At 41.7% G+C, this 72,089-nt stretch overlaps 2 protein-coding genes, 2 non-coding genes and 1 pseudogene across 4 annotated transcripts; 3 read left to right on the top strand and 2 right to left on the bottom strand.

Moving 5' to 3' along the window:
- Positions 1-4,255: 4,255 nt before the first annotated feature.
- LOC119532693 lies at positions 4,256-5,094 on the bottom strand (annotated as a pseudogene).
- A 14,435-nt stretch (positions 5,095-19,529) lies between these two features.
- LOC119532692 (pre-rRNA-processing protein TSR1 homolog) lies at positions 19,530-51,588 on the top strand. Its single transcript, XM_037835055.1, has 8 exons — positions 19,530-19,543; positions 46,680-46,842; positions 47,210-47,320; positions 48,051-48,183; positions 49,904-50,020; positions 50,403-50,543; positions 50,658-50,732; positions 50,862-51,588. The coding sequence occupies exons 1-8, from the start codon at positions 19,530-19,532 to the stop codon at positions 51,038-51,040; spliced, it is 933 nt and encodes a 310-aa protein (XP_037690983.1). The 3' UTR covers positions 51,041-51,588.
- Positions 47,468-47,560, top strand: LOC119533728. Its single transcript, XR_005216837.1, has one exon. It is a non-coding gene; the product is annotated as a small nucleolar RNA SNORD91 family (small nucleolar RNA).
- Positions 48,334-48,428, top strand: LOC119533727. Its single transcript, XR_005216836.1, has one exon. It is a non-coding gene; the product is annotated as a small nucleolar RNA SNORD91 family (small nucleolar RNA).
- LOC119531521 (serine racemase) lies at positions 51,285-52,435 on the bottom strand. The gene has a single exon (XM_037832843.1). The coding sequence runs from the start codon at positions 52,397-52,399 to the stop codon at positions 51,377-51,379; it is 1,023 nt and encodes a 340-aa protein (XP_037688771.1). The 5' UTR covers positions 52,400-52,435; the 3' UTR covers positions 51,285-51,376.
- Positions 52,436-72,089: the final 19,654 nt, after the last annotated feature.

Here is a 72,089-nt window from a genome sequence, read left to right as displayed (position 1 = left end):
ACCTTGGTTAAATTTATTCCTAGATATTTGGTTCTCTTATTTGCTCTTGTAAATGAATTCCTTCATGATTTCCTCTTCATGTCATTCATTGCTAGTTTATAAAAACAGTACTGATTTTTTCAAGTTGATCTTGTACCTTGCTACTTTGCTGAATTTATTAGCTCTAGTAACTTTATTGAGGATTTTTCAGGGTTTTCTATATATAAGATTATATAGACTGCAGATAGGAAAAGTTTTAATTTTTTCTTTCCAATTTGGATGCCTTTTATTTCTTTTACATGCCAAAATTCTCTGGCTAAACTTCCTGTACAATGTTGGATAACAGTGGTGACTGTGGGCATCCTTGTCCTTTTCCTGATCTTAGAAGGAAAGTTTTATCCTTTCACAATTGAGTATAACTCTAGCTATGGATTTTTCATATATGCCCTTTATCACGTTGAGGAAGAAGTGGTGCTAGATCTTGTCAAAGGTCTTTTCTGCGTCAATTAAGGTGATAATGTATTTATCCCTTTCATTCTATTAATGTGAATTATTGCATTAATTGATTTTCTTATGTGGGACCACTCTTGCACACATGGGATAAATCCCACTTGATCACAGTTTAATAATATTTAGTTTAGCCACCCCACCTCTCTTTTGGTTACTACTTGCATGGTATATTTTTTACATTCTTTCACCCTCAACCTACCTGTATGTTTGAATTTAAAGTGAGTCTCTTGCAGGCAGCACATAGTTGTCATGCTTTTTTATCCGTTCTGCCAATCTCTGCCTTTTGACTGGAGAGTTTAATTCATTTACATTTAAAGTCACTACTGATAATGCAGGACTTTCTTCTGCCATTTGGCTATTCAGCCGTTGTAAGTTTTATACCTTTTTGTCTCTCACTTCCATTAATACCTATTTTTACATTTATTTGATTATTTGTTTTGTAACATATTAAGTGCCTTCTCATTTCTATCTGGATATATTTTTCATTTATTTTCTTTGATTTCCAGCACATCTTTATTGAGACTCTCATATTACTCATTCATTGTTTTCCTGAAAACCTTTAGTTCTTTCTCCATGTTTCCTTTATATGCTTGAGCATATTGAGGATTTTTTTTCTAAGTCCTTCTCTGGTACATCCAAAATTTGGTGTTCTTCATTGATGGTTTCCGGACTTGTATGTTGTTCCTTTGGATGGGCATAATTTCCTGTTTCCTTTTTTTTTTTTTCTTATAATCTTCTGTTGCATACTATTGTACATTTTAATATTTCAAAGTGCTAATTCTGGGTTTTAGTCTCTGAGCTGTATGTTCTTTAGGTTTATATTCAGCTAGTGACATGACTGAGATTTCTGTGAGTTCCAGGCACTAACAAAACCCAAGCAAGCAAGAGAAAGACTACTTTCTCAGGGTTTTCAAATTGGTTCAGTGTTGGTTGGAGTTCTCCTTCAGGGTTTAGTCCTTGTGCCAATTTGAATGTATTATGTCCCTCCAAATGCCATTATCTTTGATGTAATCTTGTGTGGGCAGACCTATCAGTGTTAATTAGATTGTAATTCTTTACACCCCTCCCAACTGTGGGTGATGACTCTGATTGGATAATTTCCATGGAGGTGTTGGTCCACCCATTCAGGGTGGGTCTAAATTAAATCACTGGAGCCATATAAATGAGCTGACAAACAGAGGGAACTCAGTGCAGCTGAGAGTGACATTTTGAAGAGGAGCTACAGCCAAGGGGGACACTTTGAAGAACTCACAGAAGCTGAGAGAGCAGCTGCAGATGAGAGACAGTTTGAAGAAGGCTGTTGAAAGCAGACTTCTGCTCTGGAGAAGCTAAGAGAGGGGAAACGACCCAAGAGCAACTGAGAGTGACATTTTGGAGAGAAGCTGAAGCCTAGAGAGGAACATCCTGGGAGAAAGCCATTTTGAAACCACAACTTTGGAGCAGATGCCAGCCATGTGCCTTCCCAGCTAACAGAGGTTTTCTGGACAACAATGGCCATCCTCCAGTGAAGGTACCCAATTGCTGATGTGTTACCTTGGACACTTTATGGCCTTAAGACTGTAACTGTGTAACCAAATAAACCCCCTTTTATAAAAGCCGATCTGTCTCTGGTGTTTTGCATTCCAGCAACATTAGCAAACTAGAACAGTCCTCCTGTTAATAAGATCAATCCAAGCAAATGTGAAGTGCAGGGTCCTCTCCATCTCTTCCAAGAATCTTGTCCTGGGCTTGTGCTTACTCATGGCCCTAAGAATCCCCCATTTATAGGAGTTTGAATGACCCCTATGCTCCCTTTAAATAGGCTTTCTCCCCTTCCTGGGTGCTCTGTTATATGACTTAAAGTGGGTAATCCTTTGTCCAAGGCACTTTTGACTTACTTGATTCTTATACCATTTTAGCTCTCTGGAAGCTACTTTTGCCTTCAGGGCAATTTCTGGGAGGGCAAGTCCATGGGTGCATCCTAGTTCAGTCTTTCAAGCTGCCACTGAATACATTGGCACTGATGTATGGGCACCCTCTTATGCATAGGGGGTTCTCTGCTCCTTCCAGAACAGGTCCTGTGGGAGGGCAGGTTGGCTCCACAACATTCCTGGGAGTGGCTGGGGGGCAAGGGCCAAAAAGGATGCCATGAACTTTTCCTTTTTTTTTTTCTTGAAATATAGAATTTTATTTGGAAACTGTTTAAAGTAGAAAAAAACCCTGTCAAGAAAAACCAGGTGGAAACTGGATTGCCAAGAAAATGGAATTTAGGGCAGCAAAAGTCTAAAATGCCACAAAAGAGAAATAGCACCACTATCATTTGAACAATTGCTAGTTACTTGCGTATTTTTGGCATTGTTAATCATTGAATCTGGGTTTTCCTCTGAATTCCACACAGAGCATGCACTACACAAGAATTTTATCATAAAATACCTGCTTTCTCACACATTTTGGGACAAGCTACCACCAGAAATAAGTCAATACAAATATATCAGGGACAGAACTATCTCAGTAGTGTGTTACATACATTTTGCAGGATTCTGTCAAAGGGACTGAATAGGTTGTGGGCAAAAGCAAGTGAGGGAGGGTTAAGGAGTGGAACATTTAAAATATTAATAATTAAATAAGTCATGGTACTGTATTTTCTGCAAAAGAAAATTAAGATTAAGTAACACACTGATGAATTTATCTCCAAAGAGATTAGTACACTGGCAAAGTATTCCAATAGGAGTGGAGAGCTGTGGACAGCAGGTACCAAAAACACCCAGCCTTGTAGATACAAGATAGCCACAGCCTTCACTGATCACTCCCTTTCCCAGAGGCCCAGAAAGAACTTGCAGCCTGATGACCTACCTGCTGTATTTCCACTCTAAGCAGCAAAATTTAAGGAACCAAAAAGGAGTCCCCAGGGGGCAAGGGGTACAGAGAAGAGAAACACATTAAATATAAACTTAAAAGGCAGTAAAATGGGACATGACTCCCATTTAAATCCCAGAGATGTGGGCAAGTCCCCAAAAGTAGTTGTTAGATTAAAAAACTGGATACACCTTATTTCCCAGAAAACACAATACACAGAAAATCAGGGGATAATTGGAAAAATCTTCAGAGAAATGCTCAATGAAAATCATGCTCTTTAACTCAAATATCTCAAGGTTGAAACACACCCTGTATTCACCCAGGCCACAATGCCTCTTGCTTTATAAGAGGGATGCAATCAGTCAGTGACACCAAATGGCTTTGCAGAGCAACTTTTCCTTTTGGGCCAGTGTCTAGGCCTACAAGGACTGAAGCCATCCTGCAAAGCCTTGTGAACAGCAGGTTCTGAAGTTTCCAAGGTCTGGCCCTTCCTTCCTAAACACAATGACGAACACCTAAAATCTGTTGTGTCACATTTTATATTTTGAAGTATGCAGGCATATTTTAAATATTCTTACAGCATTATCACATTAGCTTAAAATTTGATCCAGACTTTCCATTTCTCTAATGAGGTCTCCACTTCAATGTGTTGCATGAAGACACCTTCTCCAGCAATCAACATTTCCAGCAACCACACGTGGAGCCCCAGGGTCAGTCTCTCTGTTCCCCAGGTGAACCATCTAGGTGTTAACACTGCTCTGCTACAAGGTAAAAACTCCTAACTCAGACTTCATGGAAAAGGAGTGAAGCTTCTGCAAAGTGCACTTTTTAAGAAGAGGCACTCTTTGCTTATGGAAAGAAACCAGTGAGTCTTTGAAGAATAACACAAGGGAGTATTTGACAGCTAAGCACGTGATTTGGAGTGAAGAATTCAGATGTTGCTCTGCTGGTTCAGATTAACACTTTTCTTGTTCCTTTTGTGGGCCCCTTCATCAGGTATCAAAAAGCCTTCATCTGTGGTGTAGAGAATGCCCACAAGTCCTCTGCAACACAGGGTTGTTCCCCTTGCACTCCTGGCAAATCAGTTCAACGTTCCTTAGCTTTCCAAATAGAAATAGCTCTCCTTCTCCAAGTCTTCAACTGTAAGTTTGAATATGCGGATTTGCTGCATCAATTCAGCTGCATCACCATCCCCATTACTCACATCTGGAGTCTTTCCCACCACCCCCAGGCCAGCCTTGTGAGTTGCAGGGGTTCTCTGTGTTGAAATGGGCCTGCATGGAGCTGCCGTGCTAGAGCTGAGACGTTTCTTTGGTTTATTCAGAGGTAGAACACCAAACAAGGGAGCAACTGCCATTTCTTGACCTTGGCTAGCAGCTACAGGATCGTTGCCTTTTCCATCACAGTTTGCATCAAAAAACACCTTGAACCACTGAACAAATTCAAAATTGTCCTGAAACTTTCCTTTTACTAATTTGTCCACAGGAATTATTTTGTCAAATAATAACATTAACCCATTCTCTTAAAACCGGCTTGTAGTATTTGGAAGCTCTGGATGTATTCATGTTCTTACTCAGCCTGGAATTTCACTTTCTTCAAGGCACTGGAGCCAGGGAACGGTGTGTTCATAAACTGACAATAGGCAGCTCCTGAGTATGACTCTTTGGTCTTTGTCAACTTCAACTGCAGGGACGCATTGATCAACGCCAGCAAGTTGTGTTGACTTAGGTTTTCATTGGTCACTGATGCTGAGTTTATGGTCACTTCCATCTTCTGCTCTCAGTGGGACCACATCCACTGCCTGGGGCCGGCTCCAGTTCCATCCCCTGCCTTTTTTTTTTTTTTTTTTTTTTTTTTTAATCATCATTTTATTGAGATATATTCATATACCACGCAGTCATACAAAACAAATTGTACTTTCGATTGTTTACAGTACCATTACATAGTTGTACATTCATCACCCTGCCATTTTTAAAGCTGCATTTTCTTGATTCAGTGTTGCCCATTTACTGCAACCCTTTACCTGTTTTCTGGAGTTTTGAGGAAGATGGCTCTGCCAGTTTTCACTAGCTGTTTAAAGATTCTGTGAGGCAATGGAACCCTGGAATATCTTACACTGCCATCTTTTTCAACTGGAAGCTTGGGCTTCTCTTTTAAAAGACTCCACAATTTCAGTTTTGATAACTTTTTTGACCTGAATTTTTGAATGCTTAAAAATTTCCATACACAAAAAATTAAGTAATAATTTGTTTGTCTTAATGCATTGTGCTTTGAGCACAATGCATTCTGAACTACTAATGTTTACAATTTATTGAGGGTTTTTTTTTTTTTTTGAGGCCCAGTATATGTTCAGTTTGTTGAAACAGGTCCTTCTCAGAGTGTGATCTTGACCCACACCTGGGAGTTCTATCCTGCTAGTAAGTGTGATACTCACACCTTCCCTTCTCCCCCCATAGTCCACTTGATCTGTCAGAGCCTAGCAGAATGGGGCTGTGCTCCCTGCTACCAGTACTTCTCTTTTAGTTTTCCTTCCATTTACTATATGATATGTAACAGTTAATATCAGATTTTGATTCTCTTTTACCTTGAATTCACACCTGTCTGCTTTTAAAATCAGAGCCACAAATTTCTTTTTCTAAGAATATGCCTAGTATATCCTTGCCCATATTTTTGTTTTTACCACTGGAGTCACTTTGTTTTAGGTTTATCTTGGATATTCATTTACACTTTTAACATAACTGATAAAATTGATTTTAATGTTATTATTCCTTAAATCATAATTTCTGTAATTCATCTTTCTTTTGCATTTCCTATTTTGGATTTTCTTTTCTTTTCCTCATTTTGGTATGCATATATACTTCTGTTAAAATGGAAGGTTTATTTTTTGTGTGTTTAAGTGGTTACCTATATAATTTTATATAATATAATTGCATCTATATTTCATGATTTATCAGCCTGACAGTATCTATTATAATTCTCCAGTTCTCATCCTAAACCAGAATATTGTTAGTTTTATATTTAGTTCTTCCACAGTTTCCTTATATAACTTTAAATGGTGTGCTTTAATGTTTATTCATTTACTTATCTAGCAATTCAGAACAATATCTTTTGACTACCAATTGGGTCAGAATGAGAACAAATTAAATGATGTTCAAAATATTTGTGAAAATTAATTCATTTTGCATATGGTCTTCATTTTCCCCTGCTTTTGATATTGTAATTAGGTTTACTATTTTTATAACATCATGTGTTAAAACATTTACCTTCTGAAATTTATTTCCTGGCATATTTTTATATACAAAATGAATTTTCCTTCTTTTTCCCCACTTTGGTATATGTGTGAAATTGATGTGTCTGATTCTTCTCTGTTCCCTGTGGTGATCTGAAAGTTTTTCTCTATATTGGTAAATTCATTTTTTGACATTGTTGTCTATTCTCTTTCTTGTTTTTCACTGTTTTTTTTTTTTTAGACATGTTCTGAAATAGTGTTATTTTGATCCTCAATCCTTTTCCAAAGTTCTGAAATTTACCTTACATTTTGTTCTTCTACTTAGCTTTTGTTTTAATAAAAATCCATTTCTCATTAACTTCTTATACAAGATTTTGGAGACTATTCTTCTGTTTATTGGGTTAAATGGAATCTTTGCCACTCTCTACAATGCCACAGTCTACTCTGTTTTCTGTTTTCCTATAGAATGTTTGCATAAAAGCCAAGCCATCTATTTTCATCTTGCTATTGCATCTTATCTTGCATCTTGCTCTGTTTGGACCTCTATTTCCTCCGAAAGAGGGCTTTAACTATGTTCCCAAATTCTCTAATTATTCTGCTATTCAAGCCTGAGGTGAAGGCTGAGTACTCCCTCCTTTTTCTGCTCTTTGGGCCTGAGGTTGTGAGGGGAAGGGAGCCCCTTGGAGAGAGGACCTGGGCTTTCCGTTTTTGCCTTCTTCCAGCTGTTGTTGGCCTCAGTGCCCAGCAACATTTGAGGTATTGCCCTGGGAGGAGACCTGAATCATCTTAAAATTCAAAATTGTCATGTAATTCATGGTTCAGCATGAAATTTGGGGGACTTTTCTTTCACCAGAGAGAACAGAGCTGGTTATTCAGTGCTCCCATTTTAGCTTTGCCCACCAGCAATGTTTGCCAACTATCCTTAAACCCACATGCCCTCAGAAGAGAGAACAGATCAAACTCCCATGGATTTGGCTACTAGGGCAAATAGTTCACGGGATGGTGGGCACGTGATCTCTTGCTCTTACTGTGCCTCATGTGTGGTGACGATCAAGTTCTCCTTTGCTTTCTACCCATCGGGGGGAGACGAAATGAAGAGCCCTGGTAGAATTACCTGCTTCTGATGAGATGTTCAAGTGGTAGGTAGGAGCGTCTTCTCTCTTGGGGTTTCTAGACTTTTTATCCTTCTAGGTTACCTCTTAACCTTCTCAATCAGCCTCACTCCAAATTGGTGGGACATGGTGGAGAGAGTGGAACCAGGTCCTTCCGTCAGGGGCATATATAGGGTGGGGGATGGGAACCATGCTGAGGTAGGGGCTGTTCTTTTCAGATCCATACCACCATTCTCTTCTTTGTTTTTTCTTGGCTGTAGCATTTTGAAGATTGTGGTATGAGGCTCTGTCACATCCTGCTGTTTAGCATTTTTGCTATTTGGGGGTTTTGCTTTTCTCCACATGTAACACCTTTTTAAAGTCCTTGAACATAATTCAGAAAAATGAGTGACAACAGAGAGTAAGCATTATATTTAAAACCCAGTACCTGCTTAAAACCAATAATTTAAGAGCTGGGAATGTAAAATGGTACAGCCTCTGTGGAGGATATTTTGGTGGTTCCTCAGAAAGTTAAGTATAGAATTACCATATGACCCAGCAATCCCACTTCTACGTATATACCTAAAAGAACTGTAAGCTGGGCCTAGAATAGATATTTGCACACTGATGTTCATAGCAGCATTGTTCATAATTGCCAAAAAGATGGAAGTAATCCAAATGTCCATCAACCAATAAATAAAATGCAGTATAAGCATACAATGGAATATTATTTAGCCATAAAAAGAATGAAGTTCTGATACATGCAACAATATGCATGAACCTTGAATTCATCATTTTCAGTGAAATAAGCCAGACACAAAATGACATGCATTGTATGCTCTCACCACTATGAATGAAGTAATTAGAATAAGCAAATTTATGGAGTCAGAAACCAGAATACAAGTTCCAGGGGCTGCAGGTGAGGGTAGAGAATGGGGAGTTAATGCTTAAATTGTAGAGTTTCTATTTGGGTAAACAAATAAGAAATAAAGTTTGGTAATGGATGGTGATGGTAGCACAACTTTGTGAATGTAATTAACAGCACCGAATTATATATTTGAATGGGGTTACAAGGGGATGTTTTAGGATATATATATATATATATATTCCAGTAGCATTACTGGAATAAAATTTTTAAAAAGCAGGACCATAAAACAGTGAGCCCTTTTGTAAACAATGGACTATAGTTAATAGTACAATTATTAAAATGTTCTTTCAGGAATTATAACAAATATACTACACTAATGAAAAGTGTTAATAATAGGGTGATACATGGGAATTCTGTATTTTATGCATGATTTTCTTATAATCCTACAACTACTCTAATAAAAAATTAAAAATAAAAAGAAATAAAATTTAAGAGCATCATGGCAGATGTTTTTAACTTTATGTTGAAGCCATTGAACTTTATGTGGAAAGATTTGATATGGTTGTGGAGCTTAACATTTATCCACTTACATTTGTCTCATTTTTTTCCTTGTGGTAAATTGAAGTAGCCAACCATCTGCCATTTCTTGGTGTAGAATTTACTTTTATTGATACTGACTCCATAGTTGTTTGTCAAGACATATTACCTTGAACTGTCATTTAAGATAAGGAGAGTCTTGCAGAAATACTTTCTAGAGCTAAAATGGGTGTTATGATCCTTCCTGTGCATTTTAGTAACTCCTCTAGAGTATAAAGTAGCTTTTATACTTTTCAAAAGTAGGAAGGCCCCAAAAATTGCACTATCCTCCCACAACCATGCTGCTTAAAATCACAGCTGCAGTAGTGCTGTCCATACTACAGCATGTTTCCTCTATTCTGATCAGCCCGTGGGCTCTGATTTCTGCGTGACAGGATTAAACTCCTTCAGGCACTCCCACCAGCCAAGCCCCACATGACATCTACGGAGGAAAGTGATGTGTTCTTAAGAAAGCAGTGCCTAAAATCCTTTGTGGATAAAGGCAAGTTCCCTACATTCAGTTAGACTCAGAATTTCCAAAATATACACTATCAGGTTTCAAACTTAAAAAGGGAGGAGGGTACCTTCTTCAAACAGAAGGGATCAGAATTCCTTTTCCGGAGTAGCGGCCTTGGGAACTTGGTTTGTTCCCTAAAGAGAAACTGCAAAGGGTCCATTTTGGAAAAGGTCTTGATGAGAGCTGGGATCAGGGGGCAGTGAGTCAGTGAGGGAGCTTGGAGCTCTCCTGGCATCTGTGTTTTGGCAAGACAAGGGGCCATGCCTTCAGAAAGGCAGTGGCAATGGGGACAGAAGCTGGTGTTTTGCCTCAGGGGGGCTTCTTCAGCTGTTGTGAGATTCTACCAGCCTCCTAGAGATAAAGGAACAAGAGAACCAGAGCCTAACTAGCAACCCACAGTCACAGCCCACAAGTCACAACTGGGTCATCCTTAAATTCAGATTTTAGTGATGATGCAACCCCACTGGAACCATAGGCTAAGATTCAACAGGTTCACTTGAACGGTGTTGGGCATGTACCATATGCCATGCCCTCTGCCAGGCACTGGGGGAGACAGTCACTGGAAATAACCATCTCTTATCCAGGAGGCACTCTTTTTCAGTAAGGGACTTAGATATATAACTACACAAGGGCCACAGTGGGGGATCCCAGCCTGGGGAAATCAAGGCAGACTTCCCAGAGATAGTTGTGCCTCAACTGAGTGACTCACTCATTCTCTCAGTTATTTTTGAACTGAAACTAGATCCCCAGTGCCCTAACATTGCTTTCTTTTACTCTAATCATATTTGCAATAGCTTCTTTCACCAACTACAGAAACTCCTGACTCTATCTAATCAGAGTTAGGGCAGACTCCACAGTATAAGGACACAGTCCCCCAAAGACTGCTCTCACTTCAGGCACCAACCACAAAATTGGGGGTTTCTGGGACACCCACATTTCTCACCCACTGGCTTCACTTTCAGGGATTCCCACCACCCTCTCAGGTTTGATGATTCACTAGAATGACAAACAATGCAGAGAAGCACTGTACTGATAAGCATAGTTCCACTATTGCAAAAAAGATATGAATCAGAACCACCCAAAGAAGTGACTTCTACAGTGAGGTCTGGAAGGGTCTCAAATGTCCTCTCCACGTGGAGTCAGGATGGACACCTTCTCAGCACGTCACTATATATTGTCAATCATGGAAGCTCACCAGGCTTCAGTGTCCAGAGCTTTTATTGGGGTTTCATTTCATAGGCATGATTGATGGAATCCATGTCCACCTCATTGGACCCAATATCCAGCCCCTCTCCCCTTCCCCTATGACCTGGCTCAAAGCCCCAACCCCCTAATCACACAGTTGTTCTTTATGATATGGCAAGTCCCACCCTGAGAGAATAGACTATCAGGTATGGCCTGGGACTCACTTTGAATCAAAAAGTCATATCAGGGGAAATTACAAAGATTTAGATGTTACACCCCACCCCAGGAGCTGGTACAAAGGCCGAAACTCTTTTTGAAGGCCAAATACCTTATTTTACAATATTTTCCTTACTTCATTGGAAATGGCAGGGGAATGGAGAATAGTGCCCTAGCCTTCAATATGTGGAATGAAAGGGTGTTTGGAGACTCTCCAGATGGCTCACACACCATAGTATGCTATCTTCAGTAACCACATATTAACACTTTTGGCTGAAAACATTTAGCTTCAAAAGATTAATTCTTCAATGTCATGATTCTTGAGACACTGGTTCTGCCAATTTGAATGTATTATGTTCCCCAAAACATCATTATCTTTGATGCAATCTTGTGTGGGCAGACATATTAGTATTGATTAGATTGTAATTCTTTGATAGTGTTTCCATGGATATGTGACCCACCCAACTGTAGGTGATAACTCTGATTGGGTAATTTCCATGGAGGTGTGGCCCCACCCATTCAGCGTGGGCCTTGATTAGTTTACTGGAGCACTATATAAGCTCAGACACAAGGACCAAACTTGCTACTGCCAAGAGGGACATTTTGAAGAATGCACAGAAGCTGAGAGAGTAGATGCAGATGAGTGACAGTTTGAAGATGGCCGTTGAAAGCAGATTTTTGCTCTGGAGAAGCCAAGAGAGGAAAAATGCCCCAAGAGCAACTAAGAGTGACATTTTTAAGGAACTGCAGCCTAGAGAGGAACATCCTGGGAGAGAGCCATTTTGAAACCAGAACTCTGGAGCAGGTGCCAGCCACGTGCCTTCCCAGCTAACAGAGGTTTTCCAGACACCATTGGCCATCCTCCAGTGAAGGTACCCAATTGTTGATGCATTACCTTGGACACTTTATGACCTTAAGATTGTAACTGTGTAACCAAATAAACCCCCTTTGAAAAGGCCAATCCATTTGTGGTGTTTTGCATTCCGGCAGCATTAGCAAACTGGAACACTGGTGGTCCCTAAAACTGTTTTTATTAGAAAAGTTGTTATGGATTGAATTATGTTCCCCCCAAAATATATGTTAAACTCTTAACCCCCAGTCCTGTGAATATGATCTATTTGGAAATAGGATCCTTGAAGAAGTTATTAGTTAAGATAAGGCCACACTGGATTAGGATATGTTCTAATCCAATATGGCTGGTATCCTCATAAGGAGAGGAAATTTGGACTCAGGCTGTAGGAGACAGACAAGGGCAGAAACAATCACAGGATGGACACAGAGATTGAGTTATGCCATGGGTTGTGGCAAAACATGGCCAGAATCTACAGATTTCAGAAGAAGCTTGGTCCTGCCAAGCTGTTTTATTTGCATCACTCAGTAATCCTCTACTCCCCTCTCTTGTCCTCTCTAACACCTGGATTTCAGACATCAGCCTCCAACACTGTGAGACAATAAATCCCTCTTGTTTTAAGTCATATGATTTGTTTGTGATTTTTTTTTTTGGCTGCCCCAGCAAACTAAGATAGATGAGTGGTAGAATCAGTTGAGAATATAATGTCCTGAGGGCTGCACAGATAGTACTTCCCATGGAGCGTTTTAGGGCTGGGTTAGGGTACTAGAGGAAGAAAAAGCTTGGATGGATAATGATTAATGAAACCTCTCTAGGGCACTTTGTGTCTGATAAGTTCTTACCCTCCATACTTTCTGCAGCTTCTCTGGTGCAGTGATTACAAATGTCCACCCAACATCAGCTGGCCTCATATCAAAATCCTCCTCCCCACTGGCTGACCTTGAGCATTCTGACCTTCTCTAAACCTCAGTTTCCTCACCTTTAAAGAGGGAATGATTAATAGCAGAACCTGCTGAGACAGAGTCTAGAGTATCTCCTGGAATGTGGGAAGCACTCAGAAAATTTCAGTTAAGTTTATTTTCAGCAGGATCAAACCTTGCCCTTCCCACACAGGGGAGAATTTATTCTCGTTTTTAAAGGTTTATGACAAACAAGCTTCCCAGTCCTGTCACAGGCAAGCATTTTAAGTCTAACAGTTACTGCATTGTCAAGCTCCTCTTGCCACCGTTGACAAAGACATCCAGCAACACGTTTTCTGGTAAGAAAAAAAGAAAGTTTGGAGAAACATTGTCATTTTTCTTTCCTTAGTGATGTTTTCCAGGATCCAAATATTGAAAAGCACATGTTAAAAGTACAGTTATGTATCAGAGATGGGCTTTGGCAATGAAGTCCTGGAACGAATTTAGTGGGGTCATTAGCGGGGGACTGTTACCCATGAAAAGCACTAAATCCATCCACAAAATGAATATTTGTTGAATGCCCACTAACTGCTTCCTGGGCAGGTGCTAAGCGCTAAGGATTCAGAGATAAAATAGCTGAGAAACACACCCATGCTGTGTTAGTTTGAAACTGTTATGGACCCCAGAAAACCATGATCTTTTTTTATTAACTTTATTTATCAAAAAAATAAAAAAAAATCATTTCAAAACAAAACAAAGCAAAGGAATAAGAAAAACAAATATCTTAAAATAACTTCATTACTTCTAAGATGCTCCAATCATACCATAAGAAAATTAATGGACCATAGTCATCTTTTAATCCAATCTTATTGGGTGGAACCTTTTGATTGAGTGTTTCCATGGAGATGTGATTCACCCATCAGTGGGCAAGACCTTATGATTAGATTATTTCCATGGAGGGTGTAGCCCTGCCCATTTAGGGTGAGTCTTGATTAGTTCACTGGAGTACTTAAGAGAACTCAAGAGCCGACACAAATGCTGATGCTTGGAGATGCTTGGAGATGCAGACAGAAGGATGTTTGGAGATGCTAAGCTAAGAGATAAAGACCAGAGTTTGCCTCAGAGAAGCTAAGAGAGGACCCCCAGATGCTTAGAGAAAAATGCCCTGGGAGAACAAGTAAAGCTGCACAGCAGCTGAGATAGAGAAGCTAAAAGATACAGAAGCCCAAGCAAGGATACACAGAGGCTGAGAGAGAGAAGCTAAGAGAGGCAGAAGCCCAAAGACATTTTGGAAAAAGACATTTTGAAACCAGATTCTGGGAGCAAAGGACCAGCAGACGACAGCCATGTGCCTTTCCAGCTGACAGAGATATTCTGAACACCATTCGCCTTTCTTGAGTGATGGTATCCTCACGTTTATGCCTTAGTTTGGACACTTTTATGGTCTTAGAACTTAGGTCATTTGTAAAAACTTTTATAAAAGCCAATCCATTTCTGGTATTTTGAATAACTGCAGCATTAGCAAACTGGAACACATGCGGAGCTTAAAGTCTGGTATAACACAGCCTGGTGAACTAGTCAACAAGAAAGGATGCGTGTGGCAAGGCATAATGACCTGGGACAACAGAACATAGAGAATGGGGTCAAGCAAGTGTCCCTAGAAGCAGCCACACATCTCCCAAGGCAGGAGGCAAGAGCAGGCGTCACCAGTGAACAGGATCTGAGTGCATGAGACTGGGAAGTGGCAACAGTGTGATGGCGACCCACCATTCAGTCATATCATCAGAGTGAGCATAGTAGCCAGGCTGCTGCAAGGAGCTGGGGGAGTGAGGGATGGCACTGGAGGGTTCCTTGGTCAGGATGGATTTTCTGAAGAGCAATGGGGAGCCATTAAATGTTGTAAGTAGGGCAGTGGCATAATTCAGTTAGTCTCTAGGTTTTCAAAAAAGTATAGTATATTCCTTTCTCTCTTCCATAGAGAATGTGGAATGCCCCAGATGGCATTTGTTGAATACTATGATGGGAGGTTGAACAAGGTTGAAACTAGGATCTAAATTTCCCAACATTTAGAGGGAGAGTAGAGGGGGATATTTGTAGGTCAGATCTAGGATGGAAAAGTGCCTCCAAAAGGACTACTCATTGATGAATGAATAACTGCTAATCAAAGCACAGGAGAAGGGGACCTAGAAGAAAACAATGTCCAAAGAAGATTTTGAGGAGTGTTTTCAGGACAGTATGATATAAACTGTCTCCTCCATTTTCCCCCCAAAAAATGTTTTCTGAACTCTTTTTCTGTCAGTCAGCATCCAGAGGGGAGGCAGAACCCTCCAGAAATGAGACCATGGTACAAAGAATGGTTAACTAAGATGACCCACCACTAAAGGAGTAAAACTATGAGCAGAGTTAGCAACTGCAGAAAGCACCTGCCAGTCCTAGAGCTGAAGGAAAGGTGCTGGGATTTTCTATTTCTTCATTTGTTTCAAGAAAATTTGTAATTCACTGTTGATGTGTTTTTACAATGGCTGCTTTAAATCCTTGATCAGGTATTTCTAATATCTGAATCATCTGGGTGTAGGCTTCACTTTATTGTCTCTTCTCTTTCAAGTTGTTATTTCTTGGTTCTTTGTACTATGGGTGATTTGTCAATGGCACCCTAGAAATTTTGTCTATTAGGCTATGAGACATCAGTACCTATTTAAATGATATTTTGGCAGACAGTCACTCTGTTTAAGTTTAGCACACACTCTCTGGCCTATTTTGTGGGCTGCTTCTCCAATGATGGTTTAATTTTCAGAGTCTTTGCAGTATTATTGGCTACTGCTTTGATTATCTGGTGCCTCTGGTGTCCCTCACCCCCAGCCCCAGTCCCTGGAAGTGCAGCCTTCTGGGGTGGATAAGTGGAAAGAGTTTCCCCAGGCCAGGCAATGCTGTCCCTCAGTAGGAAAGGGAGGTGCTGGCAACGGAACATAGAAGCTCCCCAGACTGTGCTCTCCTCCTGCAGGGTCCCCCTGCTGCTGCTGCCCACCCCTGGTGTCTCTCAGCAGCCAGGTGTGTCTCAGCCCAGGGGTAACGAGAGCACCCCCACGGCTGCTTATTTTGGTGGGGCTCCCAATAAATCTTGCTGTACTGGTGGTTGGGTGCACTTGGTGCTGTCAGAGGCTCCCAGTTTAGTTCAAGGATTGAGCCCACCAGGCTATCTTCCCATGCTGGAATTCAGGAGCAAGGGCTTGGGGCTATCTTCTTTTGGGTTCGGGGATGTAATGTACCCTGCTCCTGCACTGATCTTTCAGTCCTGGGGTCCCAAAGGTCCTAAAGAACCCAGAGTCCTCCTTTTATTGCCTCTCATGGAATGTTCAGGTTTTTAGTTGTGCTTACAGTAGAGGGAAAGGGGTATACCCATCTCTGCTGGTTTGTATATATTATGTCCCTCAGAAAAAGCTATATTCTTTAATGCAGTCTTGTGTGGACAGATGTATTAGTGTTGAATAGGTTGGAACGTTCTGATTGAGTGTTTCCATGGAGATGTGAGTGACACCTTTGATTAGGGTGTAACCTCTTGATTGAATGTTTCCATGGAAATGTGGCCTCCCCATTCAGGGTGGGTCTAGATTAGTTCACTGGAGTCCTATAAAAAGAGCTCACAAACAAAGGGACCTCGGAGCAACAGAGTGACATTTTGAAGAGGAGCTGCAGCTAAAAGAGGACAAAATGCCCCAAGAGCAACATTTTGGAAAACACCATTTTGAAACATCACCTGGGAGCAAGCAGACGCCAACCATGTGCCTTCCCAGCTAACAGAGGTTTTCTGGATGCCAAAGGCCATCCTTCAGTGAAGGTATCCTATTGTTGATGCCTTACCTTGGACACTTTATGGCTTTAAAACTGTAATTTTGTAACCAAATAAAACTCCTTTATAAAAGCCAATCCATTTCTGTTGTTTTGCAAAATGGCAGTACTAGCAAACTTGAACACCATCTCATAAGGAGGGGAAGTGAAGCAGGGCTTCATGCACTTTCAGCATAGACCATCCTTGCTATAGGAGGATGCCCTGGAAGGGGGAGTTGGGGCTGTCAGGAATCATTTCACGGACTAAAAGACAATTTAAAGTGCTGGGTAGATCCTGGTGGAGTGTGTGGACAGATGGGCAGCTCAACACAGGGACTTCTGCAAGTGGGGTATGTTGAGGGGGCAGGAGGGGCCTGGCTGATGAAGGCCTCTTGGTATCTCTTATGAGTAGATCTGGGGGCTGTAGCACATCCATGTGCATAAATATCTACTACAAAATTTGATTTGATTTTAGCCCAAGAATGTTTTATTACTTTTCCTTTATGTATCTGACCTACGATTTAAAATATTATCTACCAAATTATTTTACAATATTTTAAAGAAGAAATTTGATGAAACATTCAATAATAATCCTGCAATAAACCATAGAAAAATAAGGTAGAAAACAACAACACACAGTGCTCAGCTTAGTCATATTTTGAATTAATTATTATTGCTTTGTTATGAGAAAGGGGAAAGCAGGCCTGGACATCCCACAGCTGGCTGGGCCCTCACAGCTGGGCCTTGGTGCTCTCTTGGTGAAATTAAAGCATTTCATAGAACATCAACACTGGGCATGACCACCCTCAGCTTGTGATGGATTAAGACAAGAGCAAGACCATGTATGTAGCAACATGTGAACATGGATGTAACCTGAACATTGTACCAACCATGAAACTGACCAAACATCCTCCTCTCCCAGATAATAGGAGTGGCTGTTGCCTCTTTACCAATTAAGACATGGCTGCCTTGCTCTACTCTGTCTTTTCCAGATAAGATTTATTGAGATGCTCAGTCATGACATTAGCCTGCTTTCTGACAGCATCTGATCCAGGGCAAAGCCCTATGTCCTTCCCAAAGTGACCCAACAACAGCCGCCCAAGTTCTCCATCAAGTCCTTTCTAATACCATCTTATTGAGAGGCTGTACGCTGTGTACCTCTCACTTCAACAAGTAATTAACCCAACTTGTTCAACAGCAACTGTGTTCCTGGTGATCTTTTGCTAGAGGGCATTCTCGGTGATAATGTATTCAGATAGTGTTTATGGACTAATTTCCACCAGGTCTTTTGAAATATTGAAAACATCTTACATATTCCACTCCCACCCTGTGACCACCCCCCTGATATTATAATATTTACTAAACTCTAGGATTCTGGAACACTCAGACTTTTAAATTCTGAGCTAAGTAAATCCTTGCATTTTTTAGTGGTGTCTGGTTAACACCAAGAGTAACTTCATGAAAGTGGAAATCTTATTTTCTTCAGCCATTAATCTGATGGTTCTACTAGTGACTAATAGAACTACCCAGGCCTTTTAAACTCTCCTTCCCAGCTCTCCTGCTTTTTGTCCCTAGGACACACACTCCATTAATTTTCAATTATTCTTTATCTGCATTCAAAGAACATTTTTCAAGGGGAGAAAAAAAGACATTATAATGGATGGTCACCGGTAGTCTGTTCATGGATTGCTCACAAATTAAGTTCACACACATATTAGCATAAACAAAATAAATAAGTACATAGATAAATAAAGGTTACTTTAAATTTCTAGTTACACAGTTTTAGCAGAATGGCGCTCAAAGGATATTTCAAAGTCAGGGAGCCATTGCACATTATACGGAGTCTTTGCACATTATATGGAGCCTTTGACACATTTGGTTAAAAGGCCTTATGTGCTGCCTGTGTATGGAACAGCGATGGAGTTGGAGAAGCTTCAGGAAGCCATGTCAGATATGCACAGCTCTTCCTTTCACCCCTTCCAGGAGCACGAGGGGGAAACATGCCATCTGAATACATGCAACTTGTACTGTTGGATGTCTCTGCCTGTGTGGAACTCTGGGCATGCCTTCTAAATAACCCAGCCCTTCATCCCTCCCCACACATCAATTTCATGAAGTTTTAGACATATGTTTTTTTTTTTATCTTCATTTTATTGAGATATATTCACATACCACGCAGTCATACAAAACAAATCGTACTTTCGATTGTTTACAGTACCATTACATAGTTGTACATTCATCACCTAAATCAATCCCTGACACCTTCATTAGCACACACACAAAAATAACAAGAATAATAATTAGAGTGAAAAAGAGCAATTGAAGTAAAAAAAGAACACTGGGTACCTTTGTCTGTTTGTTTCCTTCCCCTATTTTTCTATGCATCCATCCATAAACTAGACAAAGTGGAGTGTGGTCCTTATGGCTTTCCCAATCCCATTGTCACCCCTCATAATAGACATATGTTTTTGATATGATATCATTGTAATGGGATTCTCGAAATTATCTCCTCCAGTTTAGGGGAGGGGAGAAGGAAGGGAAATGCCACGAGATTTAGCAAATAAAAATACTGGACAGGATGAATCTTGCATGGGACATACTTATACTAAAAATAAGTTTATCTGAAATTCATTCTCAAAAGAGTATCCTGTATTTTATCTGCCTACCCTAGGGCAAGGAAGAGTGGGAAGCTCATTTAAAAAAGAATAGATGGATAGGTGGAGATGGATAGGCTTGATCTAAGTCACGGTGTGAGATTCCTGACTATTCTGCAAATGAACCAGGGCTTTGGAAGTCTCTCACCTGGGAAAAGGAACTTAATGGATGGCAAAAATGGAGCTTATGGGCACTGTTGTGGTACAGGATTCCCTGCTAATGCATCCTAGAGCAACCTGGATTCCTTGGAAAGGGCTAGAGGCTAGAATCATAGGTAAGGAAGCTGGACTACCCATGGGTGTAGTCAGGTGAGCTGCCTGGGATAAGTGTCTCTGGCCTGGGTGGGGTTCTTGGAGAAAGTGGAAGGAAGAGGCTAGCATTCTGCTTCTGTAGACCAGGAGGGGTCCTCAGCCCTCAGGACTTTTGGGGGGTTCTCCTGGGAGGTCTCCAATTCCTGGTATGGGCTGGGCTGCCCTTATTTCCCAGCCTGTGCTGCCCTCCCACTCTGGGCTCAGATGCCATTCTCCAGTTGCAGCTTACTGAGTCCAGCAGATATTTCCCCTGAGGTCAGAAATGTGCCTTACACTCAGAAGTGCCATGTTACCCTATTCATGGCCCAGAGGTCTCTGTGTATCAAACGGTCTACATCAGCTTTGTTTTTACCAGTGAACCAACTTTTATAATAGGTTGGCTATCTGACTGTGGCAAACACAATGAGGATCAGAGGACAAATGGGTCCGAAAAGGAGAAATAAGGTTGGGACAGTTTGCCAGGCTGCTACAACAAAAGTCATACAATAGGTTGGTTTAAACAGCTAGAATTTATTGTTTCACAGTTTCAGAGGCTAAATGTCCAACAACAAGGCATCAACAAGACCATGCTTTCTCCTGGAGTCTGTAGTCTTCTGGTTCTGGCTCCCCATGATCCTTGGGGTCCCTTGGCTTGTATCTGTTTTCCTGCTACATAGTGATCTCTCTCTCCTTGTGTCTCCTCTTCTGATTTCAGCTGACTTCCATTTCTGTTTCCTCCAGGTGGCTTTCTCAGACTGTGTCTGAATTCCTTCTGCTTGTAAAGGACTCCAGAATGCAGATTAAGGCCCACCCTGATTTAGTTGGGCCAGACCTTAACTAGTTATACATACCCACAGGAATGCAGATTAAGATGACGAACATATTCCTTCTTGGGTTACATAATGCAATCTACCACAGATGGCTGGTGGACAAATTTATAGACATGGAGAATTAAAAACTACCTTCCATCCTGGGACTACTGATCTGGGGAGAGCCCCAAGTGGGCAGGTTCACTGGAGCCCAGCCTAGGTCTTCACATGCTATAAGGACCTGAGGAAGCAGATTCTGAAGACACAGACCCAGTTCTGGTGGAAGTTGTGCCAGCCTGAATCATTCCTGGGCCTGTACATTTGAAGAGAGATTCTGCATTCCTTCCAGGGATACTGCAGGTGAGGCGGGGGTCCTGGGCAGCTCCACGGGCTGTGTGAAGCTGATACTGACCTGTGGGATGCCATTCACAGAACAGGTGGCCACTCAGTGCTGGTGGAGCAAATATGCAAGCATTCAAATTACCCTGTTAATGCTTCTGATGCTTTTACTGTGTACATTGTCAAAACGTTCCCTTTTGTTTCTTAGAAATAGATTTTTTAACCTTACTTGTATTCATTTCCTATTCTACTATAACAAATTCCCACAAACCTGTGTGATTTTAAACAGGTGTTCTCTTACAGGTCTGGAGCTCAGAGGCCAAAATGAGCCTTAAGGGGACAAAACCATGGTGTGGGCAAGGCTGGTTCCTTCTGGAGGCTCTAGAGGAGGGTCTATTTCCTTGCTTTTTCTAGCTTCTGGAAGCTGCCTACATTGGTTTGTGATCCTTTCCACACATCTCCTTGCCTTTTCTACCCCTACTTCTGTCATCACCTCACCTAAATTCTTTCTGTAGTAAAATCTCCCTTCATCTTCCTCTTATAAGGGTATGAGTGGTTACATTTAGGGTCCACCTGGATGATCCAGCATAATTCTCCCATCTCAAGATGCTTAATTTAATCATACCTGCAAAATCCCTTTTGCCAAGTGTTTTGGTTAGCTGATGCTGCCATTATGCAAAACACCAGAAATGGATTGGCTTTTATAAAGGAGGTTTATATATATATATTGGTTACAAAGTTACAGTCTTAAGGCCATAAGGTGTCCAAGGTAACACATCAACAATCGGGTACCTTTACTGGAGGATGGCTAATGGCATCCGGAAAACCTCTGTTAGCTGGGAAGGCATGTGGCTGGTGTCTGCTCTGGAGTTTTGGTTTCAAAATGGCTTTCTACCAGAACATTCCTCCCCAGGCTGCAGCTCCTCAAAAATGGCACTGTTAGCTGCTTTGGGGGTGTTTTTCCTCTTTTGGCTTCTCCAGAGCAAAAGTCTGCTTTCAAAGGTCATCTCCAAAATGTCTCTGTACACTGCACTTCCTCTCTCAGCTCCTGTGCGTTCTTCAATGTGTCCCTCTTGGCTGTAGAAAGCTAGCTCCTTCTGTCTGAGCTTATATAGTGCTCCAGTGAACTAATGAAGGCCCATACTGAATGGGTGGGGCCACACCTCCATGGAAATTATCCAATCAGAGTCATCACCCACAACTGGGTGGGTCACATCTCCATGGAAACACTCAAAGAATTACAATCTAATCAACACTAATACATCTGCTGACACAAGATTGCATCAAAGATAATGATATTTTTGGGGACATAATACATCCAAACTGGCACACCAAATGAGGTAACATATCCACAGTTTCCAGAGATTAAGGTATGGGCATCTTGGGGAATCATTGGTCAACTGAACACACTGCCTTTCTCTCAGATTGAGCCCTTGCTTGTCCCTTTTTCAAGGCAGGTCAAGGGATTCAGTGTCCTCTGTCTTCACTTAACTTGATCTTCAAAACAACCAATAAACTAGGGTCTCTGTCATCATCATTTTGCAAATGGGAAATCGGGAAAGGAAGTAGCAATTACTGAGCAGAATAATTCAAGTATTAATTGAGCACCATTTTATACAAGGGCCTGTACTTTCACTGCCTTGTTTCATCCTCCCCACAGTCGGAGAGGCAGATGCTTTTACTCCCAGTTTGGAGGTGGGAAACGTGAAACCAGAGCAGTTGAATAATTTATCTAATCTGCAGAGCTAGAGGCAAAGGCACTGAACCTGAGCCCAGATCTGTGATTTCCAGCCCTCAGACCAACCACCTAACCCATTTTTCCCTGACAAGCAGTCTGCTGCTGAGTTTCATGATGGACCTGGGAAGGGGATACCAATGGCTGTGGGTTGTCCCTTTGTGGTGGACACTGACAGTCTTCTTTGGAGGTTTCCAAACCACAGAACATCAGATCAGAAAGGAGCCTTAGAGAAATATCTACCTCAAGTGATTCTAACCCACCATGTGCACAGAGAAAATTTATTAAAAATAAAAGTGCCTAAGCCTTATCCCCAGAGATTTTTTAACACAATTTTATAGAGATATATCCACACATCAATAATCCATCCAAAGTATACAATCAGTGGCTCACAGCATCATCATATAGTTGTGCATTCATCACCACAATCAATTTTAGAACATTTTCATTACTTAAAAAAAGGCAAAAATAAAAATAAAAAAGAACACCCAAAATATCCCATACCCCTAATCACCCTCTATTATTTACTCGTTTTTGTCTTTATTGTATTACTCAACACCCAAGCACTGGATAAAGGGAGTGTTAATCACAAGGTTTTCACAATCACATGGTTACACAATAAAAGCTTTATAGTTATACAATCATCATCAAGAATCAAGTCAACTGGATTACAGTTCAACAGTTTCAGTATTTCCTTATAACTATTCTAAAATGCTAGAAACTAAAAAGGAATATTTATATAATACATAAGAATAACCTCCAGGATGACTTTTCAACTCCGTTTGAATTCTTGGAGACACTGAACTTTATTTTGTTTCTTTTCTTTTCCCCCTTTTGGTGTAGAATGCATTCTCAATACCATGATGCTAGGGCCAGGCTCCTCCCTGGGAGTCATTTCCTACCTTTCCAGGGAGACTTACACCCCTGGGAGTCATGTCCCATGTAGGGAGCATGGGCACAGTGGGTTTATTTGCAGTGTTGGCTGAGAGAGAGAGGCCACATCTGAGCAACAAAAGAGGTTCTCTGGAGGAGACCCTTAGGCATAATTTTAAGTAGGCCTAGCTTCTCCTTTGCAAGAATAAGTTTAATAAGAGCAAGCCTCTAGATTGAGGGCTTGGCTTATTAAATTAGGAATCCCTAATGCTTGCAAGAATATCAGGAATACCCAATGTGAGGATATTTAATATTTCCATATTTTTCCTCATTCTCTCAAGGGAACTTTGCAAATACATTTTTATTTTCTGCCCAAAATACTCTGGGATGTATTGGGGTATTATAATAACCTGTACAGAATAACAAGATTTCATTCCCTATTCTAAGTTCCATGTAATTATGTTGTTTAAATAAACTGTCCATACAGGTTAAATTAAATAGTGTGCTACAGAAAATATAAATTTTGTACCAAATAAACATCTCTTAAATAACAGTTAATATTTGTGGAATAGATGTGACTGCTGTAAAAGCTTACAATCTTGGAACCTTTACAATGAGCCTTATCCATCATCGAATGCCGAATCTCTGCCCTCATTCTCCCCCCTTATAACCTATGCTTTTGAATTCAATTCTCAGCATTTGCTCATTATAGTTAGTTTATATTAGCAAGGCCTTACAATATTTGTCCTTTCATTTCTGGCTTATTTCACTCACCATAATGTCCTCAAGGTTCATTCACCTTATTACATGCCTCACAGCTTTATTCCTTCTTGCAGCCACTCAGGACTCCATTGTGTGTACACATTACAGTTGCCCTTCTGGTCACTCATCAATGTACCCTTAAGTCACCTCCATCATTGCAAATCATGAATACTGCCACCATAAACACCAGTGTGCAAATGCCTATTCGTGTCCCTGCTTTCAGTTCTTCCAAGTGTATACCAAAGTACGGGGTTGCAGGATCATATGGCAGCCCTATACTTAGCCTTCTGTGGAACCACCACACTGCCCTCCACATGGGTTGCACCACTCTACTTCCCTACCAGCAGTGAAGGTACATCCCTCTCTCTACATCTTCTTCAGCACTTGTATCTTTCTGTTTATTTTTTAAACAGATTTATTCACACACAATACAATCCATCCTAAGTGAAAAACAGTAGCTCCCAGTTTAAACACTTGGTTATTCCTTCACTACCACAGGCTTCTTCAAAGAAAGAAGAGGAAAAAGAATTAAAAATAAAATAAAGAATAAAAAAATAAAAAGGAGAAACAACAACATCAAGAATCCCATACCCCTCCATTATTTCCCCATCTTACTGGCATTTAGCTTTGGTATATTGCCTTTATTGTATTTAATAGAAGAATATTACAATGGTACTGTTAACTATAGACCCTAGTTTGTATTGATTGTATTTTTTTCCATATACCATCCCATTTTCAACACTTTGCAAAGGTGACATTCACTTGTTCTCCCTCATGTAAAAACTTTCTTATATTGGTATATTAATCACCATCATTGTCCACTCTAGGTTTTACTAAGTTATACAGTCCCAGTTTTTATTCTCTATCATACAAGCCTATAGCCTTCCTCTTTCAACCATACACACACTCAGCTTTTTTCATTATATTTATAATATTGTGCTACTATCAGATACTATTATGTTATCCATTTCTGGATTTTTGCAATCAATCCTGCTGAACATTCTGTACTCCTTCAGCATCAAAGGCCTTATCTCTACCCTCTTTCTACCTCCCGATAACCTGTGTTCTTAACTTTATCTCTCAGAGTTTGCTCATTAATGTTAGTTCATATTAGTGAAACCATACAGTTTTTGTCCTTTTATTTCTGGCTAATTACACTCAACACAACGTCCTCAAGGATCATCCATGTTGTTGCATGCATCATGACTTTATTCCTATCCTCAGAGATTTTAATTTAGTAGGTCTGGGGTGAGGCCCGGGAATAGTTTTCAACCTGCCCAAAAAGATGCTTCTGATAAAATTGGTCAGAACAGAAAGACAACTAAATGAGAGGGCTAATGATTTTTCTCTAGAATGTAGCATTAGTGTTTCTTTTTTGGGAAGTAACATTGCATATTACAGAGGTTAATTATAGTGGTCCATACCACTGGAAAACAACTAATAATTATTAACGGTTTTTGGATTCTTTTAGCAGATTTGGTCTGTGAAGAATTTTGGCAGTCTGGGGTTTGTTATGAGGGAAAGAAATAAGTTAAAGGTGGCTCCCACTTTGAGGGAGGGGACACTTGGAGATGCATAGAATCTAACTTGTATATCAGCATGTTGGAAAGAAATACTGAGTAACCACAGGAAATTCTACATCGAAATTTGTATAACTGCACTTTCCAGAAAATGTGGTCAACTGAAGAATCCTATATCAGGGGTAGGTGGGCAGAAACCATGGATCTTATATTATCTAGAGATGTTAATGTGAACTTGAGGTTCATTAACAATATTAAGAAATGGAACATTGGAACTTAATTTGGGCTGGGGGAGAGCATGTCAAGACCAGGGGCCTGATCATCTAATTGCATTCGGCAGAGTTTTCCTACAGGCCCCTGACTCATTTACTTCCCCTGCCACTTGCTAGCATGTGTTGCATTTCCCAAGCAGACTTCCCCGGGACAGGTGTACTAGTGAATCACTTGAATGGTGATTCAATGGTATTTCTCACTGTACAAATCAAAAACGTGAAGGAGGCAAAATGCCTATTATCCCACTGGGGTCTCACAGAGCCATTCACTTGGCCTTACTACAAGCTGATTTCCTGAAAGAGCTCAGATTCCTGGCTAAGAAAGCCTTTAATGGAAGAGTCTGCTCTGAGCGGGAGAGAAATAAGGTTTCCAAATTTTTCTCAGTGGACCAGTTCTAAAGTGAAGTGAAATCAGAATTTTTAACAGCTCTCCATTTTCCAGCGTGAAAGGATCCAGACCGGGAGCTCTGTAGCTAGTATTTTTTATGAGATGGTCAGCAAATTGTGTTAAGTGCGTGTTCCATGATCTCTGTAAAAAAGAATCATTGAAATTTCTGTCTACTTAGCAATGTCTTTCGATAATGATGGGCAAGAGGCTTGTATTATTTATGCAGAGCTTTGACAACTCAGCAGTTTATGAAGTCTATATGAAGGGAGCACTTCATCATCTAAGAAAATGCTGCATATTAAATTTGGTATTGAACTTTTAAAGAAGGAATCATAGATTTTCCTGTGGCCCAGCAGAAAGGGCATACTGCGGTTTCACTTTCAAACTAACCTCAATAATTTTGTGGCTTCTTTGTGTGTGTTTTCTGGCAAGAGGGAGGGTATTGCTTCAAAGATAAGATTATTTATTTTATCCATTATAAATACCTCTCAGTGCAAAGAGTCATCTTATTAAGATGCTATAAGTTCATCTATGTGAAGGCAGTTGTAGACAAACCACTGTGTACAGGTAATGAAAACAGAAATGAATTCAACGTTCCAATAAGAAAGTGACAAGTACAGAAATTAAAGTGCAGGTTATTCAATTTTAGAAAAGGAGCAAAGATAAAGTGTAGCCAAAAATTGAAAAGGAAAGTGAAATGCATCTCTAGGCTTCCACATGGATAATTTGCAATTTAAAATGATTGGAGGAGGCGGGGCAAGATGGCAGACTGGTGAGCTGTATGTTTTAGTTACTCCTCCAGGAAAGTAGGTAAAAAGCCAGGAACTGCGTGGACTGGACACCACAGAGCAATCTGTCTTTGGGCATACTTCATACAACACTCATGAAAACGTGGAACTGCTGAGATCAGCGAAATCTGTAAGTTTTTGCGGCCAGGGGACCCGCGCCCCTCCCTGCCAGGCTCAGTCCCGGGGGAGGAGGGGCTGTCAGCTCCAGGAAGGAGAAGGGAGAATTGCAGTGGCTGCTCTCATCGGAAACTCATTCTACTGATTCAAACTCCAACCATAGATAGACTGAGGCCAGACACCAGAGACTCTGAGAGCAGCCAGCCCAGCAGAGAGGAGACGGGCATAGAAGGAAAACAACACGAGAAGCTCCAAAGTAAAAGCAGAGGATTTTTGGAGTTCTGGTGAACACAGAAAGGGGAAGGGCGGAGATCAGGCCTTGAGGCGCATATGCAAATCCCGAAGCAAGGCTGATCTCTCTGCCCAGGGCACCTTTCCTTAATGGCCCTGGTTGCTTTGTCTATTAGCATTTCAATAACCCATTAGATCTCTGAGGAGGGCCGTTTTTTTTTTTTTTTTTTTTTAAATCCTTTTTGCTTTTTCTAAAACAATTACTCTAAGAAGCTCAATACAGAAAGCTTCAAAGAATTGAAATTTGGGCACGTCAAGTCAAGAGCAGAAATAAGAGAGCTCTGAGACAAAAGGCAATAATCCAGTGGCTGAGAAAATTCACTAAACAACACAACTTCCCAAGAAAAGGGGGGTGTCCGCTCACAGCCACCATCCTGGTGGACAGGAAACACTCCTGCCCATCGCCAGCCCCATAGCCCAGAGCTGCCCCAGACAACCCAGTGTGACGGAAGTGCTTCAAATAACAGGCACACACCACAAAACTGGGCGTGGACATTAGCCTTCCCTGCAACCTCAGCTGAATGTCCCAGAGCTGGGAAGGGGGAGCAGTGTGAATTAACAGAGCCCCATTCAGCCATCATTTGAGCAGACTGGGAGCCTCCCAACACAGCCCAGCAGCCCAGAACTGCCCTGGGGGGACGGCACTCACCTGTGACATAGCACAGTCATCCCTCAACAGAGGACCCGGGGTGCACAGCCTGGAAGAGGGGCCCACTTGCAAGTCTCAGGAGCCATACGCCAATACCAAAGACTTGTGGGTCAGTGGCAGAGACAAACTGTGGCAGGACTGAACTGAAGGATTAGACTATTGCAGTAGCTTTAAAACTCTAGGATCATCAGGGAGATTTGATTGTTAGGGCCACCCCCCCTCCCCGACTGCCCAGAAACACGCCCCACATACAGGGCAGGCAACACCAACTACACACGCAAGCTTGGGACACCAATTGGGCCCCACAAGACTCACTCCCCCACTCACCAAAAAGGCTAAGCAGGGGAGATCTGGCTTGTGGAGAACAGGTGGCTCGTGGACGCCACCTGCTGGTTAGTTAGAGAAAGTGTACTCCACGAAGCTGTAGATCTGATAAATTAGAGATAAGGACTTCAACTGGTCTACAAACCCTAAAAGAACCCTATCAAGGACAGCAAATGCCACGAGGCCAAAAACAACAGAAAATTATAAAGCATATGAAAAAACCAGACGATATGGATAACCCAAGCCCAAGCACCCAAATCAAAAGACCAGAAGAGACACACCTAGAGCAGCTACTCAAAGAACTAAAGATGAACAATGAGACCCTAGTACGGGATATGAAGGAAATCAAGAAGACCCTAGAAGAGCATAAAGAAGACATTGCAAGACTAAATAAAAAAATGGATGATCTTATGGAAATTAAAGAAACTGTTGACCAAATTAAAAAGATTCTGGACACTCATAGTACAAGACTAGAGGAAGTTGAACAACGAATCAGTGACCTGGAAGATGACAGAATGGAAAATGAAAGCATAAAAGAAAGAATGGGGAAAAAAATTGAAAAACTCGAAATGGACCTCAGGGATATGATAGATAATATGAAGCGTCCGAATATAAGACTCATTGGTGTCCCAGAAGGGGAAGAAAAGGGTAAAGGTCTAGGAAGAGTATTCAAAGAAATTGTTGGGGAAAACTTCCCAAATCTTCTAAACAACATAAATACACAAATCATAAATGCTCAGCGAACTCCAAATAGAATAAATCCAAAAAAAACCCACTCCGAGACATATACTGATCACACTGTCAAACATAGAAGAGAAGGAGCAAGTTCTGAAAGCAGCAAGAGAAAAGCAATTCACCACATACAAAGGAAACAGCATAAGACTAACTAGTGACTACTCAGCAGCCACCATGGAGGCGAGAAGGCAATGGCACGATATATTTAAAATTCTGAGAGAGAGGAATTTCCAGCCAAGAATACTTTATCCAGCAAAGCTCTCCTTCAAATTTGAGGGAGAGCTTAAATTTTTCACAGACAAAGAAATGCTGAGAGAATTTGCTAACAAGAGACCTGCCCTACTGGAGATACTAAAGGGAGCCCTACAGACAGAGAAACAAAGACAGGACAGAGAGACTTGGAGAAAGGTTCAGTACTAAAGAGATTCGGTATGGGTACAATAAAGGATATTAATAGAGAGAGGGAAAAATATGGCAAACATAATCCAAAGGATAAGATGGCCGATTCAAGAAATGCCTTCACGGTTTTAACGTTGAATGTAAATGGATTAAACTCCCCAATTAAAAGATATAGATTCGCAGAATGGATCAAAAAAAATGAACCATCAATATGTTGCATACAAGAGACTCATCTTAGACACAGGGACACAAAGAAATTGAAAGTGAAAGGTTGGAAAAAAATATTTCATGCAAGCTACAGCCAAAAGAAAGCAGGTGTAGCAATATTAATCTCAGATAAAATAGACTTCAAATGCAGGGATGTTTTGAGAGACAAAGAAGGCCACTACATACTAATAAAAGGGGCAATTCAGCAAGAAGAAATAACAATCGTAAATGTCTATGCACCCAATCAAGGTGCCACAAAATACATGAGAGAAACATTGGCAAAACTAAAGGAAGCAATTGATGTTTCCACAATAATTGTGGGAGACTTCAACACATCACTCTCTCCTATAGATAGATCAACCAGACAGAAGACCAATAAGGAAATTGAAAACCTAAACAATCTGATAAATGAATTAGATTTAACAGACATCTACAGGACATTACATCCCAAATCACCAGGATACACATACTTTTCTAGTGCTCACGGAACTTTCTCCAGAATAGATCATATGCTGGGACATAAAACAAGCCTCAATAAATTTAAAAAGATTGAAATCATTCAAAGCACATTCTCTGACCACAATGGAATACAATTAGAAGTCAATAACCATCAGAGACTTAGAAAATTCACAAATACCTGGAGGTTAAACAACACACTCCTAAACAATCAGTGGGTTAAAGAAGAAATAGCAAGAGAAATTGCTAATATATAGAGACGAATGAAAATGAGAACACAACATACCAAAACCTATGGGATGCAGCAAAAGCAGTGCTAAGGGGGAAATTTATAGCACTAAACGCATATATTAAAAAGGAAGAAAGAGCCAAAATCAAAGAACTAATGGATCAACTGAAGAAGCTAGAAAATGAACAGCAAACCAATCCTAAACCAAGTACAAGAAAAGAAATAACAAGGATTAAAGCAGAAATAAATGACATAGAGAACAAAAAAACAATAGAAAGGATAAATATCACCAAAAGTTGGTTCTTTGAGAAGATCAACAAGATTGACAAGCCCCTAGCTAGACTGACAAAATCAAAAAGAGAGAAGACCCATATAAACAAAATAATGAATGAAAAAGGTGACATAACTGCAGATCCTGAAGAAATTAAAAAAATTATAAGAGGATATTATGAACAACTGTATGGCAACAAACTGGATAATGTAGAAGAAATGGACAATTTCCTGGAAACATATGAACAACCTAGACTGACCAGAGAAGAAATAGAAGACCTCAACCAACCCATCACAAGCAAAGAGATCCAATCAGTCATCAAAAATCTTCCCACAAATAAATGCCCAGGGCCAGATGGCTTCACAGGGGAATTCTACCAAACTTTCCAGAAAGAACTGACACCAATCTTACTCAAACTCTTTCAAAACATTGAAAAAAATGGAACACTACCTAACTCATTTTATGAAGCTAACATCAATCTAATACCAAAACCAGGCAAAGATGCTACAAAAAAGGAAAACTACCGGCCAATCTCCCTAATGAATATAGATGCAAAAATCCTCAACAAAATACTTGCAAATCGAATCCAAAGACACATTAAAAAAATCATACACCATGACCAAGTGGGGTTCATTCCAGGCATGCAAGGATGGTTCAACATCAGAAAAACAATCAATGTATTACAACACATTAAAAACTCGAAAGGGAAAAATCAATTGATCATCTCAATAGATGCTGAAAAAGCATTTGACAAAATCCAACATCCCTTTTTGATAAAAACACTTCAAAAGGTAGGAATTGAAGGAAACTTCCTCAACATGATAAAGAGCATATATGGAAAACCCACAGCCAGCATAGTACTCAATGGTGAGAGACTGAAAGCCTTCCCTCTAAGATCAGGAACAAGACAAGGATGCCCGCTGTCACCACTGTTATTCAACATTGTGCTGGAAGTGCTAGCCAGGGCAATCCGGCAAGACAAAGAAATAAAAGGCATCCAAATTGGAAAAGAAGAAGTAAAACTGTCATTGTTTGCAGATGATATGATCTTATATCTAGAAAACCCTGAGAAATCAACGATACACCTACTAGAGCTAATAAACAAATTTAGCAAAGTAGCGGGATACAAGATTAATGCACATAAGTCAGTAATGTTTCTATATGCTAGAAATGAACAAACTGAAGAGACACTCAAGAAAAAGATACCATTTTCAATAGCAACTAAAAAAATCAAGTACCTAGGAATCAACTTAACCAAAGATGTAAAAGACCTATACAAAGAAAACTACATAACTCTACTAAAAGAAATAGAAGGGGACCTTAAAAGATGGAAAAATATTCCATGTTCATGGATAGGAAGGCTAAATGTCATTAAGATGTCAATTCTACCCAAACTCATCTACAGATTCAATGCAATCCCAATCAAAATTCCAACAACCTACTTTGCAGACTTGGAAAAGCTAGTTATCAAATTTATTTGGAAAGGGAAGATGCCTCGAATTGCTAAAGACACTCTAAAAAAGAAAAACGAAGTGGGAGGACTTACACTCCCTGACTTTGAAGCTTATTATAAAGCCACAGTTGCCAAGACAGCATGGTACTGGCACAAAGATAGACATATAGATCAATGGAATCGAATTGAGAATTCAGAGATAGACCCTCAGATCTATGGCCGACTGATCTTTGATAAGGCCCCCAAAGTCACCGAACTGAGCCATAATGGTCTTTTCAACAAATGGGGCTGGGAGAGTTGGATATCCATATCCAAAAGAATGAAAGAGGACCCCTACCTCACCCCCTACACAAAAATTAACTCAAAATGGACCAAAGATCTCAATATAAAAGAAAGTACCATAAAACTCCTAGAAGATAATGTAGGAAAACATCTTCAAGACCTTGTATTAGGAGGCCACTTCCTAGACTTTACACCCAAAGCACAAGCAACAAAAGAGAAAATAGATAAATGGGAACTCCTCAAGCTTAGAAGTTTCTGCACCTCAAAGGAATTTCTCAAAAAGGTAAAGAGGCAGCCAACTCAATGGGAAAAAATTTTTGGAAACCATGTATCTGACAAAAGACTGATATCTTGCATATACAAAGAAATCCTACAACTCAATGACAATAGTACAGACAGCCCAATTATAAAATGGGCAAAAGATATGAAAAGACAGTTCTCTGAAGAGGAAATACAAATGACCAAGAAACACATGAAAAAATGTTCAGCTTCACTAGCTATTAGAGAGATGCAAATTAAGACCACAATGAGATACCATCTAACACCGGTTAGAATGGCTGCCATTAAACAAACAGGAAACTACAAATGCTGGAGGGGATGTGGAGAAATTGGAACTCTTATTCATTGTTGGTGGGACTGTATAATGGTTCAGCCACTCTGGAAGTCAGTCTGGCAGTTCCTTAGAAAACTAGATATAGAGCTACCATTCGATCCAGCGATTGCACTCCTCGGTATATACCCGGAAGATCGGAAAGCAGTGACACGAACAGATATCTGCACGCCAATGTTCATAGCAGCATTATTCACAATTGCCAAGAGATGGAAACAACCCAAATGTCCTTCAACAGATGAGTGGATAAATAAAATGTGGTATATACACACGATGGAATACTACGCGGCAGTAAGAAGGAACGATCTGGTGAAACATATGACAACATGGATGAACCTTGAAGACATAATGCTGAGCGAAATAAGCCAGGCACAAAAAGAGAAATATTATATGCTACCACTAATGTGAACTTTGAAAAATGTAAAACAAATGGTTTATAACGTAGAATGTAGGGGAACTAGCAGTAGAGAGCAATTAAGGAAGGGGGAACAATAATCCAGGAAGAACAGATAAGCTATTTAACGTTCTGGGGATGCCCAGAAATGACTATGGTCTGTTAATTTCTGATGGTTGTAGTAGGAACAAGTTCACTGAAATGTTGCTATATTATGTAACTTTCTTGGGGTAAAGTAGGAACATGTTGGAAGTTAAGCAGTTATCTTAGGTTAGTTGTCTTTTTCTTACTCCCTTGCTATGGTCTCTTTGAAATGCTCTGTTATTGTATGTTTGTTTTCTTTTTAACTTTTTTTTTCATACAGGTGATTTGAAAAAAGAAGGGAAAGTTAAAAAAAAAAAAAAAAAAAAAAAAAAAAGAAAAAAAACAAAAAAGGGGAAAAAAAAAAAAAAAAAAAAAGATGTAGTGCCCCCTTGAGGAGCCTGTGGAGAATGCAGGGGTATTCGCCTACCCCACCTCCATGGTTGCTAACATGACCACAGACATAGGGGACTGGTGGTTTGATGGGTTGAGCCCTCTACCATAAGTTTTACCCTTGGGAAGACGGTTGCTGCAAAGGAGAGGCTAGGCCTCCCTGTATTTATGCCTAAGAGTCTCCTCCTGAATGCCTCTTTGTTGCTCAGATGTGGCCCTCTCTCTCTGGCTAAGCCAACTTGAAAGGTGAAATCACTGCCCTCCCCCCTACGTGGGATCAGACACCCAGGGAAGTGAATCTCCCTGGCAACGTGGAATATGACTCCCAGGGAGGAATGTAGACCTGGCACCGTGGGACGGAGAACATCTTCTTGACCAAAAGGGGGATGTGAAAGGAAATGAAATAAGCTTCAGTGGCAGAGAGATTCCAAAAGGAGCCGAGAGGTCACTCTGGTGGGCACTCTTATGCACACTTTAGACAACCCTTTTTAGGTTCTAAAGAATTGGGGTAGCTGGTGGTGGATACCTGAAACTATCAAACTACAACCCAGAACCCATGAATCTCGAAGACAGTTGTATAAAAATGTAGCTTATGAGGGGTGACAATGGGATTGGGAAAGCCATAAGGACCAAACACCACTTTGTCTAGTTTATGGATGGATGTGTAGAAAAGTAGGGGAAGGAAACAAACAGACAAAGGTACCCAGTGTTCTTTTTTACTTCAATTGCTCTTTTTCACTCTAATTATTATTCTTGTTATTTTTGTGTGTGTGCTAATGAAGGTGTCAGGGATTGATTTAGGTGATGAATGTACAACTATGTAATGGTACTGTAAACAATCGAAAGTACAATTTGTTTTGTATGACAGCATGGTATGTGAATATATCTCAATAAAATGATGATTTAAAAAAAAAAAAATAAAGTAAAAATCAACTACTAAAAAAAAAAAAATAAATAAAATAAAATGATTGGAGGAGACAAGTCCAGAGCAAATGGCAGTTTGAAGACTTGCCTCCAGGTTTTCTGATTACAGTTTCTTATACTTTGACTACCACTCTTATTTCTCCATTTCCTCATAAGAATGAGCAAAATTCACATGTAACTGGTGCCAGCCTGAAATGCACGTGCTGTGCTTGCTGCTTGGGATTTAGCCAGAGCCTCTAATCTTTGCCGCCAAATTAGAGAAAATAGTAGTAATAGAAACTGTTTGTTTTAGTCCAGGAAATGGGGAAGGATGAGTCCTTGGCACAGTTAAAGATTCTATTTTGCTTATTTTGCTCAAACCTTTCAAACTTAAAACCCAAGCCATTATGTGTTGTTTTTTTGCCCTAAATTCTCATGTCATTCTTTAGTTCTGAGAAATCCTCCCTAAAGACTTGCATTCCTTAAAATGTGCCATGCTCCAGAATTACCACTTGGTCCTCCTTCTCCATATTGAAACTACCTTTGTGTGAGATACTTAAGTCAAAGTGCTGACCTGATGCCATCTCCTTTACATGTCCTGCACACTCACTTCTACACACAGCATAATTGTAGTGGCCCTCAAGACAGCATGGTGACATGCATAGACAGGAGGAGGATGTGGGGATCCATTAGGTTTCCTCACTATTTTTAAAATATTTTTTAACAAGCAGTTTTATTCACACACTGTACCATGCATCCAAAGTCTGTAATCAATGGTTCTCAGTATAATCACAGAGTTGTGCATTCACCATGATCAATTTTAGAACATTTTCATTGCTCCAAAATGAAAAAAATGCCATACCACTTACACCTCCCTATTATTGACACTTAGCATTATTGCAGTACCTTTGTTACAACTGATATTAAACATTTAATAGATATTTATAAAATTTAGCAAAATATTAAAATATTATTGTTAACTCTGGTCCATAGTTTGCATTTGATGTATTTTTCCCCATATACCACCCTATTATTAACAGTGATGTACATTTGTTCTAGTTCTTGGAAGAATATTCTTATGTTTGTACAAGTAACCACATTCATCATCCCCAACAGGGTTCACTATTTCATAAGGTTCCATGTTTTATCCTCTAACTCTCCTTCTAGTGATATACACAACCCTAAACTGCCCCCTTTCAACCAAAATCACATGCACAATTCAGTGTCATTATTTACACTCATGAAAATGTGCTACCATCACCTCTACCATTTTCAAATATTTACAATCAACCTTATTAAACAATTCTGCCCAAATAAGCATCGGCTCCCCATTCTCTACCTTCATTCTATTTCCTGCTAATCTATGTTCTAAATTTTAACTTCATGAGGTTGTTTATAATAACTAGTTCCTAACAGTGAGATCACACAATATTTGTCATTTTCTGTCTGGCTAATTTCACTCCACATAATTTCCTCAAGGTTAAACCATGTTGTCATATACATCAGGACTTAATTCCTTACTACAACTAAATAGTATTTCATATGTATTCAATTCTGTCACACACAGATATTCATATGTATACACTACATTTTATTTATGCGTTCATGGGTTGATGGACTCTTGCATTGTTTCTGTCTTTGGGCAATTGTGAACAATGCTGCTATGAATGTGAGTATGCAAATATCTGTTTGCATCCCTGCTTTCAGTTCTTCTGAGTATATATCTAGCAGCAGGATTGCCGGGTCATACAACAATTCTATACTTGGTTTCCTGAGGAACTGCCAAACTGTCTTCCATAGCAGGTACAGCATTTTACATTCTTACCAGAAATCGATGAGTAATTTCTCCACATCCTTTTCAATTCTTGTAGTTTTCAATTTTTTAATAGCATTAATTCTAGTAGGTGTGAGATGATATCTCATTGTGGTTTTTATTTGCATTTCTGTAATAGCTAGGGATGTTTAGCATCTTTTCATGTGCTTTTTAGCAAATGTCTATTCATGTCTTTTGCCTATTTTTAATTTGGGCTATTCATCATTTTATTGCTTAGTCGTAGGATTTCTTTAAATATTCTGGGTATCAAACCCTTAGCAGATACGTGGTTTCCAAATATTTTTCTCCCATTGAGTCAGTTGCCTTTTCACCCTTTTGACAAAATCCTTTGAAGCAAAGAAGTCTTCTATTTTGAGGAGGCCCCAGTTATCTATTTTTTTCTTTCATTGCTTGTGCTTTGGGTATAAGGTCTGAGAAGTTACCTCCTATCACTAGATCTTGAAGATGTTTCCCTTTATTTTCTTCTAGGATTTTTTTGGTACTGGCTCTTATAGTCAGATCTTTGATCCATTTTGAATTAATTTTTATATAAGGTGTGAGATAGGGGTCCTCTTACATTTTTTTAGATCTAGATATTCAGTTCTCCCGACACCATTTATTGAACATACTGTTCTGTCTCAGTTTAGTGGATTTAGTGGCCTTGTTAAAAATCAGTTGACCATAGATCTGATGGTCTGTTTCTGAACTCTCAATTTGATTCCATTGATCAATGTCTATCTTTATGCCAGTACCATGCTGTTCCGACCATTGTGCCTTATAATATGCTTTAAAGTCAGTAAGTTTGAGTCCTCTCCCTTCATTCTTCTTTTTCAAGATGTTTTTGGCTATTTGAGGCCCCTTACTTTTCCAAATAAATTTGACACTTAGTTTTTCCATTTCTGTAAGGTAGGCTGTTGAAATTTTGATTGGTGATATGGAAGAGAACAGGCTTGAGCAAGTCCATAAGGCACAGATAGGTTTCATGAGCAGACTCCTTTAGCATCTTCTCCACGTCACTGGCTTTTCTGCTACAATTTACGTTTATGACCTCATTGCAAGTTTCTCATGAAAGGCTACCTGAGAAAGGATAACTCAGGCTGTTTAGAGGTGGCTCTTCCTATTTGCTGGCACCAACCATAACTGAACTTCCACAGCACTGAAGCCTCACTCAGAGGTGGCCTGAAGGATGATGGAGAAGGGGTATCCTCTAAGTTGAAAAAACATTGAGCAGTACACTGAGTTTTTTAGTCTGTCTGGATAACAGATGGCCAGAAGTTCATGTCTACATAACTTCATGGGCAGTGCTTTGACTAGGAGATCAGAGACTTGGAAAGAAGAGGATTGGATGATTAGCAACAAATGGATTAGAGAAGAGGTATGGAAATTGACTCAGAATGGACACAGACTAGGGGATTATTTGCATCCTATGTGAGTGTTCACTGAGAGTCACCCACTACAGAGGAGACTTGCAGTAATCAGGTGAACAGGATGATACATTCTGTTGGTGACATTGAAGGCTCCTTGATGCTTGCTAAATGGAAAAATGTATGAAGTGGCTAAGATAGCAGTGACAGAGGTCTTAACAATACACAATTCCTGGGTGAAACGTTCAGCCACACGGTAGCAGACAGATTATAGCACTGAACCTCTGCATCATGGAAAGGAAAGGAATTTTTCCTTACTGGAGGAAATACCCATTCCTGACATGAATTTTCTTTCCACATTGGTGATGTTTCTGCTTTGCTTTCCATTCATGGATCTGGAATGCTACATTCACCATTGTGTCATCTCCAGCACTGCTTCTGATCAAGGCACTCACTTCACAACCAAAGGAATGTGGCAATAGGCTCATGCCCCTGAAATTTACACAACTTAGTGCATATCCTGTCACCCAGAAGCAGTAGGCCTGACACAATTCCAGAATGGGCTGAGAAGACCCAATTTTGGCACCAAGAAGAAGATAGCAAACTGAAAATGGTATATGCTTTGGACCAGCAACCAATAATCTGAATACATTAGTCTGGCAATCAAAGAAGCACAATTAGAAATGACTCTTCTCATGATGCCTAAGAACTCTCCTGCAGAATTTGAGCTTCTTTGTTCTTTGCTGGTGGGGAGGTCTTACTTCTAAAGAGAGGAAAGCTTCTGACAGGAAACACAATGATTCCCTTGAATTTGAAGTTGAAACTCTATCCTACATTTGTGGCTTCTTATTTCACAACAAAGGAGAAGGTTACTTTCTAGGCTGGGGTGATTGATTCTGATTACTAAACTCGGGTTACAACTACACAAAGGAGAAAGGGAGGGTTATGTCTGGAACGAGCCTTTCTTATCTCTTACTGATCTCAAGTTCAAGCTCTTCCTCTTTTATATAGTTGTGCATGCATCACCATAATCAATTTTTGAACATTTTAATTACTCCAAAAAATAAAAATAAAAGTAGAACACCCAAAACATCCCATACCCCTTCTCCCCACTCCTATTCATTTACTCCCCCCCTTTTCTACTTATCTCTCCATACACTGGATAAAGGGAGTGTGAGCCACAAGGTTTTCACATGGTCACACCATATAAGTTAGTTACATGACTGTCTTCAAGAATCAAGGATATTGGATTGAAGTTCAGTAGTTTCAGGTATTTCCTTCTAGCTATTCCAATACACTAAAAACTAAAAAGGAATATCTATGTAATGCATAAGAATAACCTCCAGAATGACCTCTGGACTCCATTTAAAATCTCTGAGCCACTGACACTTTATTTTCTTTCAGTTCTCTTCCTCCTTTTGGTCCATAAGGCTTTCTCAATCCTATGATGCCAGGTCCAGGTTCATCCCTGGGAGTCATGCTCCACATTGCAAGGGGGATTTACACCCTGGGAGTCGTGTCTCATGTAGGGGGGAGGACAGTGAGTTTACCTGCAGAGTTGGCTTAGAAAGAGAGGTCTGAGCAACAAAAGAGGTCCTCTGGAGATGACACTTAGGCACAATTATAAGTAGGTTTAGTCTCTCCTTTGCAGTGACAAGCTTCATAAGGGCAAGCCCCAAGATCAAGGGCTTGGCCTATTAAATTGGTAGTCCTCAATGCATGTGAGAATATCAGGAATTCTCCAGGTGGGGAAGTTTAATATTTCCACATTTTACCCAAGTCCCTCCGGGGGCTCTGCAGATACTTTCTATTCTCTGTCCAAATTATTCTTGGATGTATTGGGGCTTCACACTAACCTGTACAAACCAACAAGATCTCACCCCCATTCAAGTTCCTTGTATTTATTGTTTTTGAATAAACTAAACATACAAGTTAAATTATATAGGGTATTATAGAAAATATAGATTTTGTACCTAATAAACATCTCTTCCTTTGGCCTCACATAGAAGTTGAAGTTTAAAACACAGTCAATATCGTCCTTTACCCTGTTGTCTGAGTTACCTTAGTCCTAACCAAGACCATTTTGTTCATATTTCTAATTGAAGTCTGAATTCTTTTTCAGCTTCTTTAACATTTACTTTATGGGGTAATGCTGACATTCATAGCTGCTGAACTATGGCTCTGAGTCTCAGGTGTCAACAGATACCTGAAGTTACAGAGACCAACCAGCTCAGCATCTCAGAATTTAGAAATAACCATTACAACTCATGAATAGGTGTGACTGCTGTAAGAGCTTACAATCTAGGAACCTTTACAATAAGCTTTCCCCTGATAATCTATGCTTTCAGAGTCAATTCTCGGAGATTGCACATTATAGTTAGTCCATATTAGTGAGGTGTTATAATGTTTGTCTTTTCGATTCTGGCCTATTTCACACAACATACTGTCTTCAAGGTCTGTTCACCTAGTTGCACATCTCATGACTTCATTCCTTCTTGCTGCTGCTCAGTATTCCATTGTGTGTATGCCTCACAGTTCACAATTCAGTTTATCAATCGATGTACCCTTAGGCCACCTCCATCCATTCTAAATTGCAAACTGTGAGTATTTTGGCCATAAATACCAGTGTGCAAATGTCTATTCATGCCCCTTGTCTCAGATCTTCCAAGTATATACCCCATAATGAGGTTGCAGGACCATATGGCATCCCCATACTTAGCTTCCTGTGGAACCACCACTCTGCCCTCCAGATGGGCTGCACCATTCTACTTCCCTACCAACAGGGAATAGGTACATCCCCCCCTCCACATTCTCTCCAGTGTTTATGTCCCTCTATTTATTTTTTAGACAGCTTTATTCACATATCATACAATCCATCCTAAGAAACAATCAATAATTATGTAGTTAGACATTCACCACCACAATCTATATGAGGATATTTCCATTTCTTTTGCAAAGAAAGAGGAAGAGGAGAAAAAAACTGAAGAATAAAAAATAAAAGATAGAAAAAAATAAAATAAAATACAATGAAAAGGTCAGATAGCAACACCACCACCAAGAATCCATACCGCTCTTTGTATCTGCCTCTTTTACATTGACTATATTGCTTTTATATTGCCTTTGTTACAATTAATGGAAGCATCTTACAATGTTACTGTTAACTATAGACTCTAGTTTGTATTGATTGTATTTTTCCCCTATACCATTCATTTCAACACCTTGCAATGTTGACATTCATTTGTTCTCCTTCATGTAAAAACATTCTTGTTTGTACATTTAGTCACCATCATTGACCACTCTAGGTTTTGCTAAGTTATGCAATCCCAGTTTTTATCTTCTGTCTTTTCTTCTGATGTCATACACACTCCTAGCCTTCCTCTTTTGCCCATACTCACACTCATCTTTGTTCAGAGAATTTACAATATTGTGCCACTATCACAAGTATTGTGCTATCCATTTCTGAATTTATACAATCAATCCTGTTGAAATTTTTGTACTCCTTCAGCATCAAATGCCTGATCTTTAACCTCTTTCTTTCTCCTGATAAAGTGTTCTGACCTTTAACTCTTGTATTAGGGTTCTCTAGGGAAACAGAATCAATGAGAGATGTCTACGAATATAAGATTTATAAAAGTGACTCACGCAACGGTGGGTATGCACAAGTCCAAATTACATAGGGCAGTCAGCAAACTGGCAACTCCAATGAAGATGTTCGATGAACTCCTCAGGAAACAAACTGGCAACTTCAACGAACTCCTCAGGAAGTGCTTCACTGGGCAGCTGAAGAGGAAGTGAAGGTCCTCTATCTGTCTTGCTTAAAAGTCTTCAACTGATTGATTGGATTAAATCCAGCTGATTGCCTTCTCTCATTGTGGAAGACATGCCCTTCATTGAGCCATCAGTCACAGCTGCAGCCAATTGACTGATGATTTAATAAATCAGCCTTCTGGTTTATTAACCAGCCACAAATGTCCTCACAGCAATGGTTAGGCCAGTTCTTGCCTGACCAGACAGCTGGGTACCATCACCTGGCCAAGTTGACACATGAACCCAACCATAACAACTCTCAAAGTTCACTCATCAATGTTAATTCACATTTTTATTTTTTTCCATCAGCCCCACCTCCTCTTTGTCAGGGGAGACCTCAGGGTTCCTTTTGTGGTTGCTCTGGGTTTATCTGTGCTCATAGCTTGTATTCAGTAGTCCACATTTGTTAAATTGAGCTGTAATTGGAGCTTGGTTGAGTTAGTGTGCCTTGCTCCTAGAAGACTGCTTCTTTTTCCTGCAGGAAATTCTTCCAACTCAGTCTGCTGTGCCAGTGGGAGAGGGGTACTAGCACCTCAGTTTGGGGGCTTTACTTACAGTTCTATACCACATCTCAGCCACTCCACCCATTCCAGACTGGTGTATGATGTGTGTCTGGTCACAGATGTCCCCCAAACAGTTTTTCCAGACTATTTACTAGTTGTTCCTGGTTATTTCTTAGTTACTTTAGAGAACTAACTAAATTCCACACCTCCCTATGCCTCCATCTTGCTCCGCCGACCTCCACCACTATTTCTACTTATATCTACTTATCTAGTAGTTTACCAATTTCTAAATGTTCCACTCATGCACAATACCCTCCATGAAGCTTATACACAGCTTAAACCCATTAATATTGCATAGTTTGTGCCTAATTCCTCTCCAATCATTTTATGAGATTTTGTTTAGTCACCTCGTATCTTCATATCCCTTAAGACTTTTCCCAACTGTCTTAAAATTCTTCCTTCTATTTTCTTTGCCAATTAAAGCTAATCAGTCACTAAGTCATATTTATCTTCCTCAAAATGTCTTTATCATTGCTGTCCACAGACACTGTTATGGGTGCTGCTAGTACACATTTTACTTGCAAGAGCTCCTACCAGTAATTGCAATAATGATGACATATGGTGAGTATTTACTATGCTCCAGACACTGTGCTAAGTACTCTTCATGGGCTACTCATTTAACTCTCACCAAAACCTCAGGCAGTAGGTATTACTATTGTTATCATTTTACTTATGAGGAAACTGAGGCTTATGGAAGTTAAGCAATTTGCCCAAAGTCACATGGCATAGAAAACTCTAGATTGTTTCTGATATAAAGTGTTTCAAACAGAGACAGTCCACATGGGAGATAAGATATTTTTGGAGGTCTGATGGTCCTAAGGGCTTAGGGTGCCAAAGCTCCAGATTCACTGAAATGCCCCTGTTGTTCAAGAAGTTTGGCTTTTTGTCAAATTTAATCCATCAAAACAGAGAATTATTCCCCTTTCCTTTAAGAGATTTTGGTCTCAGGCAGCCCTGACTCATGTGAGGAACTACAATTTAGATGCTCTGGCAAGATGATTAGTGGGGAAAGGCCTTCAAGCAGGCTGCCAGAATCAGAAAGCTTGGTGGTTTTAATGTGGTGTTGGCTGGAGCCCAAGAGTTCTGTGAGTTGTCACCATGCAGGTCAGGCTCTGGGACTGGGGGAGGGCTGGCTTGAGCCAAAGCAGCTGTGCTTTTCTATGTGTGTGTGCATGTATGTGTATGTGCATGTGTATGTGTGTAAGTATAAATATATATATGTAAATGTATATGTATATGGATGTGTGCATATATAGGGTAAATTTTCCTTTGAAATCAAAATTCTGTGCTTGAAAAACATAGTTTGAGATCCACATAATCATTGTAATGACAGATACACACACACACACACACACACACACACACACACAAAACCCAAACAAGTTAGAGTCAAAGAGATTAAATTTACAGCCATCAAAGACATTTCATGGTGACTATTCAAGTTCAAGTTTTCCCATGTGACCAGATGATTGTCCCTAGGTCTTCTCTCTCTCAGAGGCCAGGAGCAGGAACTCACTGAGGATAAGGATGTGTAATTGGTACCTTTGTCCTGGGACTGGGCTGCACCTGTGATTTGGAGATTGGAAGCTCCCCAGGGACTGGCCTGTCTGAGCTGGACCTGGCCACAGTGCCATGGCTTTCCCTAAGACACCTCTCACTGGAGCTTTGCCACAGGTGTTGCCTTCCTTGGTGTTCTCCAGCTAGCCTTGGGATCAGGGTATCTTAATGCACCTTTTTATCTCCTGTATATTTCTTATGATTTTGCTTGTTACTTGCAGGCCAAGATCAATGTTCTCTGTGAGTAGAGTCAGGATCTGCAAGTTTACCCCTAAATAGTGATCACATTAAGGACCAGATCCCATAGAACTAGGACAAGGATGCCAGGAGCCAGTATTTCCAATTAGTAAATGTTTGATTTGATTTATTTTCTCCCACAGAAATTTATCTTTCAAAGCCCCCAAAAGAAGAGAAAAAAGACATCAGAATGAAAACACACAACCAGTAATAAAGAGAATTCACTTACCTTGGACATTAGCTGGAGATGACTAGTCCCCTATGGACTTGTGGACAGAAATACTGAAAAACAGAAAGCTTCATCATGGGCAGGGGGATACGGGGTGAGCATGCCGAGGCCCGCCTGCCAACCTATGCTTCTAGGGCAGTGGTAGGTTTTATCCTGTTTTACTGTTAGCAACATGGGTTCCTGGAATCTCTTTCCTAGATTGCAGCCTGTCCTGTCCATCAAGTGGCTCTAACCTTTAAATGAAGAACAACACTCAGGTGATACGAATTCCTCAGCCTCAGAGAGAAAACACAAGTCACAGGGCTGATAGAGCCTTTTTTAAAGCTGATTACTAACAGAGCCTTACATACTTTGCAAACATTCATGAAAGAAAATTGTTCTAGACCTGCTCTGGGATAGAACTTGAGTGATGGAAGGCATAAATCTCCTAGGAAAAAAAATAGCATCCCAAATAAATGCTTTGACATTTTTATAAAGGACTTTAGTGGATTAAGGCCTCTTCTGAACCACCATCTCTATACCCACTCTGCTGACCACCAGCCCTCAGGAGGGTCAACAACCCTGATGGGTTCCACAGAACTCCAAACAGCTACACGTGTCCTTCAGCAGCCACACTGCAAAGTGTATCTATGGCTATAATCATTTAGCCATTTTTCCTGTAAAATTTTTTTCCCAAAAATTAATCTTTGAATTCACTTGTTAGAGATCATTTCCTTTGCAATGAGATTGTAATAAAATTTACATAGGTGATTGTAACACATGATGGAAAGGAAATTGAAGGCCTAGTAGACATGCATTCCATTTTGCCTAATGTTTACGATTACTTGCAAACACAGTCACATGCATTATTAATTTGCATCTCTTTTGACAAAATCCATGTGTGGAAGGTATCACTGGCCCCATTTCATAGGTGAGGAAGTGAAGTGATCTGCCCTGAAGCTCACAACTAACACTGAAAAGATTAGTGTCTTACCTGGACCACTTTTATACACCCATCATTCATGGCTCTTTCCTGGATATGGCAAGTGTTCAGAAGGATGCTTTTAAATGAACCATGATGGCTAGAGTGGAAAAAGAGAACAAGTGCTCAAGCCAGCATATAGATTAACAGGTAATCAAACTTACCTAGAGTATTCAAACCTGCCCAGAAATTTCTCCTTGTTCCTGAGTTAAGAACAACACAGAAAGGAAAGACCCTGGGTGCCTAGTACCAAGCACTCTGATTGAGGACAAACAACCCCTGAAAGACAGGCGATGCATGAATTTTCTTCCTGTTCCATCAGCACTTGCTCTGGTGATGCAATTGGGGTTCATTTCCCTTCCCTCTTCCAACAATTCCCCCAGATGTACCCTCCTCCCTCCCTCTGAATGGGAACATGAGAAAGGCTGCTGGATTTTTTTTATTCTTATTAATAGACAAATTGCATGTGCATGCTCTAGAAGCCATTTTTGAAGACTTGGCTCTGGAAATTCCAGAACAATATAATTATATAATATATATAATGATATAATTATGACTCCAAAGTATCTAAAGAAAATGCTCTAAGAGATTGTTAATAGAAGGAAAAGGCTTTATATCAACTTTCAAAAGGCTTTTTAATTTGTGCCCTTTAACTTTTTTTTTTTTTTTTTTTTTTTTTTTTTTTTTTTTTTAAGTTCAATCAGTAAGTTTTTATTTAAAGCATATGAGGCTTAGAACAATGTTAGGGTAATGCAAGAAGGGAAAAACATCCTCCCTGCCCCGAAGGGTTCACATTCTAGATAAGGTGAAACAGTATTATATAATCAAGTTATAGATTATGTTGTACAAACTAGTAATGTTACAGGATTTTAACAAAGGAGAAATATTAAGGTTAACTAGAAAATGCTTCCTGTAGGAGCTAACTATGGTTTGGGGGTGGGGATGGGGTTTGGGTCAAACAGTAAGAGTAAAAGCATGGAGATGTAGATGATCATGTCTGCTCAGAGATGAGTCTGCCTAAAAGTCATAGAGTTTACGTCAAATATTAGAAAGATAGGACTTTTAAGGCCCTTGTTAAGTTAAAGAGTCATTTCCTGGTAGACTCTAGGGGAGCCACTGTAAATATCTTTCTCACTGAGAAGCTTGGGTTTGGTTCTGAAATGTTTATTATAAGCTTTTTGGAGTATGGTCTTGCTTTTGTCTGTCAGGTTATTTTGAGAGATGCAGGTGAGAGTTCTTTTAAGCTAGAGACCTTAGCCATTTTAGAAGTGACTTGAGTGAAAGGATAAGTAGCACCATATCAATCTAACATGTTAATTTCTTTAAAATATCCTATATTCTAGATTTCAGAAATACAGAGGCCTGAAGAGCTTCCGGACATCTCCATGGGATCCCAAGGAAAACCTTCCTCAAGATTATGCTAGGATCTTTCAGTTTCAGAACTTGACTAATACTAGGAAACGCATCTTTAAAGAGATTGAGGAAAAAGAGGTTGAAGGAGCTGAGGTATCTGTCTTCCCTTGTCCATGTCCCTTCCCAGTTTGCCTTCCTTTGCTAGGATGCCCCTTATTTACTCCTTCTCCTGGCACAAGAATGAGTGAGTACCTTTATTTAGTTTTGTGCTGCCCATAACTGAATCAGGGGAGCCACTGAGTTGTCAACAAGTGTGATTTGGGAACAAAGAGGTACCAGAGATGTTAGCTGAAAAAGTTGAATCTGAGTAGTTGAAGCATATGTGAAAGACAATCTTGAAGGGCAAGGGTTGGCTTTTGGGTAGTCTTGAGACTTTTAACAGATTTGGAGAAATAGTCTGTGTCATAATAATTGGGCCCTTAGGGTAACCCTGTGATTGTTTTCTGCTTTCTTCTGGCAGATTGGCTGGTATGTGACAATTCATGTCTCTGAAGTCCCTGTCTCAGTGGTTGAGTACTTCAGGCGAGGAGCACCCTTGATTGCATTTTCCTTATTACCTCATGAACAGAAGGTAAATTAGTGTCTTACAGGGAGTTATGAAACTTCTCAACCAGTTCTGTCTGACTTAGTCTAAAGTTCTGTTTATGGGACTGATATTTTGCTCATTGGGATATGAAATTCTGCCTTTAGGATTAGTAATCAGAGAGAATGAATAATATAGAGAAGTCAATGATGCTTTTACCCAAAATGTCTGAACCTGTCTGAGGCATCTCAGTGATGCAATCTATGTGGTTCTGAGACTTCTCTGAGATAAGTATGTTTTTCAGATCAGATTTTGAAAAGGATTAGCAGCCTTAAAAATAGAGGGGGGTTAGGCCAAGGTGCAGCTGTCTTTTTCTTGGTGGCTAGTAGTCCTGTTGGTGTGTGAGAGCTCTGATCTTTGGTCAGTGTGCATAAAGATTTGGGGAGGAAGGGGCTTGAATGGGTGTTATTTTTAGGTGTGAGTGACTTGAAGGCCACTGACTCTAGCAGAGATTGAACTCTGTGTGTTCCTGTGGGAAAGTAAGCTAGCATAGAATGGGTGCAGGAAAGCTCCGAAAATCAGCCTGTGTTTCTTTGAGGTAATGTGAGTAGTTAGTTGGAGGTGAAGGATGAATCTGTGTCACACCTTCTGCACTCCACCGTTAACTAGCATTATTAGTTCCTAGAGTGAATCTGAACTGCTAGTTTGATTTGACTTCTTTGAGGTTAGGCTGTTGTATTGCTAGACTAAAGTTCCGTTTTTCTTACTTGGTCTCCAGATGTCAGTATTGAATATGGTAGTGAGCCGACACCCTGGCAACACTGAACCTGTGAAAGCCAAAGAGGAGCTGATCTTCCACTGTGGATTCAGGCGCTTCCGAGCCTCACCTTTATTCTCTCAGCACACTGCAGGTTATCAGTGGGGAAACATGTGGGTCCTTGTCTTTTTGGGGACTATGACTCTAAGACATCTCCCCCTCTTTTTTTTAGGTTGTTGGTGGTGGTACAGAATGCAGTTTCAAACTTGAGGTCTCTGGGTTAGAGGTATTTTCAGTACTCTGGTTTAGAAGCCTATGATGTTTTTATCCAAAATGTCTGAACCTGTCTGAAGCATCCCAGTGATGCAACCTCTGTGTGGTGCTGAGGCTTCTCTGCCATAAGTATTTGTTCCAGAGTAGTTTTTCATGGGAGTTGGCAACATTATAAAAAGAGTGTGCCAAAGTTTGGAACCCTTGGCATGTGATATGCCAGTAGCGATATGGGTGAAGGGATGGAGGTGAGGTATGGCTAACAGTTGGGTAAGGCAGAGGTACAGAGATGTTGAGCCTGGATTAGAGTTTGGAGAATAGTAGCCAGGGACAAAAGTGATTGTACTCTTGCATGTTAGGATTGGGAATATGTGTTACTTACTAACTTTGGGGCTTTTGGACAATAGCTCTGAGCAATGGCAGAAGGAAACAATGAAGGAAGTGTTAATGGATACTCTGGATAACTTTTATTCTCATTCCAGCTATGCTGTCTAAAATGAGGGATTAATTTTTCTTTCCCTTCAAAGATTTCCTCCCTCCTGTAGCTTTAGTATTAAAAGGGGGGTGAGTTACATTGAAGGTAAAAACAGAAGCTCCAGATAGTCCTCAAGACCAGGGTCAGCAAACTATTGGCCATTGAGCCAGATCTGTCCCACTGCTTATTTTGTGTGTGTGTGGGTGTGTGGGTGTGTGGGTGTGGCTAAAGTATTTTATTAAACTAATGTAACTTGCAAAGGCTTTTAAAAGAAATTTTAAAAGCAAAGTTATTAAAAGTTTTCAATAAAAAAGTATAGTTGACAGAAAAATTACATTTTCTTTGTAATAAAAATAAAATTTTGTTTTTGAGATACTGTCTGAAAATTTTACACTCTCCAACTGATAGATGCAATATTGTACTTTAACATGAATTCTCATGGTTAATGCAAACAAATATTAATAATAGTTCCATCATTTGGACCATAAGAATCAACTGTCCAATTTTAAGGAGAAAGTAACATTTGTCATCATACAACATGGTTGTAAAAGGCTCTTCAAGATGTAGATGTTTTCTAGCCTTGTTACTCTATTAAATTCTGTAGAGAACCACTGCTTACTTTTGAAAATCATTTTTTCTTGGAATACAGTCATGCTCCTTTGTTTACGTATTGTCTCAGTACTTTTGTACTACAGCGGTAGAGTTGAGTAGTTGTAACAGACTGCATGGCCTGCAAAGCGTAAAATATTTTATCATCTGGCCCTTTATAGAAAAAGTTTGCCAACCCCTGCTCAAGACTAAGAGCTGTTGATTTAGGTGGGATATTTTCTATAAAGCACTGATTATTAAGTTAGGTAGGAATGATGGGCATTAGAATCAGCTGGAGAAGTTTTTGAACCTCCAAATATATTCCAAGCTACAAGATTCTGTCTGTAGTTGAAAAAACCATTGGGTATCTTTTAGTTGTATTGAGACAGAAAAAAGGATTGAGAATGGGTTAAAGAAACACAAGTTGCCTTAAGTTTAGGAGTTGCACTGATACAGTTCTTCACAGGTTGACTGGCCCCTGGATTGTCTGTGGTTTCTCAAAATGTTTTTGTTTGTTTGTTTTGGAAACTCACTATTATAGCGGATAAGCATAAATTTCAGCGATTCCTGACTGCTGACGTGGCCCTGGTATTAACAGTGTATGCCCCAATCACTTTTCCTCCTGCATCTGTGCTGCTTTTCAAACAGAATAGCAATGGTAAGTTGAGCTCACAGAGGTGAACAGGCAGGGCTAAATAGATTTAACACTCTTTCTTAGATTTGGGAGCCTAATAGTCAATTAATAGTATTACAGTGGGTCTGAAACAGGGATGACAAAGGGGGTTTTATCTTGTTTGCAAACTTTAGCTAATTGGTAGAGGCTGCTTAGTATGCCATATTTAGGATAGGTTCTGGGGACAGGCTTGGCAGAATTACCATTTAGTGGTCTTTGCCATGGACCAAGCAGGGCAGCAAAACTGGCATCCCTGTTTCAAGGGATCTTCAAGAAAATCATGCATAAGTCTTTCAGTGGATTGGAGCAATAAATGAAGGCATTGCCCTGTGGATTCCTGAATAATTGTCTTGCTCTTGCCCTGTAGGAATGCACAGCCTCATTGCTACAGGCCATCTGTTGTCAGTGGATCCGGAAAGAATGGTCATCAAGAGGGTTGTTCTGAGTGGTCATCCCTTCAAAATTTTTACTAAGATGGCAGTAGTGCGATACATGTTCTTCAACAGAGGTAGGGAGGCATGAAGGAGGAGGATGGGATCTGGTTGCCTTTATGGGGTGAGGATTTGGTTTACATTTTGTGGGTAAATGTTTCATCTTTGTCTTCTATGTGTTTCAATCTAAGAGGATGTGCTGTGGTTTAAACCGGTGGAACTGAGAACAAAGTGGGGCCGCAGGGGACACATCAAGGAGCCTTTGGGTAAGAGAATGTGAAGTGTGGGACCTCGTCAAGATTTCCCCAATGCTATTAAATTACTATTAGTTAGAGGACCACTGCTTTAAAATTTCCCACTTTCAATTTGATCAGTTTGCTCTGTTTTCTTTCTAGGTACTCATGGCCACATGAAGTGCACTTTTGATGGGAAGCTAAAATCTCAGGACACAGTACTAATGAACCTCTATAAACGAGTTTTCCCCAAATGGACTTACGATCCATATGTTCCAGAACCAGCATCTTGGGTGAAAAGTGAGATTTCTTCAGCAATTCCTGAAGTGGACATGGAGTAATAGATTCAAAGGGATTCATATTGCCAGTTAGCCCTCTAGGGTCAGGAACCTACAGGTTGTAATATGGCAAAGTTGTTTTCTACTTCAGCCTATAGGCCTTTCACAAATGGTTCTTCTTGACCTTGGCAAGGGGTCTCAGTTAAATAAGTATGTTTTTCTATTACTACTTAGTCCAAAAAACTATTAAATCTTACTCAATAATAGCAACTCTTAATTGGGATTTTGAAAACTATTTAAGAGGGGATGATTGAAAGTTGACAGTTTATGACAAAGACAAGAAAACAAAATTTCCAAGGGTCTAGAGACACTAAATCCCATCTCCTCTGTTAGCATAGATTAAACAGAAACAGATGGATGTGGAGCTGGTGTTTCAGCCTGTTTCACCCAAGTTAGGGAGGTTAGGTCTACATTTCCACCACTGAGCACAATACAAATGTTCTTTACTTCTGGGGAAACTGTTTGAAAACGTTGAGATAGCACAGCAGCCACTCCAACACCAGCGGTAGGTTCAATGAGTAGTTTCATCCTCTCCCACACCAGCTGGGTTGCATGCTTAATTTCATCCTCTGTGACAGTGAAGACATCATCCACAAGGTCCCTTATAATAGGCCAGGTGTTGAAGCCAATGCTGGATTTGACACCATCTGCTATGGTTTCTGGAGGATAAGGATTGGGGGTCAGTTCCCCCTTCATTTTGGACTGGTAGCAGTCATCTGCATTCAAGGGTTCAGCAGCATATACTTTCACACTAGGTCTCAGAGCCTTAACTGTAATTGCTATTCCAGCAACCATTCCTCCTCCCCCTACGGGTACCACCACTGCATCCACCAAGGGAACCTGGTTCAGCACTTCCAGGACAATTGTTCCTTGCCCAGCTATCACTGCAGGCTCCTGGTTGGGATGTACCATAATGCCTTCTGTTTCTTCTATAATTCTTTTTGTAACCTTTTCTCTGGACTCATCGCTCTGTTCACTGTACGCTATAGAGGCTCCATAAGCTTGTATTGCCAACTTTTTACACTTAGGAGCTGTTTGGGGCACCACAATATAAGCAGGGATACCTTCCAATTTGGCAGCATAGGTGAGAGCCTGGCCATGATTTCCACTGCTGTGGGTAACAACAGCTTTGGGTTTCTTCCCTTCTGAAGTGGTACGAATCAAGCCTCTGATTGCATTAAGGGCACCACGAAACTTAAAAGATCCAGTTTTCTGGAAGAGTTCACATTTGAAGAAAAGATTGCGCCCTGTTCCTTGATTCAAAATGGAGCTTGTTAGGACTGGTGTAAGGTGGATAAAATCTCGAATGTTCACATGAGCTTTCTCAACATCAGCAAGGGAGATGCAGTACTGAGCACACATGGTTCATTCTATTGTACATTTAGAAGTGAAGTGTCTTTATTTTTCCTTATTTCAAAAGCTATACTTGTTCAAGAACAAAACAATGTAATCTCTGCTGCTTTCTGCATGTTGGCTTCATTCTTTTTCATTGCAGACCAGCTGGTTCCACATGGCAGGACACGTGGCTGCTGACATCTGTGTTTTGCATTTTATAGCTTCCATACTGAAGTTTGCTTTCTCAGCCTCAGTTCAAAAAATTCTGGGTAAGGAATCTGATTGGCCCATCTTGGCCCAGGACCAGAGGCCAAGGGTATGAGGTCATTTAAGATAATACTATGCAATAGTCAGAGGTAGTTATAGAAACATAAAAAATCTCACAGGCGCCGCGCCTCTAAGTCCAGCCTGGGTTCACCTAGTCCCGACTACAACTCTGCGCACGCGCAGCGTCCGCCTCTCCCGCCCAGCTGTGCCCTTTAACTTTATGGTGGGGGTAGAAGAAAGAAAACTCTAGTAGCCCAACAGAGAACCTATCTGATTTCCTTTCACAGACTTGGAAACCAAGTGGAAATGAACTAATCTTTGATGCAATTGGGAGCTGGTTGTTCCATTTTGCTAAAGCTGCTATCATGCAAAATACCAGAAATGGACTGGCTTTTATAAAGGGGATGTATTAGGTTACAAAGTTACAGTTCTAAGGCCATAAAGGTGTCTAGACCAAGGAATCAACAAGAGGATACCTTCATTGAAGAAAGGCCGATGGCATCTGGAAAACCTCTGTCAGCTGGGAAGACACGTGGCTGGCATCTGCTGGTCCTTTGCTCCTGGGTTCTGATTTAAAAACGGCTTTCTCCAAAATGTCTCTGGGCTTCTGTCTCTCTTAGCTTCTCTCAGCTCTCTGCTTGTTCTCCTGGGGCATTTCTGTCTAAGCATCTGGGAGTCCTCTCTTAGCTTCTCCAGGGCAACTCTGGGCTTCAATTTTTTTGCATCTCCCAACGTCCTTCTGTCTAAATCTCTAAGAGTCTCCAAGCGTCTGGGTCTGCATCAGCTCTTAGCTTCTCCTGCGGGCAAACTCTGGATTACATATCTTACCTTTTCTCCAAAATGTCTCTCTCAGCCTCCCAGAGCTCCTTCTCTCTGTGAACTCCCTTAAAGTACTCCAGTGAACTAATCACTGGATGGGTCAGGTCACATCTCCATGGAAATAATCTAATCCAAAGGACTCACCAACAGTTGGGTGGTTCACATTTCCATGGAAACATTCAATCAAAAGTTTCCACCCTAATCAAAAGACTAATAAATCTGCCTCCACAATATTGCATTAAAGAACATGGCTTTTGTGGGGGCCGTAATAGATTCAAACCAGTACACCAGCCTTATATCTCCATCACTTGTGTGCTTGATTAGGGTGACTAGAGCAAGAAGGGCCAATGAGAAGGGTCTGTAAGGTATTTAAGTTTGGTATTTAAGCTGGCAAACTGCACAGTGAAAGTGCTGAATGAGGCAAAAAAATTGTTGAATCAGTGAATTTCAATGAAATGGCCCTTGGAGATGTACTATTTTGTAATCTCAGCCTGCATTATTTATTGACTACTGGGGCGCTAGCAGGCTTAACATTTTATTAATATGGCAGGAGGTCATCTGAGAAAGTTGTAGCCACTGAGAATGCTCCCAGAGACACATTCTTGTATTATCAACAGTGCATTTTGAGGGCTGAGAAGAGCCTCCCATGTGGTGTCTCTGGCGACAAATGCAAAGTGCCAGGTCTTCTCTCTAAGAAAGTCAAAAGCTAGTGAGGAAAATCCATTCCCTTTTTATTTCTTTCTTGATGACTCCCTAGGTTCTTATTCTGTGCCTTCTGGCCTGTTGAGAGCTAGGGAAGATGCAATCATTGCACCTCAAGGTTAATTTGGGGACCTGCCTGAGTCCCTTCTGTTTTTATTTATTAAGTGCTCCCAGGATGCTAGAATCCAATAGAGCACTCAGTATTGACAGTAGAGAATCAAGAACAAACTATGTCTAAGGGGACTTGAAAAGAGAATCAATCTATTGAACAAGGTTTTGATAATGCACAATTTAGCCACTTGCCAAACAAAAGAAGCGCTCAGTACTTAGAAATTTTTCCTTCTATATTGTTTTACATACTGTTTTAAGAAAATGACAAATTCAGAACAAACTGCTGTCAGATATTCTCTTTAAAGCAATTTCTGGGGCAGTCAAAACCATCACTAGATTTTTGGATGAATTGCCTCAACTTTTAATATCTCTATAAATTTATAGTAATTGGTATTGCAATACTCTAAAATGACATTTAAGTGACCAAATAAGAGGTAAATTTATCAAGAGTAGTTTCATTATTTAATTAGTTGGACATTAATACCCTGTATGTGTAGTATGTGTCATTACTCTCTTATTCTAATGAAGTGGCTTTGAGCAGGTCTCTTGAGACAGATTGTCTCATTCAAACTCTGGCTCCATCAGCCCTGTGACATGGTCTGAGGTGATTTACCTTCCCTTTCGGAGTGTTGGTTTCCTTATTGGTAAACTGCCTTTTGTCTGTCAAAGCTAACACCATGCCCAAGTCAGTGTCTTAGCTTTCCAGGGCTGCTATGACAAATACCACACAGTGAGTTGGCTTTATGGCAGGAATTTATTATCTCATGGTTTTAAAGGCCAGAAGTCCAAAACCAAATGTTGGCAAGTCCATATTCTTTCCACAACCAGTAGCTTCCTGGTGAAAGCATCCTCTATCTCACAGTGATCTGCTTCATTCTCTTCTCCTTTGGATTTCCTTGACTTGTAGCTTCTACGTCTTCTGGCTTCTTCCAGTTTGATTTCTACTGACTGGCTCTGTCTGAATTTCCTTTCTTGATCAGGTCTTTAGTGAGACAGATTAAGAGCCACTTAGACTCAAGTTGGCCAGACTTTAACTAATAGTAACATCATCAAAATGTCTTATTTACAAATAAATTCATGCCCACAGCAATGAGGATTAAGATGAAGAACAAGTCTTTTGTTGAGGCATGTTATTCCATCTACCACACACAGTGTTGGAGAAACACACATGCTATTGTTTTGTGTGTTTATTTTATTATTAATTCTTTTTTGGACTTCAAGTACAGAGGATGTTAGTCATATGTCTCAGGGTAGAGCCCTTTGTTAAGCTATATACAGCCCCTCTTTCTACTACTTTGTCTCCATCTTCTACTCCATCTTACCCCCCAACCACAGTCTGGTCTAATGTCTGGTATGCAATCTTTACTTGTATATGTCCTTGCAAAATATGTAGGCCTGTTCTGTGTACATGTATTTTGTATTAAAGAAATGAGATTTTGTTATATACTTCATTCTGCTTCTTACTTTTCCCATCAGGTATGTATTTCTAAGATACTCTTGTGCCTGTGTGCACAACTTGTCCACAGCATTCATCTTCTGTATATGTTACCCCAGGTGTGGTCAAATAGAATACATCCAACTCCCTGCTACATTAAGCAATACTGCAACAAATGTCATCTGGTAGGTCTGAGTGAGAACTTCTGTGGGATATATGCCTAGGAGGATGATGATTAGGTAATAGAACAGATGTATATGCAGTTTGACTAAAAAACTATAAAACTACTCTTGAGAATGCCTGCACTATTTTATATCAAGCTTGTGGGCTCCTGTATCCCCACATCCTCACCAATACTTGGTACTAACCAGCTTTCCGATAGCTGTCAGTTTGTTGGGTATAAAGTAATACCTCAGCACCATTTTAATTTTCATTTCACTTATCATGAATGATTACAAGCTTGTCTACATATACTTGTTAGTCATATTCATTTACTTCCCCATGAACTATCCATTCATGTCTGTTCTAGTTTGCTAATGCTGCTGGAATGCAAAACACAAGAAATGGATTGGCTTTTATAAAAGAGGGTTTATTTGGTCACACAGTTACAGTCTTAAAGCCATAAAGTGTCCAAGGTAACACATCAGCAATTGGGTACCTTCACTGGAGGATGGCCAATGGTGTCTGGAAAACCTCTGTTAGCTGGGAAGGAATGTGGCTGGTGTCTGTTCCAAAGTTCTGGTTCCAAAATGGCTTTCTCCCAGTACATTCCTCTCTAGGCTGCAGTTCCTCAAAAATGTCACTCTTAGTTGCTCTTGGGGAGTTTGTCCTCTCTTAGCTTCTCCAGAGCAAGAGTCTACTTTCAACAGCCATCTTTAAATTGTCTCTCACCTGCAGCTACTCTCTCAGCTTCTGTACATTCTTCAAAGTGTCCCTCTTTCCTCTTCAGTGTCACTCTCAGCTGCACCGAGCTCCTTCTGTTTGTTGGCTCATTTTTATGGCTCCAGTGATTTAATTTAGATTCACCCTGAATGAGTGGGGTAACACCTCCATGGAAGTTAGCCAATCAGAGTCGTCACCCACAGTTAGATGGGGCATATCTCCATGGAAACACTCAAGGAATTACAATGTATTCAACACTGATACATCTGCCCACACAAGATTACATCAAAGATAATGGCATTTTGGAAGACATAATACATTCCAACCAGCACAATGTCCTTTGCCTACTTTTTAACTGGGGTTCCTGCATTTTTCTAGTTGATGCATCTGTGTGTGTGTGTGTGTATTAATCCATTGTTAGTTTTAGATATGGCAGATCCATAGGTCCTTATCTGAAAAGAAATTTTTAATCTTGATGCAATTAAATTCATCAAAGCTTTTGTTTAAAAATGTGTTCTTTTGAGGTAGTAAGAAAAATAAGAAACTCATACACGCATCTTTCAATGAATGATCACAGCATGAATATACCTATGTATATGAGTTATCTCCTGCTGACTAAAAAAATTATCCCCAAATTTACAGCTTAGAAAAATAAACATTTATAATCTCACATGGATTCTGAGGATCAGGAACCAGGGGGTAGCAGAGCTGGGTGGTTTTGGCTCAGGGCCTCTCATGAAGTCAGTCAAGGTGCTGGTCAGAGGTGCAGACTCTGAAGACTGGCCTGAAGTTGGAGGATCTACTTCATCCTACTCATGTGGATGTAAGCAGGAGACTGTGGAACCTCACCATGTAGGTCTCCCCATGGGGCTGCCCACGACATGGCTTCCCCAGAGCAGGTGATGGAGGAGAGGATGGAGGCAGGGGAGAGAAGAGGGGTCAGGGAGAGAGAACTGGAGGTGCAGGGCTTTTATTACTTAAATTGGTTACACAGACCAGGGAGGAGACCACACAGGGTGTGAATGCCAGGAGGTGGGAACCATTGGTGGTTTTTGGAGGTTGGCTCTCAAAGTCTGCCTTCTGTTCCTCTATGATTCATGTCCTTCCCATGTGAAAAATACTCATCCCTTCCTAAAGCCCCCCAAAGTTTCATGCCATTACAGCATCAGATCAAAGTCAAAGGTCTCATTAATTAAATCAGGTCCACACTGCATGAAACTTCCCAGGTGTAGTTCTTCAAATACAGCTCCTCAAATATAGTTTCTCTTGATCTGAAGACTAAAGATATTAAGTGTCTGCTCCACACACCAATGGGACAGGCATAGGATAAATGCTATAGAAATGCCCCAGGCTGGGCAGATAGTGTAGGTTTCTTGTTTAGGATTCAGTCTTATTTCTGCCTAAGAATTTTTCTCCATGATGCTTGGCCCCCACTCTGGGGACTTGGTTCCATCTACATCATTGTTTATTCATGAAAGGTAGAATGTGTTTGCAGCTGAGTAATTTTCCAAGCCTGCTTCCTGCCACACAATTTTTGGGTGTTGTTTTCAGTTTGCTAAAGTTGATGAAATGCAACATACCAGAAATGGACTGGCTTTTACAATGGGGATTTATTAGCTTACAATTTACAGTTCTTCAGGTATGAAAATGTCCAGTGTCAACAGGATGATACCTGGACTCTGAAGAAGGCTGCCAGCATCTAGAGCTCCTCTGTCACAAGGGAAAACACATGGCAGCATCTGCTGGTGCTTCTCTCCTGGGTTTTGTTGCTTTCAGATTCTGGCTGCTCTGTTTCTCAGCTTCTCTGGAGCTTCTCTAAATTTTTCTGGGCTTTTCCTGTGTGCCCTTTATCCTCTTATAAAAGACCCCAGTAAGAGGATTAAGGTCCACCTTGAATGGGGTGGGTCACATCTCAATTGGAATAACCCAATCTAAACATCCCATCCACAGTAGGTCTGCACCTACAGGAATGGATTAAAAGAACATGGTCTTTTCTGGGTTACATAATAGCTTCAAACTACCTCAGGTGTTAAAAATCCGGTTTTCTTTTTGTAATGTCTTTTTCCCTTTAGGTTCTAGCTACAGTTGTTTCTATTGATATAATTATCTTTAATTTGGAGGACTCCTGTGAATTGCATTGGGTGTCAATCCATTGGAAAAAGCCATACCCATAAATGTTTTTGAGGTAGCTCTTCTCTACCTGAGGCTAGAGCTGTGGGAGAGCACCCTTAAGTTTTCTAGAGATTCTATTATTTGATGAAAGATTCTGTGAGGCACAACCATAACCTTTTTAAATAAAGAGCATTAGAAGTGAATAAATAAGTGTAAAATAAAATTTATTTGTTTTCCTAGTTTTAAACAGCTTTATTGAGGTATATTTTTCATATCATACAGTTCACATATTGAAAGTGTACAATTCAATGGTTTTTGGTATATTCACAGATATGTGCAACCGTATCAGTCAAGTTTAGAATATTTTCATTGACTCAAAAAGCAACCCTGTACCCTTTATCTAACAATTCCCTCCCCCCACCAATCTCCCCTCCTCAGCCCTGTGAAACACTAATCTAATTTATGTCTCTATAGATCTCCCTATTATGTACTTTTAAATGAATGGAATCTTAAAGTATTTGGCATTTTGTGTCTAGCTCTTTTCGCTTAACACATTTTCAAAGTCCATCTATGTTGCACTGTGTATCAGTACTTCATTCCTTTTTTATGGCCAAATAATATTCCCTTGCATAGATATACATTTTGTTTACTGATTTGTTGGTTGATGAATATTTGGATTTCCACCTTTTGGCTGTTATGATAAGTGCTGCTGTTACATATGTGTACAAGTTTCTGTGTGACCATATGTTTCCATTTCACCTGGTTATATGAGTAGGAGAGGAACTGATAGGTCATAAAATAACTGTGTGTTTAAACATTTGAGGAAATGCTAGATTATTTTCCAAAGTGGCTGCACCATATTATATTCCCACCAGTGGAATATGAGGATTCCAATATCCCCAAATTGTTGCCAATCCATGTTGTTATTTGACTTTTTCTTCATCTAACATCTTAGAGTGTGTGAAGAAATATGTCATTGTGGTTTTGGTTTGCATTTTCCTGATGACCAATGATGTTGAGCAACTTTTCATATGATTATTGGTCATTTATGTGTATTCTTTTGCCCATTTTTAAATTAGATTATTTGTCTTTTAATTCTTGAGTTGTAAGGGTACTTTATATATTGTAGGTGCAATTTCCTTACCAGATAAAGGCCTTTCAAATATTTTCTCCCATTCTGTGGGGTTTTTTTTTTCACTCTATTCATAGTGGCCTTTGAAGCACAAGACTTTTTATTTTGATCAAGTCCAATTTAACATTTTTTTCTTTTGTTGCTCATGCCTTTGGTGTTATATCTAAGACTCCTTTCTTAAATAAAAGGTTATGAAAACTATCTTTATGTTTTATTCTGTTTTATATTTTTGTACTTGTGTCTTCAATTCATTTCAGGCTAACTTTTCATATGGTGTGAGGTAAGGATCCAACTTCATTCCTTTGCATGCAGCTATCCACTTGTCCCAACACCATTTTCTGAAAGGACAATTCTTTCCCCATCGAATGGTCTTGGCACCCTTGTCATAAAAGAATTGACTATAGAGGAATCAATTTATTTCTCAATTCTTATGCACTAATCTCTATGTCTATCCTTGTGCCAGTGCCATACTCTCTTTTTTTTTTTTTTTTTTAGTGCCATACTCTCTTGATTACTATTACTTTAAGTTTTGAAATTGGAAGTGTGAGTCCTCCTAATTTATTCTGCTTTTTAAAAATCATTTTGGCTATTCTGAGTCCGTTGTAATTCCATATGAATTTATAATCAGCTTGCCAGTTTCTAAAAATAAGTCAGCTTGTGCGGGACACTGATTACGTGCTTCAACTTGGCGGGCCTGGGCCAGGGGACCGGATCCGCCCCTGGGGAGGGTGGTGGGCACGGGCGACAGCGCCCTCCACAGCCCCCCAGGCCTGGGAAAGTGAGGCCGGAGGCAGGCCCCATTTCCTCACCCAAAATACCACCGTTAGGGGAGGCTTGCCGGAGGGAACCGCCTTTTCCCCACCCCCTTATCTTGCCCGGACACTCCCCGTTGCCAGTGCAACTCCCATCACCACCAGTGCGCATACATTGTTGCCAGACACCGTTGCCAGAGCAACTCCCGCCCCTTTTCAAACAACCTCCGTGCTCTCTTAGAACCAATCCTAACCTCCGCACCCTCTCAGAACCAATCCTAGCCTTTATCCCCTCAGCATTGACTTGTAACAACCCCCGCCCTCTATGCCAGCCTATATAACCTGTGCTCACCCCTAATAAACTCTCTTGGCTTCTTCACCCTCAAAGAACCGTGTCCTGCCTGTTCCTTCTCGCCGCCCTCCACACCTTGCATGCCTCCGCCGGGGACCGGGCCCAGTCCCCCGCCTCGCCCTCGCCTCCGGGAAAGAGCCCCCGCCGCCGGTACCCTCCGAGCAACGCCGAGAGCCGAGGGTTCAGCAACCGGCCGCCCCCCCCCCCCAGATAAATCAACTGCGACCGCAACTGGCGCCCAACGTGGGGCAGGTCCTCTCCACGCAGCGGTCCAGTAAACCACCCGCTCGCCCGGACGCCTCTCCAACTCCCCTTCTCCTCGCCTGCAAGGTAAGGGCCGCCTCTCCCTCGCCGCCCCGCGGAGCCACCTCTCCCTCACCGCTCCACGTCCGGAGCCGCCTCTCCCTCGCCGCTCCGCGCCCGGGCCGCTCCTCCTTTCCCGTATTAACCCGGCTTTGCCCCCGACTACCTTTCATCCTCTCTTCCTATGTCCCTCATTCCTCCTGACACTCTTCCTCCAGTAGCTCTCCCTCTTCCCCTCCATTACTTTGCTGTAGTCCTTTGTGTCTTTGTTTCTTTCTTTGGCGCCGTGTGCCTCTTTGCAACCGCCCCCCCAGACTGCTCCAAAATGGCGAGCTTCCTCCTTCTTCTTCTACTGAGGGGAGGAAGTGCTCTAGTGATGACGTCAGCCCTAAGCCGGGCGGAAACCGCATGCGCTTTACCCCGCCCTTTCACAGGGCGGAGCTAGTCCGCCATCTTATGCCTTAGACCCCGCCCTTTCACAGGGCGGAGCTAGTCCACCATCTTGTGTCTTAGCCACGCCTACCGCGCCGCCATCTTGCGACGCATGGGGCCTCCCACTTCCGCCTTCCCCTTCGACGAGCTCCCCCTCGGAGCCGCTACCGGCAGCTGCCGCCGCTCCTCCCACCCTGCCGACTAACAACCCCTGGCTGCCTTCTACACCTCAAGGCAACCCTTGGGACAACGCTGCCCCTGCCCCCACTCCCGTGCCAGGCCCTCTGCAAGGGCATCCTCCTTTCTCTCACGCTTTTCGCTGCTTTCCCCTTAACTTTACCCCCACACCGCAGAAACCGTACGACTGGTATCCCATTGATTCAGATATTATCAAGCAGCTTCGCAGGGCCGTTAAGGAAGACGGGTTAGGTAGCCCATATGCTTCCCAATTACTGCAGGATATCGCCATGGACTTTTGCCTCCCCCAGGACTGGGCCTCGCTTGCCCGTACCATCCTTAACCCCGGCCAGTTTGTTGATTGGCGTGCCCACTTCCAGGCGGAAGCAGCTAGGCAAAGCGAGCAAGACGCAGCCACTGGAGTCTATCATCATCCCGAAGCCTACTTGGGCACGGGAGCGTTTATAAATGCATCCGCCTATGTTAATGCGCCTGCCACCTTTTGGACTATCCTTCGGGGAATCGCCTTGCGAGCTTTTGCCAACTGTTCCGCCTGTCGGCTTACTAAATTCACCAAGCTCCTCCAGGAGCCAAATGAACCTTTTGCCACCTTTGTCTCTAGAGTCGAAGAAACCTGCGCTCGGAAGGTTGATGATCCCCAGGCCCAACTGGCCCTCGCTCGAGAACTCATTCTCGAGGGAGCCAATACCCCTTGCAAGCAGGCTATTCTTCCCTTGCGGGAGAAAAGCATATATGATTGGGTACTCGCCTGCAGCGCCTTTGACCCAGCTGCCGCGTCCCTAGCCCAGGCTGTCTCTGGCGCTGTCACTGCCGCCTTAGCCGCCACCACCGGTTGCTTTAAGTGCGGGCAGAGCGGTCATTTTGCCCGGGAGTGCCCCAATGCGGAGGTCAACCGCCCGCCTTTCATGCAGCGCAATGGGCGCCCCCCTCCCACTCCTTGCCCGCGCTGTCAGCGTGGCTATCACTGGGCGCGCGATTGCAAAAATAACCCCAAAGCCCTCTGCCGCTGCCCCGGTGTCAATCAGTGCCAAGGCGCTGAGCAAGCTTTAAACTTCAAGCGGGGCAAGCCTCAGCCCCGCCCCTAAGAGGCAGTGTGCCGGCCGGTTCTACTAAAACTCATCACCTCACCGGCAATAAAACGCTTCTCTGGACAGTCCCTATCACTCCAGAAAAGCCTACTCGTAAATTAAGAATAGGGGGGCAATGGTACACGGGCACGCTCGATTCAGGGGCAGAAGTCTCTTGCATGCCCGCTCAGTATGCTACCATGTGCATGGTTCTTAATGGTCCCTCGGTAGTGGGAGCCACTGGTACCTCCACTTCTCTTCAGGCCATAGGACCCATTAAGTGGGAGGATGAGGAAGGCCACTCAGGCACCTTCCGCCCGTTATTCCTACACACCATAGACCAAATTTTATGGGGCCATGATATCCTTGCCGCCTCTGGGGCAGTGCTTACCATGCAGCCCCCCCAATAATGTGCACCACTGCTCGTTTCACCCTGCTATGGGTGGAGCAGTGGCCCCTTCCCATGCACAAATTAGTTGCACTCCAAGCCCTTGTCCAAGAACAATTGGACGCAAGCCACATAGAACCTTCTACTAGTCCCTATAATTCGCCAGTGTTTGTTATTCATAAAAAAGCCACAGAGAGATTTAGACTCCTTCATGATCTGCGGGAGATCAATAAGCATATTCTTCCCATGGGTTCCCCGCAGCCTGGCCTCCCCCATCCGGTGGCAATCCCAGCCCACTATCATGTAGCCACCATTGACATCAAAGACTGTTTCTTTTCCATCCCGCTACATGAGCGAGACCGCCCGCGCTTTGCCTTTACAGTCCCCGTCCCCAATCACGCGGGCGCGGCTAGCAGATACCAATGGAAAGTCCTCCCTCAAGGGATGCGTAACAGTCCGGCCATCTGCCAAATGTATGTTAATCACGCAGTGGCCCCCCTGCGAAAGCGGGCCATGCTCATCCATTACATGGATGACATCTTGGTGGCCTCTGAGGACGCCGAGGCGCTTCCTCTAATCCTTAAAGACCTCACCGCTAATTTAGCTGACCTCGGCCTCACGGTTCAGCCCGATAAAGTTCAGATTGTGCCACCATTAGCCTTCTTAGGGTTTAGTATCAATAAAACCATTGCCCCGTCCGCTCCCCAGCTAGACATACCGGATCGGGTCACTATCACTGAGCTCCAACAGCTCTGTGGCCAGATCAATTGGCTCCGCTCTGCGTTGCCAATCACCACCGCGCAGCTCCAACCACTCTTTATGCTGCTAAGTGTCCCTGAAGCCCCGCCGCTAGCAATCTCCCGGCGCATTAAGCTCACCCAGGAGGCAAAGGAAGCCATTGCTGCCATTAACAAGGTGCTCGCTGCCTGCTGTCTCAACAGGTTTAGCACTAAAGAGGGCAATCTTATAGCACTCATCCTTTCTACGCCCGGCACACCTATGGGCTGCCTGTGGCAGGAAGGCCCTCTGCTTTGGGTGCACCCCGCTAAAACCCGGCTTAGGAAAATTTGCCCCGCAGTGCAGCTCTGGATCAGCCTAGCTTCAGATCTAGTCACCCTGGCTGTTCATGTATTTAGAGAGCCGCCGGAAAAAATTGTTTGGCCCCTGGACGCAGGCCAAACCCGCCTGCTTATACGTAATAACCCGGACATGCAAATCCTCTTAGAAGGATTTCAAGGGGAATTCAGCTGCCATTATCCTAGCCATCGACTGTTACAGGGGCTCGCCAAGCTTCCCTTCCGCAGCCCCTTCCATCCTTTCCCCTCCTCTGCACCCATCCCGGGTACCACTACCGTCTTCACTGACGCCTCCAAAACCCGTTTCGCCTTCCTCTCTTATTCTCAGGACCACCCAAAACCCCGCCTATTCAGCTATGTCAACCTTCATTCAGTCCAAGTGGGGGAAATTCTGGCGGTGTCATACGCACTAAATGCCCACTGCAACCACCCAGTAAACATTTTCACAGACAGCCTCTACACGTATCAGGTCTGCCGAGTCCTTGCGTTTTCCACCTTTTTCCCGGGAGACTCGGCCATTGATAAAGCACTTTCTGACCTCAGAAGCATCCTGGAGCATCGACAGGATCCTTGGTTCATTAGCCACATTCGTAGTCACTCAGGCCTTCCGGGGCCCCTGGCTAATGGCAATAGTATAGTAGACCAAGCGGTCTCACCTCAGAATACCCAAGCTATGCTAACCCACACGGCAGCCCCTCCGGGGAATGCTGTTAACCAGGCCAAGTTATTGCATTCCAGGTTTCACTTTTCGGCTACATCGTTACATCATCTATGTGGCCTCCCCCTAGACACCTGTAAACATCTTGTCCGCAATTGCGCAACTTGTGCGCCCTTTGCGCCGCTTGGCCCCCTGCAACCTCAGGGAGTCAACCCACGAGGCCTAAAACCCAATTCTAGATGGCAAATGGATGTAACTCACGTTCTGTCCTTTGGACGCCTCAAATATGTGCATGTAATAATTGACACCTTCTCGGCCATGTGTTATGCAGTCCCCCTTGCCGGGGAAACGGCCAAACACTGTATCAAGGCCCTAAGACAAGGAATTCTCTTCATGGGAGTCCCCTGGGACCTACAGGCAAAAGCCAGCCCCCTGCACCTCCACAACCCTCACCCAAGCATTGCTTAATAATCATGCTGACCCTCGCCTCTTCTACCCAGGCCAACCCCCACCAGCCTTGGAAATGGACCCTTGTGCGTTGGGAGGATTCAAAAATTGTCTTTTGACTGCACAACCCCCCTCCTTTTCTTTTAATGCCCGAAACCTTTGCCCCCGCCAATAGCGATTCTGGTGGTTCTAGAAGGGGAGGCCGAGTTGGAGTACGCAGTAACAAAAATCTAGACCAGTATTACATGTGCCCATCCTCAAATCCTGGAAAATCGTACTGCAATTCCCCCAACGAGTACTACTGTGCATACTGGGGGTGTGAAACATTAGCCACTAATTGGAAGCCTCCTGTTCCTGATCAATACCTTACCTTAAAGTGGGCCCCTACAGGGTGCAAACTCCCTACAGTTAACTGGCTCGGCCAAGAAAGCGAGGGATCCTGCACACATCTTAATCTTACAGTGCAGCTCCCCACTGATCCCTCCTGGTTACTCGGTCGAACTTGGGGCTTCAGAATCTATGAAAAAGGAGCCGACCGAGGATCACTTATTCTCATAAAAAAGGAGGCTGTAAACCAACCATGCCAAAATACTGCTTTAAAAGCACCCTCTGGCATAGGTCCCAACCAAGTCCTTAACCCTCTTAATCCACAGCCCTCCAGCCGCACCTCAAGTACAAGCAGCGCATCTGGAAACCGCACCTCAGCTACAAACAGCGCATCGCCAACACCACAACCCCAACCGTTTCTGCCCCCCTCTCGTTACTCCTCTCCCCTCCTCGACTTTATCCAAGCAGCCTTCACCTCGGTAAATTCCTCCCACCCCAATCTTACCTCCTCTTGTTGGCTTTGCCTCTCCACTTCTTCCCCCCTGTATGAACCAATTGCCTCCAACCTCTCCTTTTCAGAAAACACAGAGGACAGCCCCTCGAAATGCAATTGGAATACCTCTGCCGTCCCCCTAACCTTTCATTCAGTCTCCTTTACAGGAAAGTGCATCCGCCCTCGCTCAAGTAACTCTCCCAACCTCACAGCTTGTGCCAACTACTCATCTCCCAGCAGCCCTACCAAATTTCTTATTCCTCACAACTCCTCCCAATGGCTCTGCTCCTCTACAGGACTTACCCCCTGCCTTAATGTGCAAACCCTCAATACAACTAATGAAACTTGCCTCCTAATTGTCCTTATCCCTAGGGTCCTATACCACAGCGAGGAAGACTTCTTCCTCCGCCTGGAAAGAACTGCAGCTCCTGCCCCTCTGCAAAAGCGAGAGCCCATCACCGTCCTCACAATTGCCTCCCTCCTAGGTCTTGCAGGCGCTGGCATCGGAATCGCTGCGTTAGCCAGTCAAGGTTCCGCCCTAACTCACCTCCGGGCGGCTGTTGACGAGGACATTCGTCACCTACAAAATGCTATTTCCCATCTTAAAAATTCTGTTAACTCCCTCTCTGAGGTAGTGCTCCAAAACCGCCGAGGTCTCGACCTTCTTCTCCTCAAAGAAGGAGGCCTTTGCGCCGCTCTAGGAGAAGAATGCTGTGTCTATGCCAATTCCACAGGTCTCGCCGAAGACAGCCTAAAGAAAGTCCGAGAGGGACTAGAACAGCACAAAAGGGACCGTGAAGCTGCCAACTATTGGTCCCACATCTTTACCTCCCTCCTCCCTTACCTCCTCCCCCTCATAGGCCCCCTACTAATAATTATTCTAGCTCTCACCCTAGGACCCTGGGTTATCCACAGACTTCGCCAACTTGCTAAAAGCCAGGCCAATACCAATGCTGTCCTCTCATCATTTGTGCAAGTCCAGTATCAACAACTTGCCTCCACTGAAGAAGCTAACCCTCCTCAGCGTCGCCACCCTCGTCCATCCCGCAAGCAGCAAGGCCCCTGTCGAGCGCCCGGGCGCCACACCAACGCCGAGCTCCAGCCTCGCTGAGCCACCGTCAATCCCTTTTCCCCTCCCTGGCCTCCCCCTTCCCTCATCCCTTAGCGGACCTCTCCGGTAAGCTTCTTCCTTCAATTAGAAAAGAAGGGGGAAATGCAGGACACTGATTACGTGCTTCAACTTGGCGGGCCTGGGCCAGGGGACCGGATCCGCCCCTGGGGAGGGTGGTGGGCACGGGCGACAGCGCCCTCCACAGCCCCCCAGGCCTGGGAAAGTGAGGCCGGAGGCAGGCCCCATTTCCTCACCCAAAATACCACCGTTAGGGGAGGCTTGCCGGAGGGAACCGCCTTTTCCCCACCCCCTTATCTTGCCCGGACACTCCCCGTTGCCAGTGCAACTCCCGCCACCACCAGTGCGCATACATTGTTGCCAGACACCGTTGCCAGAGCAACTCCCGCCCCTTTTCAAACAACCTCCGTGCTCTCTTAGAACCAATCCTAACCTCCGCACCCTCTCAGAACCAATCCTAGCCTTTATCCCCTCAGCATTGACTTGTAACAACCCCCGCCCTCTATGCCAGCCTATATAACCTGTGCTCACCCCTAATAAATTCTCTTGGCTTCTTCACCCTCAAAGAACCATGTCCTGCCTGTTCCTTCTCGCCGCCCTCCACACCTTGCACGCCTCCGCCGGGGACCGGGCCCAGTCCCCCGCCTCGCCCTCGCCTCTGGGAAAGAGCCCCCGCCACCGGTACCCTCCGAGCAACGCCGAGAGCCGAGGGTTCAGCAACCGGCCGCCCCCCCCCCAGATAAATCAACTGCGACCGCAAGCTTGGATTTTGATAGGAACTGCACTGAATCTATAGATGAGTTTGGGAAATACTGGCCTCTCAAAAATGTTTTCTTCCAATCCATGAACATGGAATATTTTTTCATTTATTTATTACAACTTTTAAAATTTCTTCCAAGAATATTTTGTCATTTTCAGAGTATAAGTTTTGCACTTCTTTTGTTATTTCCTAAGTATTTTATTCTTTTTGATGCTATTGTGAATGAAGTGGTTTTCTTAATTTCATTTTCACTGCATATGCATTGCAATACAATTGGTTTCATATTTTGATATGTATCCTGCATCCTTGCTGAACTTTTATTAGCTCTAATAGTTGTTTATTGGACTCCTGAGGATTTTCTATATAGATCTTATCATCTGTGGATAGAATTACTTTTACTTCATCTCTTCCAATCTGGATGTCTTTTATTTCTTTTTCTTGCCTAATTGCTCTGGATAGAACCTCCAGTACAATGTTGAATAGAAGTGTAAAGAGCAAATACCACAGTCTTCTGCCTGATCTTAGAGGGAAAGCATCAAATCTTTCACTATTAAGTATGATGTTATCTGTGAGATTTTTGTAGATAGCATTTATCAGGTGGAGAAAGTTCCCCTTATCCCTAATTTGTTGAGTGTTTTTATCATGAAAGTGTGTTGCATTTTGTTAAATGCTTCTTCTGTGTCTATTGATATGATCCTGTGATGTTTGTTTTTAATTCTGTTAATATTGCATATTACATTAACTAATTTGAAAATGTTAAACTAACCTTGTATCTTGGGATGAATACCGATTGGTCATGATGTGTAAATTTTTTTATAAGTTGCTGGATTTTTGTTCCTCATATTTTGTTCAGGACTTTTGGTCACATTTTCATAAGAGATATTTGGCTGCAATTTTCTTTTCTTGTGATATCTCTTTCTGGTTTCAATATCAGGATACTATGGATATCATAGTACCCATATAAGATCCATATGGAACTTATTCAGGAAGGTAAGTGTTCTTTCTCTTCTTTTTTTTTTTTTTTTTTTTTTTTTGGAAGAATTTGTGAAGAAATTGTGTTAATTCTTTGAATCCTTGGTAGAATTCAACAGTGAAGCCATCTGGGCCTGGGGCTGTCATGGATTCTTTGGGATTTTGTATATGATCATGTCATTTGGGCATAGAGGTTTTTTACTTCTTTTCCAAGTTGGATGTCTTTAATTTCATTATCTTGCTTAATTATTCCAGCTAGAATGTCTGAAATAACACTGAACAGCAATGGTGAAAGTGAGCATTCTTGTCTTGTTTTTCTGTTGGGTTTTGCTTCAAATTTTTTTACTCTGTTGATACAGGCATATACATTTATAATTGTTATATCTTCTGATGGACTAAGACTTTAGTCATTAGAAAATGGTTTTATTTCTGGAAATATTTTTTTTCAAAGTCTATTTTTATGATATTAATATTGTCACTCCAGATTCCTGTGCTGCTGTCAGCATGCTGCATCTTTTTCCATCCTTTAACTTGCAATCTATTTGTCTTTGAATCTAAATTGTGTCTCCAGTAGTTGAACAATATTTATTTCCAGTCTGGCCATATCTTACTTTTGATTAGTTTGCTTAATCCGGTCATATTTAATCTTATTATTGATATAATCTGACATGCCTTATATTTTACTTTTTGTTTTCTATATGCTTCATGTTCTTTTTGGTTTGCTTCTGTTTTCCTCCTTTAATGAATATTATTGCATTGAGTGAATATTTTCTAATGTATCATTTTAATTTCATTATTGACTGTTTTAATCTACTTTTTATTTCTTTTTCTAGTGGATGCTCTACTGTTTACCATATACATTTGGAATAAATCCTTGTAAGATCCATACTTACATGTAAAGCAGTGTAATATTATTTAAAGACAGACTGATTAAGGATGAATAATATAAATCTCAGGGAAACTGGCAAAAATATTTTAAAGTGGTATGAATAATAAGTCAACATGTTTAATTTTTGTGTAGATCCACATTCCTGACCCATACAGTGTTCTTTTTGCCAGAAGAATTTTTATCCTTGGGGCTTGTGAGAGCAGCAGTCCCACACTTTCCAAAGACTTACATGGCAGCACTTTCCTCTCCAAATGCTGGGGTGAGTGCTCCAACATATCCACACACTGGGGACACCACTTTCTTGGCCCCACCCTCTTCAAACATTGGGGTGCCACCTGGACTCTGCCTCTCCGGGGCAAAGGCTCTCCCCTCTCTGAACAATGGGATGGTGGCCAGGCTCTCCCCAGTCCCCAGGGAATGTGCTCCACCTGGGGCCTGGGGTGGCAGGACTCTTCCTGAACATTGAGGCAGAAGGCCTGTGGTTTGCCTCTGGGGCAAACTCACCCTTTTCATGTGCATGTGCTGCTCTCTGCTCTCCCAGCCTGAGATTTCTTGACTCCAGACCTCAACCTGCATGGCTCTGTCTTTGAAGAAAATTTTCCTTCACTTTGTCCTTTTCCATTCCCTCCAGTCCAGACCAGCAGTGGCTCCATCTATACAGATGTCACAAAAATTCTGTAGGCTTGGCATACAGTTTACAGGGGTCAAAACCATCAGACAATAGGACTTTCCACAAATCCCTTCTGGATAACTCCATCACCAATCTTGGCTTGTACTGAAATGGTGATCAGATTCCAAGTTTGGTTAAATCCTCACATGGGGCTGTAGCTTCTGGGGTCTTACTTTTTGGAAGCCCAGAAATCTTCAAATTATCAGTTTCTGGTTTCTTTGTACCCAAGAGTTCAATTCTCAGTTTAGCCCTGTCCTCTTGCATTTTACTGTAAACTGCAAGGAGAAGCCAGGGTATATCTTCCACATGTAGTGTAGAGATCCCCTCAGCTAAGTGTTCCAGGTTTTCTCTTTCAAATTCTGCCCTCCTTCCAACACCAGGACACAATTTTGCCAAATTTTATACCACTTTAAAACAAACATCTCCTTCCTTCCAGTTTGCATTGACGCATTCAATATTTCTGTTGAAGACCTCATCGAGCTATCTTTAGAGTCTATATTTCTACCAATAGTCTCTTCAAAGCAATTTAGGCCCTTTCTGTCAAGCTCCTCACAATTCTTCTAGAATATTCCCCTTATCCATTTAAAAAGTCATTCCAACATGTTTGGTATTTGCAAATTCAGCAACACCCCACTTCTCTGGTACCAAAATCTGTTGCAGTTTGCTAATGCTGCTGTTATGCAAAACACCAGAAATGGATTGGCTTTTATAAAAAGAGGGTTTATTTGTTTACACAGTTACAGTCTTAAGGCCATAAAATGTCCAAGGCAAGGCATCAACAAGAGGGTACCTTCACTGAAGGATGGCCAATGGTGTCTGGAAAACCTCTGCTAGCTGGGAAGGCACATGGCTGGCATCAGCTCTGGAGTTCTGATTTCAAGATGACTTTCTCCCAGGATGTTCTTCTCTAGGTGTCTGCTTGCTCTTAGGTTGCATTCTCCAAAATGTCTCTGTAAGTTGCAGCTGCATATGGGCCTGTGTGGTTCTTTTTAAAGTATTCCAGTGATTCAATGAAGACCCACATTGAATGGGTGGGGCAACACCCCCATGGAAATAATCCAATGAAAGATCTCACCCACAGTTGATTGAATCACATCTCCATGGAAACACTGAACCAATAGGTTCCAACCTAATCAATACTAATACATCTGCCCCCACAAGATTGCATCAAAGAACATGGTGTTTTGGGGGACATAATACATCCAAACTGACACAGTAGGTACGATGGCATTGATTTCCCTCATTTCTGTTTGTCTGAGTATATCTGTATTTCTCTTACATTTTTGAAGGATTGTTTTGCAAGCATAAAGAATCCTTGATTAATTGATTTTATCTCTCAGCACT

Source organism: Choloepus didactylus, chromosome 4, assembly GCF_015220235.1.
Source record: "Choloepus didactylus isolate mChoDid1 chromosome 4, mChoDid1.pri, whole genome shotgun sequence".
Lineage (NCBI taxonomy): Eukaryota > Metazoa > Chordata > Mammalia > Pilosa > Megalonychidae > Choloepus > Choloepus didactylus.
Note: the sequence above shows the minus strand (reverse complement) of the source record. Positions and strands in the feature narration are given on the sequence as shown.

Bases quoted from the DNA above. Each gene is read 5' to 3' on its own strand.
- LOC119532692 (XM_037835055.1), top strand. The intron at 47,321-48,050 runs GTAAATTAGTGT...CTTGGTCTCCAG, and splicing joins TATTACCTCATGAACAGAAG to ATGTCAGTATTGAATATGGT. The intron at 50,021-50,402 runs GTAAGTTGAGCT...CTTGCCCTGTAG, and splicing joins TTTCAAACAGAATAGCAATG to GAATGCACAGCCTCATTGCT.
- LOC119531521 (XM_037832843.1), bottom strand. From the start codon at position 52,399: ATGTGTGCTCAGTACTGCATCTCCCTTGCTGATGTTGAGAAAGCTCAT.